This window comes from Neovison vison, chromosome 6, assembly GCF_020171115.1.
Source record: "Neovison vison isolate M4711 chromosome 6, ASM_NN_V1, whole genome shotgun sequence".
Taxonomy (NCBI): domain Eukaryota; kingdom Metazoa; phylum Chordata; class Mammalia; order Carnivora; family Mustelidae; genus Neogale; species Neogale vison.
Genome location: NC_058096.1, coordinates 18554930 through 18627018, shown reverse-complemented (window position 1 = coordinate 18627018; position 72089 = coordinate 18554930). Strand labels below are relative to the sequence as shown.

Here is a 72089-nt window from a genome sequence, read left to right as displayed (position 1 = left end):
ATGGGTCATACAATATCTTGAAATCACATACATCTCTCTGGAACTTAAACCCAAGCCCAGGAATAGAGAGACAACTTAAATGTCTGATGTCCAAAGAAACTAAAAATTCAAAGAGATCTTGCAGATGACCACCCCCACCACCGGATCTGCCCCTGCTGCCCAACCATGGTCAATCCCGCTGTGTTCTTCAACATCACTATTGAGGGCAAGCCTTTGTGCCCCATCTCCGTCCAACTGTTTGCAAAGTTCCAAAAACAGCAGAAAACTTTTGTGCTCTGAACACTGGGGAGAAAGGATTTCATTATAAATGTTCCTGCTTTCACAGGATTATTCCAGGACTTCTGTGCCAGGGTGATAACTTCACATGCCATAATGGCACTGGCAGCAAGTTCATCTCTGGGGAGAAATTTGATGATGAGAATTTCATCCTGAAGCACATAGGTCCTGGAATCTTACACATGGCAAATGCTAATGGTTCCCAGCTTTTCATCTGTACTGCCAATACTGAGTGTTTGGATGGCGAGTATGTGGTCTTTGGCAAGGTGAGACAGGGCATGAATATTGTGGAACCCATTGGAGTGCTTTGGGTCCAGGAATGGCAAGACTAACAAGAAGATCACCACTGCTGACCATGGACAAATCTAGTAAATTTGACTTTTGTTTTATCTTAACTACCAGATTATTCCTTCTGTAACTCAGGATAGCACCCCTTTGCCCCATCTGCTCAAAATAGTCTATAATCTTTGTGTTCTCGCTGTACTTCTATTGGTTCATATTTTCCTACTGTCCTCTAGTCTAGCTGGATTGAAGAGTTACATTTATGATTTTGAGATAAAAATTCATATAATAAAATTAAGATAAACAACAACAACAAAAGATTTGAAGAAAAATTTAGTTGGTTTGTAGAAGAATCAAGTCATGTTTCTTACATCTCTGGATTATTTTGGACTGAGATTTGTACCTGTTATAACAGATAATGTAATTAACTCTTATATCATGAATTTCTAGCTAGCTTCCAAGTACTCTGATATCCCATATTTTTCTAATATCATGAACACAATGAAACTGTAGGGCATCACTTATAGACCCGTCTAATTTGTTGTCATCTATCCTCACATATATTTTTCACTTTACATATTTGCTCACAATATGTATTTCACTTCTTCCTTCTCTCCAGTTTTTTTAGTGAAGAGCTACTATGTGCAAACCATGATAGAATAATAGTGTCTTTGTTATTCAAGTCCCATTTTCTATGATTTTATGAGTTATAATTTATTGAACATTAATCATACTCAGAGCTTTACAGGAATTATCTCCTCTTCACAAACACAAAAGTGAATTCAGCATCATGATCCCTTTTACACACTGAAAACAAAAGCTTGGAAAAACTGCATAAAAGCCTTTGCCCTCGGCTCAGGTCATGATCTTAGGGTCCTGGGATCAAACCCCGCATCGGGCTCTCTGCTCAGTGGGGAGCCTGTTTCCTCCTCTCTCTCTGCCTGCCTCTCCACCTGCTTGTGATCTTGGTCTGTCAAATAAATAAATAAAATCTTGAAAAAGTAAAATAAAATAAAAACAGCATAACTTCCCTAAAGTCAAACTGATTGAAAGTAGAGGAATGAGCCTTAAAATCTCTTCCTTTTCTAAACCACCAGCCCAAGTTGATCTCTGGTTTGCTACCACCTTTTGAAAACACTGTCGCTTTAATATATAGTACCTAATTTTCTTTTTCCTTCTTTTCCCTTTCTCATCACACACCTAATTCACAATAAAGGTTATTATAGGATATCCTATTCTTAAGTCATTACTTATGTTTTACATTTACCTTCTAAACCAAATTGAAAACAACCAAAGATCATGGATGAGGCCTCCTTTTAGGGATGCTTTTCCTCATACTTCTTACTTTGCCATAAAGAGTAGTGTACTTCCAGCAATATTTAATCTTGCCATAGTCTCTCTTCTAAATAAATAAATAACCTGACATTTCCTTATTCCTCTTTTCCTCTACATACTTATCCAATCCCTTTTCTTCTTTCTATAGCCAAGATTCTTTAGAGTGTCTGTATTCTCTGTATTTACTAGCTCACTTCCTATTCACACCCCAACCCCCTGCCCTATGATTTCTTCACCTACTAAGCTACTAGCAGCTCTTTAGAATGTCACCAATAAATTTTTTTATGCAAAAACCATTGAAAACTTTCTGGTCTTTATCTAATTAGCTGTGTGGCACATAAATATAGCCAAGTAGAAAGAGGGGTTGTCTGTTGAGCACTCTTTCTAAAAGTAAAATCTTTAAAGCACTTATTTCTGAGATGATACATTCCCATAACCAGAAGAGTTGTTAAAACCAGGGTGTAGAGTTCAGTAATTCATCAGTTGTATAAAACACCCAGTGTTCATTACGTCACATGCCCTCCTTAATGCCCATCGCCCAGTTACCTGGTCCACATTCAAAATTAGCGATACACTATATGTTAACTAACTGAATTTAAATGATAAAGAAATAGAAGAAAGAAAGAGAGAGAGAGAGAGGAGAGGAAAAGAAAGAAAACCTATGGTATAAGTAAGTAGAGGAGTCATTGTGAAAGCTAGGCAACATGACACAGAAAAAAAAGTCAAGGCCTTGCTCCTTCTGAGCAATGAAGTTCCCCATTACCTAATGGTGGCAGCCACCCAAGACTCTCTCCACTGACCTGAGAACTTGGAATACTCTTCTTAAAAAGTGTCGTTGGACTTGGGGGACCTGAAAGCTTCCTCCTGTACCACTTCCACTGCTTGAATCTCTGTTATCTCAGCCAGTTTCGACTCATGCTTCAAGTCCTCACTTAAATGTCTCCTCATCACAGAAGCCTCCCATGCTTTCCAGGATTAATTAAATCCACCTTGCTTTGGACAACTTTACATCCTCTTCCATAAACTCATCACATTGTAATTACTTATTGAATATCTGTCTTTGCAAACTGTGATCTTCAGGAGGACAGATGGTCGTGTTCACTATCACAGCCCCAGGGCCCAACAGAGTGTCTGGCACATCAAATTTGCTTGATAACTATTCTCTGAATTGAACTGAATTGAAATTTTCTTAAATTGACTTTCTAATCACATTTTAACAGGTACATTTATAACATAGGTAACATCAAAAGAAGAGGGTTATTACAATGCTTCATTGTCTAAAAGAACTCTCAAAATGAACCCTGGTAAAACCTGAGAATATTTCACCTATAGAAGAAAAAAAAATTTAAAGCTATTATATGGCATAGAGCCTAGAATTACTCCCTATGACCAAACTAGATCATAGAGGAACAATTCGGCTCCATATAAGAAAATACTCTCTAACAACTAAATCTAGCAAAACCAAAAAATCATGCATCAAAGTGGGAGAAGTTCTCTGTGCCTGATCTAGTTTAAATAGACATGATCCTAAGAATGGCTTCCTCTCATTGGACAGGTAGTTGGAGGATTTGTGTCCTGAAAATATTTCCACACTCTCAGGTTTCCTTTGTAAGTGAAGGAAAAGTAAAAACAATATATCATCTCTCTTCCCCTTGAACTATCCTAAGTTTAAAAGGGAAAAGATGAATAAAGCAGAGAAGCAGACATAAACTCTTCAGAAGAGAATTGTGTTTAATACACACTGTTGTTATGATTTATTTTTACTCTAGGTATATTGGACTTGTTCTAATGCAATTTTCATGTTCAATTTTTTTTTTAGTTGAGGTTTGTTTGGTTGATTGGTTGGTTTACTTGTTTCTTAGTATCTACGAATGTTTTATCCAAGCAAAGAACTTCTTGTACTTTGCCCTTTATTCTGAATTTTGTAGCCCAAGTTTGTGGTTCAATGAGGAGCAATTGCTCAACAAACATGAAAATGATGATTGCTTATTGTTGGTATTTAATGCAATTATTGAAAAATTTAATAAACACTTTTATAGAAGCTCCAAAATTTCCAGTCAGTACACATCCCTTGAGACAGGACTGGTAGCAAGAAGTAGCTTTTCCAAGACAGTTTAGAGGGGGGAAATTATTTTTGAAAGAAAATCATGAAGCCATAATATTAGTTTAATTGATAATAGGGTTCTAGGGTTAAACACACTTTCTGCTTTAGTAACCATTTTATTTCACATACTTTCTGTCTGGACTTTCTTGACTCTCAATGTCAGGGAAAAACAGAGGACAAATATGAAGGCATTTGGAATTAAAATTACACAAGGAAGTCTCTAACAAGACAGACACAATATATAAGCTGAGATTGTTTTTTCATTTACCTCATTATTTTCAATATTATTATATTGAATATATTATATTCATTTCTCTTCTATTTAGCAATACAGCACATGAACAACAGTTTTCTTATAAAAAAAATCAAACTTTTTCTTTGGAGAAAATAGGTGTTTTGGCAATTCAAATAAGCCCATTTAAAAATAAAATAACTAAATGATAAATTTAAATTTGACTTGAACAAATATAAGAGCATGTCAAATATTATAACATAATTGAGATTGTTTTTATCCCTTTGGTACTCATTTTCCAGAATATAGAGAATTTTTATCAAGTTTCTCAAAAGAACACAGACATACACTAGACATCGGGAAGGACCTAGAAGAAGCAAATGAGAAGATACACACACGAGCATATCAGAGTAGAGTGGTTTACAACATGGTAGTAGCCTCGGCAGGAGGAGGCACACCTCTTACACAGCCAGATACTTGCTCAGAGTGGTTCAGCTTTAAGACTAAAACAGGTAACAAAAGTGAGAGTCTAATGAGAACCCACTGAGCCTCTAAAACCTCAGAAGTTGGCTCAATAAAGTAGTGTCAGGCAAAGCCTCAAAGCTACTTTATCTTGACTTCAGAGAGATTTCTCCGTCTGGAAAACTGGAGTTGGAGTACTTTTCTCTATTCCTTCTGCTAACTAGAGCATAATAAACAAACAAACTGGGACGTTATACATAAAACCAACATAAGAAGACTATGGAAGATAGAGAAAACATAAGGTCAGGCCAGAGATTTTGAGACCCATGGAAAGACACAGTGATAAGTTCTCTTGGTTTTTAGCTTTGGGGTTTTAGGTTTTCTTTGCTTCAGGTATTCCAGACTGCATTCCTGGAAAAAACAGTAATCCAGAAACACCAACATGTACCTAAAAACAAACAAACAAAAAACTAAACTAAACTTGCTCCCATTATCCAAAAGGATCATGTCAATTGGACTGAAAACTTTTCTAAAATAACATCCTACTCTAGCTAAATACCACAGAGAAATCTGTTCCCAGCCCCCAATATTACTCTCACCAGCAAAGACAAAGTAGAGTACATAGACTTCCACCTCTGCCAGGCTATAATGGAGCCACCGTCCCCAACCCTTCCACTAGAGTAATATCAGACAAGACCCATATGGGAGCAGGGATTTTCACTATGCCAGGTCCCATTCCCCACCCAACCACATTCCTGCATTGCCAGTGGGGAGGCTTGATTTCCATCCCTGTCCCTCCCTCATGCCTCTGGATTGTGTCAGAGGTGGCCTAGAAGAAAATCAGAACTTTCATCACTACCTAGTGGTAAGAAGGACAACCTCATCCCCATGGTGTTGGTGGAGGCCATGTGAGGAGTAGTAACAAGGTACTCCTGCCTTTCCAAGCTAGGGTAGTATCAGCAGAGACCTAGCAAAAAGCCTGTCCTTCTAACCACACCCATAGCCAGCAGTAATAAGGATCATCTCTTCTCCACTTGCCATTGGGAAGCATGGATTTCCACCCATCCTAGCTATAATTTGGCGGTGCCCCTCTTTACCTACTAGATCTGAGCCAGAAGAGGCCTAATATAACAGAAGATTTAAGTAACATCCAGACATCTATGTTTTATCAAAAATCATTCATCCTACCAAGAACCAGGAAAATCTCAACATGAATGAGAGATGACATAATCCACAGACAATACCAAGATGACACAGGGGATAGAAATATCTGAGAATGATGTTAAAGCAGGAATCCAACCAACATGCTCCAACAAACAATTATAAACATGATTGAAATACATGAAAAAATAGAAAGCCTCAGCAAAGGCATAGAAAATATGTAGAAGAATCAAATAGAAATTTTAGAATTTTGAAAAATATAATATAAAAACAAAAAATTAATGGATGGTCCCAACAACAGAATGGAGAAGACAGAGTAAAGAATCAGTGAACCTGAAGAGAGAACAATAGAAATTTTCTATTCTGAAAACTGAGAGCAGATAGTTTGGAGTGGGGTTAGGGGAAGGGGAGACACATCAGGGACTCATGGAACCGTAACAGAATATCAAACCCGTGTGTCACTGGAGTCCCAGAAAGGAAGGAGAAAGAGAATGGCTCTGGAAAACTACTCAGAAAAAGAATCTGAAGATCTGAATAACACCACTAAGCACCATCAGCATTCTTCTTTTCCATCGTTAGAAACTAGAGTGTGGCTTGCTCAATTTGGGGAAAGCGATATTGGCTTCATGGTGCAGTATCAGAGGGCAGTTGATGCAGCATCCCAAGCCTAATTCAAAGATACATATTTTGGCAGAAGTTGTGTAAATTAAAAACTCCTTTTCTGACTCTAATAATTTACCAATTCACCCTTAGTTCTGGTCCCTTCCCATGAAGTGAACCTGAGACATCCTCCAGGGACATAGTGTAGGGTTGTCAGCAGGACCACAGTCCGAATCAGGCAGTTGGAGCTGGATTTGGCCATGAGGAGGGGCAGAATGGATGAATCTAACCCTTAGAGTCTCTATTCTGGGGAAAGGGAACAAAGTCTATCCTAGCCTGCTTCCTTTAACAAAAACCCCTGGCTGGGGAGCTATGAGTAATGCTTCAACCTTGAAACCACCTAAGAATCTGATCTTTAAACAGTTAAAGAAAAACTGTGATTTCCAAAGTTTCTAAGAATTATTGGATTGCTAAATATGCACTGCAAACTGGCATTTTGTTTGAGAAGACAGAATGGGATTTCAAAAGGCAAAGTCTGGGGCAGAGTCTGGAATAAGGAGTTTGCAAAAAAAAGAAGCTAAATTTTTCCATTGAACAAATTAACAGTAAATTTCACATGCAGTGATAATGTGTGCTTTGAAAATATTTTCTTTGAAATGGGTGGAAGGTGAATCTGGGGACTAAGAGTAAAGGGGAAGAGGGAGACCATAAAGTGAAAGCGTAGACCTACAAAAGTGGCAGCAAACATGGCAGCAGTTCAGGGACCCAAAAAGAAGTATAAGGTAACAGACACCCAGAACAGAAATAGCTGATGAACTTGAGGAAAGGTTATTCACTTATTCAAATTTAGGTTGTTTACTCATGTGTGCTGTAATTCCTTGCCACCGTCACAAGCCTTCATGTAAAGTTCTCTGTAGCAGATCTGGGCTGGAGATACAAAAGAAAAACAGAGGACAGGTGACTGTCTGTGGCCTTGAATGAACTGGTGTGGGCAGGAGACAGGTACAGCACGATGGCAGATCCAGACTGAACGAAAGGGAGACAGGAAGAGCAAATGCGAGAATATATGAGAAGAAAGCATCTTGTACCCCCTGTCCTCCACTTCCTTATCCAGGGAAATAGGAGACAAGGTATTAGACTACATCATTTAGTGCATTAGTGCAGGAGGGGCTCAGTTATCAGATTTGCATTTGGAAGGTCAGAGTTTTGATTCCAGAAGGCTGAAGCTCTTGGGAACATTTAGCTCATACATTTTCCAACTTGAGGATTCTTGAACTCTTGCAACTTATAGTATCCGCCATTGATCATTATAAAGATTTCCAAGCAGAGATGGGTGAGCTTACCCCTCAGCCTGCCTGAGGGGTTTCTGCATGTTTCCTATCCAGGGTTCCCTGACAGCAAATAAGACAAATATTAAAATGACATAAATAGGGGAGCTTGGGTGGCTCAATGGGCAAGGTCTCTGATTTTGGCTCAGGTCGTGATCTCAGGGTCCTGGAATCAAGTCCTACATCAGGCTCTCTGCTCAGCGGGGAGCCTCCTCCCCCACCCCACCCCCACCCTCTGCCTGCTGCTCTGCATACTTGTGGTCTCTCTCTGTCAAATAAATAAATAAAATCTTTAATAAACAAATTTTTTAAATGACATAAATCTTACATAGCAAATAGAATTCAGATATTTTAAGACAAAAAGTTTCAATCAAAGGGTACCTGGGTGGCCCAGTCCTTAAGTGTCTGCCTTCAGCTCAGGTCATGATCCCAGGGTCCTGGGATCAAATCCCGCATCAGGCTCTCTTCTCAGCGGAAAACCTGCTTCTCCCTCTCTCTCTCTCTGCTTGTGTTCCTTCTTTCAATGTGTCTCTCTCTGTCAAATAAATAACATCTTTTAAAAAAAAAAAGTATCAGTCAAGTTGTCCTTAGCTAGACCCAATTATAAATCAGGAAGCGTGTGTCAGCTGGTAGAGAAATAGTGTTGGGTGTTATGTAGAAATCTGGAGCACAAAAGCATTGTCCATTTAGTGCTTAGTGACCTCTGCTGCTTACTAACACTGTTCTCTTGGTTTGAGTCTCCCTGATCACAGAGCCTATGATAGGGACTTGAACCCGGGTACAGGTGGCTTATCTGGGGTGAGATACCAGGAAGTAGAAATGAGGGTGTGGGAGGGTGGAGAAGAGAACGAGGGAAGGTAATATAGAGCTGCATTCCCATAGAGGATTTGATCCTGCCAAGCCCTCTGAAAAGAAAACAAGTACCTCTCTGAAACATCCCCTCCAAGGGACAGGAGGAAAAAGCACTTCTCCAACAGCTTTCTGTCATTGTTGGTTAAGAATTGCTCCCAGGGACAGAAATCCCTGCCACCCCCAGTCCATACTTCTCTGAGCCAATTCCCAGGAAAACAAGACCAGCTACCAGCAGGTAAGTCTGAACTCCCAGAGTGTGGACATTGTGGCTGAAATCAGAGGTAGGTTATGAGGAAGAGTACAAAGAAGGTACAAAGAGACTCTGCCCCAACACAGTGCCCAAAGCAACCACCCAAGTCCATGCCATATCCTTTCCAGCTCCCACAACAAACTTGTGAGTGGCAGCCCAAGAGTAGAATTCAGTTTACTGTCGACCCCCCAAAAGTAAAGGTTTTCCTCTTTATCATGTCTCCTCCACAAAAATCCAGCCTTCAGCAAATCAATTAATCTACTTGTTCAATTGAATTGTTACCAGTTGAAAGATAAATAGTATCTGTCACTCCCCTCATGAAGTATATGATTCATTGATAGAAACAAACACATGAAGAGATAATTTCTAATAACGTGGGGAAGATAACTAAAGAACTATAAACAAGGACACAGAAGGCTCCAAAAGGGCAGTGATGAGGCCCTGAGCCCAGCAGAGGAGTAGGGCTGTGGTCAGTGATATTCCCCTGAAGAGGGCAGTGCATGGACTAGCTGGGAAATACACACACACACACACACACACGCACACACACACACACACACACACACACACACACACACAGCAGCATGCTGTGTATTTCTGTTTTCCTTATTTGCTTCTTTCAACTTTTAGATCTGATGGTAGTGCATTAAGCTTTTCCTTCATAATTTTTTTTAATGTATAAGAACTTTTTAATGTTCGTCCTATGAAGACAAGCTACTTCTGGTAGTGGGATTTTTGATGGAGGGGGGAGTTGTTTGTTTGTTTTAATTTCCTACCCTCAGTACAAAGCAATTGAGACTCTCGAGATTTGCTGAATAATTTAAGGAATGAGTGAATGGATGATATTTATAATCTCCCTGAACTCTATAACCTAAAAGAAGATTTGGAACATTCTATGGTAGACAAGTCACAGGATCATCAATTAAGGGAAAACCAAAAAATCCAGGAGGTGTAGTACTGTATCCCTAAGACATTTGATTACTTATCTTCCAGGAAAAATTGTCCATTCCCAAAATCTAGAAAGTATAAATTTAATTTATAAGTACATTTTATTTAAAATTTTATTTATAAAGTATAAAAACATTTTAAGTAAGTTATTGGAGTTATTTGGATATTTACGGGTGTTAAGACTTTATTCATCACAAAAATCACCTTTATATAGAAATAGAGGGAAATACAGGAGTTCAATTGCTCCTTTATCCATTAAATCCTCTTCTCTAATATGTGTCTGGGGTTCCTAGAGTCCACAAGCATTTTATGGGGTGGGTGATGAGTATGTCTATCTAATCAGCATTCTAGGTACACTGCGTGTGCTGTTGGCTATTAATTGAACCTGACTGTGGTAAGTGCGTTGACCCACAATAGCTTACCTGCGTTCTCAATTCAGCAAGTCCTGTGTAGTAAGGTTGGATATTTTGTTTTTACTTTTAATTTTGCATTCTATGTAAAGTTTAATTTTTATGTATGGATTACTATTCAATTTGTATACCAACTAATATGTGATGTTCTTGTCTAAAGGAATAATCTTTGGACAATTTCCTCAATCATTTTTGTAGAATTGGTGATGGATCGGTTCAGGACAGTCTGTACTTCAGAGGCTCGGGTTTGGTTCAGACTTGAAGCAGAAAGTTACAAAATTATATATAAATTTAGGAAAGCAGTCTATTTTTAGGGAGCAAATTCAAGCTAACCAACCCATCTAGAAGAGTCAGTTTGAAAATTTCTTTCTTTCCACAAACACATACTGTGTATCTATTATGGGGATTAATCAGCAATCAGTATAAAACAAATTTTTTAATTCAAAAGTTAAACTAGAAAGGAAGAAAAATGATGCCCAAGTTTATTAACATGTTACATACCTATGGGCATCAGAAATGAGGTCGGTTCATACTCTAGTAGCTAACACTTTAAAAATCAGAAAAATAATTATTCCTGGAGGTTGATTTTCCTACATGAAAACCAAATTATTAATGTTTCAATATGAAGATAATAGCTTCACATTTTTTATTTATCTATTTTAAACACTTTATTTCCAAACATTTAGCTCTGTAAATCATTCCTTTTTTTATTTCTTGTTTTTTAATTATGTTAGTCACCATACAGCACATCATTAGTTTTTGATGTAGTTTCACATTTTAAATGTATCTATCTTGATACTGTCCCTTTAACCAGTCTGTTTTTCATTATTTTATGGCAAAATGTTTGAATATATTTAACTTAGACCACTTTAAAACCTTTGAGAGGATGATTCTGGTCTAATTCATTGATCTAATATTATTACAAATAACTACCTTAATTTTACTGAATTCTTTTTAGCAAAGGAGTGATCATATTGACACTTAGTTGAAGGGAAACACAATAATCAAATCTAAATAATAAATTGAGTTAAAAGCTTTTGACCAGAACTTAATCATGTATCATAGGAAATAAAAACATAGCTGTAGAATTTTTAAAATTACAATGATAAATATCCTATCCCACCAATCAAATACCTCTCTCTCTTCTGCCTCTCCTCTCTCTCTCTCTCTGTCTCATTCAGTATTATATGCCCACACACCCGCTACACACAATCTTGTTGAATCCTTTAATCAATGGCCCATGAAACACTTGGTCTTTATCACTTCCCTTTTTCACTTTTTAGAAAAGGAATATGATAGTATCTATTTCTATATAAGAAAGTCCATGGAAATTTGAAATAAGTTTCTAGATAGTTTTTCATAGCATATACATTTTTTAAGTAATAAGAAAACTGAAGAATGTGTTGATTTTACATTCTTAAGCAACCAAATTTTACCTTCATTATCCTTATACAAACATACATGCATGAATAAAAAGCAACATATGTAGTCTTTCTCCTCAGTTACATTGAGCATACATTTTATTGTGAAAGTATTGGAGAAAAAAGAGAATATTCTCCCAAAAATCAAGTTCACTTTTCCAGAGAACTGTTTCAAACTGTTTCATATTTGTTCCAAAGGTAATAAGAGTTCCTCACAACCAAATGACATACAGGAAGGAAAAAAAAAAAAAAAGAAACCACGTAATTTCCAGGAAGAACTAAAACTTTTTGAAAACTTTTCTGGGTTCTCCCATTTCTACTTAGAAAGTCACTGAAGTGACAAGACTTCAAATAAGGAAATTCCCCTCTGATTATAACTTACACTGGGGCAGAGAACCCTAGAGAAGTAGGTATGGTCAGGGGACATATCCTAGGAGGTTACCAGTTGTATAGTAATTGGTCTCCTCCCTACGTAGAAAACATCCTTCAGACCTGACAAGTCCCTAGGGAAATAACTTGGACTTTATGTGTAATATGAAAATGCCATGGAATTTTCTTCTCTTCTGCCCTTCCTATCCTGGCTTCATAGAATCAATCTATTTCCAACCAAGTTATTTTCCTCTATAGTCTCATAAACCTAGCTATAAAAGGAGAAGCCATCCTATTTATTTTAGCACCTCTGAAGTTCTTAATCTTTTTACAAAGAGAAGGAATAGAATTTTGAAAGTACACAGAGCATAACAACAAAAGGAGAGATGGAGAGAGAGAAAGAAGACAGGATACAGAGAAAAGTACAACTGGAGTAAAAACCTCTTCTTGAAAAGAATGGACCTACCTATAAACCCATTCCTTCTGTAGTTATTTAAAGATTACCCCATGAATTGAAAGGGACCAACCCAGGTGATTCATAAGAATAAGGAAAAATATTAAAACAGGGCTGTACCTACTTTCTTTTGAGTCTTCTAAGTCTCAGCTACCACCTAAACATTTATCACAAAATGTTAACTATAGTCTTGGCAGCAGACCCCCAACCCCACCCCAAACACATTGGTGGAACTCCCACTGGTCATATCCTCCTTCTCCAGGGGACCCAAAGTTATTCAAAATAAGTTTCAGACTCTCCCAAGTTCTGCCTCTTAGTCCTGAATTCCTTGCTGTTTCCAGTAGCATAAAGGCAACAAAGGAAATAGGATGATGGGTTCAAAAGCCAGAAGCCCATTTTCCCAGTACTGAAAACTCCATGGATCCCGCAATCCCCAAAATATTAACCCACATCTTACGATTCCTTCAAATGGCTCCCATCTTGGAATAAGGCCTGGGTGAGGATGAAAGAGAAGAATTTAGCAAGGGTGAGTTCTGTAAGATCATCAGACACTTCACTGGTGGCACCAATCACTAACACTCTATCCCATAGCTGGTATTTAATTTAATACACATCTCACCGATAGACTAAAAAATTGAATAACTGAAAGCACAATTACAATGCATCAAGTAAAATTGGTACCTGGGACAAGGAATATGTCATCTTGGAGATTTATTTCTTCTGGACAGACTCACATAAGATACTGGTGTTGTTCAGCTATCTCAGCTTTTAGCTTATCCACCTTTGGCCATCATCTCCTAGCTGGCAAAATTTCAAACAGGACTTTGTTAGGTTTTTTTCCCCTTCTTCTGACTTTAAATTTTTCTCATTATTAAGCAGCTTATTACATTTTCTGATAAAAATTCCCCCTTTGAATTATGATAGAGAAAATTGAAGTACAATAAAAGTCACTTGTGAGACCCCACAGTGACTCAGCTGCTAACAAGAATTCAAATTTAGCTTTCAATATTCCAACATATAGCCCCAAATAGTATCATAATTATTATTTGACCACCACCAAGAGGCCTTCCAAATGACCCTGTCCAAAATAGAATCTTAGTCATTTTTCAACCAGACAATACACAAACAAGTCTATGTACTTTCTGATATTGGCAATAGTACACTAGCTAGAAATAAGGGAAATAGTGCTTTTGTTCAAAGCAATGAAAAACTGACTCATTTTTGTGTGGATTTGTATTGCAGAGGTCGTTTTGTTTGTTTATTTGTTTGTTTGGGGTTTTTTTTTTGTTTTTGTTTACTAAATCTACAGTTTATTTGAGATTTAGTGTGGATCTTTTCAAATCAAAGACATGAAAGTGTAGGAAAGCTTTGCTCAATACCACACAAAATAAAATATTTTCTCAACATAAAACTTGCCACCCATGGATTTTTTTTCTCATTAGCTACACAAACCAGATTGTAGTGGATTTTAATTAAAATAAATTATATTGAGAATTAATTGAAGTCTCCAAATTGCAAGTCGGAAAATGTTTGCTAAATATCCCATTCTAATGTTCCAGAAAAAAAATTCTTATTCGTTACTTAACCAGGGTTATGAAGAAACATATGACATTAAGTCCCAGTGCCAAATAATTTTTAAAAAGAGGAAACACATTTGTTGAGTATGTTTGTTTCATTTGACCCTCAATATTTAATACACTTAAATCGCATATTCTTATTATGCCTTTTAATACTATTAAATAAACTTAGCTAGAAGATAAACACAAATTACTAAGTAAGTACTATACCACTCTGGATATAAAACTATTTCTACTCTAATGTTCATCTATTTTGTGTTTGATCCACAATCCTGACATTTGTAAAAAGTATGCACAATAATTAACTGTTAAGTACTTAAGTGTGACCCAAGAAATATCAGTCTGAGTACTATTCTCAAAGTACACAGAAGCTACACATAATAGTGATTTTCAAACAGTTTAAGGCAGATACTAATCTGAATGGTACAACCTAGAAATATAGAAAAGGAAGAGATCTCATTGGCTAGAAAATAGTAAAGCCCAAAAGAGGAGTGACAGTTGCACTTACTTGCTGAAGTAAGGGCTTCTAGGTGTTTGGAAAGATGGAGGTGGCATACAAGTTAAGAAGTCAGAACATAAAGGTAGACCTGATATTTTTCATCATCAAGGTGATGGTATAAAGTCTCAGCAGAATGACTCTGTGGAGAAATTAGTGTAGAAAAGAGAAGAGAAAGCAAAAGACTAATTCTTGAGAAGCTCCCATGACAGGGATAGGGAGGGAAAAGAAGAAAAAAGTGAGGATGTTGTGGTGCCACAGAAAAGATAGGTAAGACATTTTCAAGGAAGGGTTTCCAGATAGAATCACATGCAGCTGAATAGCCCAAGAGAGTGAGTGTATTTAAAAGGTTATTGATTTTCACTGGGAAGAGGTCACTAATGGTGACCCACTAATGTGGGTCACTTCCCACAAGCAGATTCAGGAGGCTAAAATTCCCTTCAAAAGTTTACAAACAGGGGCGCCTGGGTGGCTCAGTGGGTTAAAGCCTCTGCCTTCGGCTCAGGTCATGATCTCAGGGTTCTGGGTTCGAGAGAGCCCACATCGGGCTCTCTGCTCAGCAGGGAGCCTGCTTCCTCCTCTCTCTCTGCCTGCCTCTCTGCCTACTTGTGATCTCTGTCTGTCAAATAAATAAATAAACTCTTTAAAAAAAAGTTTACAAACAAAACAGATAATGGAAAAATGAGAGTGAGTGTAGACAATTTATTGAGGAGCTGGTCATGAAAAGGAAGAAAATAAATTCAATGTTTATTAAAGGTATCAGGAGCCAAAGAAAAAAAAGTTGAGTTGTTTAAAGTAGTTGACCTCTAGGCATAACTAAGGTCAAGAAAAAATTCTTCAAAAGAAGGAAGAGAGGGAGGAAGGAATTGGGGAGGGAGGGAAGAGAAAGGAAGATAGAAGGAAGAAAGAGAAAGAGAAAGAGGGAGGGAGGGAGGAGGGAAGGAAAAAGGAAGGAAAGAAGGGGAAGGTTGGTTGAGAACCCTAAGGAGGGTGGGATGTGCTGAGGTGTGGGAGCAATGCCTGAAAAGCCTCAGTCAGGGATGGGTCTCAAAGCAGAGAAGAAAAGTTAACTAGAATAGAAATAACAGTGGTTAACATTTATTGAGCACTGTTATGGGCAAACAACAGTTCTAAATGCTTAATGTACATTATCTTTTTAACTACTTAAAAAATCTTGGGGCGCCCGGGCGGCTCAGTCAGTTAAGTCTCTCTGCCTTTGGTTCAGGTCATGATCCCAGGGTCCTGGAATTGAGTCGGGCATCAGGCTCCTTGCTCAGCAGGCGAGCCTTCTTATCCCTCTGCTTGCGGCTCCCCCCACTTGTTCTCTCTCTCTCTCTGACAAGTAAATAAATAAAATCTTAAAAAAAAAAAAATCTGACAAAGTATCAGCATCCAAATACACACTTATTTGACTTAAGCTCAACCGTTAAAAGCTTTTATTTCTGATTCATTACAGAGTGTCCCAAGATATAAAAGTACAGTCTCACTCAACGTGATTGGTTGAAGTTATATTCCTTTTTTTAGAAGTTATATTCTTAAAACTAATTTACACATTCACAAAATATGGACACCCACAACTTCTGATAATCAAAATAGTTTCTTCATACAGTGTTTGCTACATAGATTATCCTTGGAGAGGCTCTGATGGTAGAAAAGGATAAACACTTATTCCTGCAACAGCATCCTTCCAAGGAGAAATCCCTTGATGTCCATATGTAGGGTGCACAAATAGAGTATATAAGTTTGATTTCAGTAATTTTATTTCAATGAGCCAAAAAACATCCTTTTCTACCATGCTACCTCTTTGTGGATATTGCACTGGTATGCAAACTCCAAGCTAATACCTCTCTCCCTAGCCACTTCAAACCGCACTAAACCCTATCCCAGTGAAAAGATTGAGGAACATAAGTTTTCATTAAAGTGAACAGAAACATTATTTCAATCATCCCTCTGCTGCTAAACTGAAATGATGCTTTTTAATCTTTTCTCACTTCTCCGTAGAATTTGAAGGTATTCCCCAAATACCCCTTTTGGAGTTCTTATCTCCTTTTATTTTATTGACTAAAGTTAGCCCTGGATTACTTTCAACCTACCTGGGTTTTCTGGCATTTTATTTTTCACAGGCTCCTCTTCTTCTACCCATCCTTTAAATGTTGGGGCTTCTTCTATTATATGTCTTCTTTTTTCTCTTTCTTCGTACTATTCCTTTAAAAAAAAAGCTCATCCTCTGCAATGACTTGAATTACCACATTCTATGGCTGGTAAGTTCCAAAGCATATGTTCAGCTTGGGCTTCTCTGCATAGCTCCAGATCCGTTCGGACAACTCTAAGCTTCCCCAACTAGGTGTCCTGTAGGGATGCCCCAACATTTTCCCAATAATCTGTTCTTATGTAGCCACCCCTCTGATGAAACAGTAAGTCAAGACAGAAAACTAGCAATCATCTTTGCAGTTTTTTTCTTTATTCATTGCCCCTTCATATTCCATCCAGTCACCAAATTAGGTAAACTCAATTCCCAAATATCCCTCAACTCTCTTCTTTCTCCTCTGTATTATCACTTTCATACAAAGGGACTCATCTTTTCTTGCATAAGTTACTTCTTAACAAAATCTGCTTTCCCTGCCTCCAATCCTGGTCACTTCAAACCTAATCTCCACACAATCTCCAAAGTGCTATTTTTAAAATTCAAATCTGATCATGTTACTCTTATTCATGAAATCCTCAAAGTCTTCCTATTGATATATGGATAAATTCAAATTAAGGGTGTTATACAACGGTCTTATACAAGATCCCTACCCACCTCTCCACTCCCATCCACGGCCACTCCTCAATTTCTGCTCTGGGTCTCAGCTTCACAAAAGCAGTACGGCATTTTCAGTATGTTCACATACCCTTCCCAATGCCTGAAATGTGGTCTTCTTCCATCATAGTTGACTGACTCTTACTCATCTAGCATGATCACCTTCTCCAGTACGCCATGTATCAGCCCACCCGTCAAGTTTAAGTACCTACCATCATGTTGTTTTAATGTCTACAGTTTCCTCCACAATAACTGGCTTGAATAATTATGCAGTATACTGGTCTACCAGTATAACAAGAATCTTAGTATCTGGGATTAACTAACTAAAAAAAAAAAAAAAAAAAAAAAGTACCTGGCAGCAGTAGCCTATAATTGTGTGTATGGGGTGTGTGTGTGTGTGTGTGTGTGTGTGTGTAAGTGACAGACAGCTTCACCTATTTAAATTCTGTATCTACGTAATATATTCAGTAATATTTTCTTCTTAGGATTTTTTTAGGATTAAAATGAAATAGTTCACTTTCAGACTTTGACATAGTACTAGAAATATAACAAAATGGCATAGTTTTACCAATTTTATCAAACTGAGGTAACTGATACGTAGCAGATACTTAAAGGGTATAGACATTTGTTACTAGTGCCGCCTTGTTGATAGCAGTGCTTAATGAAGTCTTGAAGCAACAGTGAGCAGATGGAGAACCAGTGGAGCCATTGGAATCTTAATACATTTTATTGATCTAGAATAACTGAACAACTGCAAACATTCCTTATTGGCTATGCAAAATCTCAAGCTTAGATTTAAGGAATACACTTTCATGAAGTTTTGTGCTTTAATACCATAATAGTTTCCTCCTAGCACAGTCAGTCTATCTCTAATCACCATTAAAAATCTATATTCCATTGTAGGCAACATGCTGTTTGTCAGAGACAAAAAAAATTCCTCAAAGGCAAGCTTTACTACCAATTCGGAGATATTATTTTGGAGTTCTGAACCAGAGACATCAATCTTCTTTTACGTTCTTCCCCACACTCATCATATACCCTTGGAAAAGGTCTAAAAGCAGAGAAGAAAAGTTAACTAGAATGGAAATAACAGTGGTTAACATTTATTGAGCACTATAATGTGCAAACGACAGTTCTAAATGCTTAATGTACATTACCTTTTTAACTACTTAAAAAATCTTGGGGTTCCAAAATAGCTCTATACCCTCACTGACATCTGGTACAGGGGTAACAAAAAAGATGAAGATACCTGCTCTAAATAACCGAACAAGCATTACAAAAGGAAATGTAGGTCGACTTCAGATCTCCTTATGCATAGAAAAGGAAAAACAAGATTCTAGAGAGAGATGAAGAATAGAAAGGAAAAGATGGAAGGAAGGAAAGAAGGAAGGGAGGGAGGGAGGGAGGGAGGGAGGAAGGGAGGAAAGAAGGAAGGAAAGAGGGAATGAGGGAAAGGAGAAAGAAAACAAAAAGAAAAGAAGAGAGAAAGAAAGAAAGAAAGAAAGATAGATAGATGATTCTTCTGATTTCAGATCTTTACCCTTGAAGTTCATCTCAATCCTTGTTTGAATGAACCCCTCTGAAGGTCAATAAAAAGTTTATGAAATAAATAAATACATTTGCAACATTCTGTCTATGCCTTAGCAAAAAAAAGATAATCTATAAACACTTGTTCATACAGCTATAGTGATAAAAATTTTTCATAAGGAATGAGATTTAAAGTCTAAGCCAATTGATTTCATAGCTGTACAACTAAATTTTAAAGTGTGACCAGAGGCGATCTCTTTGGTCGCCCATAAACAGTAGGAGCTCAGATTAATCCTTTCTGAAGGAGAAAGTAGAAATGCAACGGAATCACTTCTAAAAGTCTCTGGATTGCAAATGGATAATATTTGCTTTTGCATTTATGCTGATTGTCTTAAGATAAAACCCATTTAATAACATGCATTTCATATTTCATTGAAGCAACATCTTCTGCTTGGTTTTTCACAATCTAATTGGTCAACATGAAATAAATTTCCATTCTGAAAGCCAAATTTCATAAGAGAAAGAAAGAATAGCTGCTCTTCATTTTTGTCTTTATAGTTTACAAAGGAAAACAAAAGAAAAGAACTCACATACATCATCCCATTTAATTCTTGTCTTGGTCAGAGATTGATTGGTGGTAAGGAAAACTTTTCCTTAATAAGGGCAAATAAGAGTTTTATTAGAAAGCTACAAGAAGGAAAATTTCATGGATATTCATAGGTGAGAAATAAAGTATAGCAGGGCCTCTTAGGGAAAGACTAGAAACTGGAGATTCAAAAATTGTGGTCATCTCTCTTGGTCAACATGCTTTCTGGTCTCCTTTCTAACAGAATATCTCCTGATCCTTGGTCTAATCCATTGTGTCCACTGTTTCCACTCAGCATGAGTAATTGCCAAGAGTCACATCAAAGTTTGAAGGAAGATACTGCTTCAAGCCATTTTCTCTCAAAGAGAGTTATAATTACAGTAGATTCTTGGATTTCCATGAGCTCCTCTATTCTTTTTACTACATGAGGCCTCATTATCCTTGATCAAATAGAAGATTCCTTCTAACTGGTCCACAGCTTCCAGATGGAAGACGGATGCAGACACAGTCATGGAGAAAGGAGAATCAATGTTCTAGCTCAGCAAAGTCAATCAAGTTGACCTCTTTTCAATGGGCTCATGAGAAATGAAATGTTTTCTGGGACACAAAGCGGAGATAAGGCAATATCTCTTTATGAGAAACTGATACAAAAGAAAATGCTGTTTTGTAGTCAAAAATAGCCAAGTATTGGGGCGCCTGGGTGGCTCAGTGGGTTAAGCCGCTGCATTCGCCTCAGGTCATGATCTCGGGGTCCTGGGATCGAGTCCCACATCGGGCTCTCTGCTCAGCGGGGAGCCTCCTTCCTCCTCTCTCTCTGCCTGCCTCTCTGCCTACTTGTGATCTCTCTCTATCAAATAAATAAATAAAATCTTAAAAAAAATGGCCAAGTATCAGCAATTTCATGTAGTACAAGTTAATAAAAAGGGTATAACCAGACAAGTCATCTTAATTATTAATAATACAGATGGTAGGGGTACCTGGGTGGCTCAGTTGTTAAGCATCTGCCTTTGGCTCAGGTCATGATCCCAGGGTCCTGGGATTGAGACCCACATCAGGCTCCCTGCTCAGTGGGGAGCCTCCTTCTCCCTCTCCCTCTCCTACTCCCCCTGCTTGTGTTCCCTCTCTGGCTGTCTCTGCCAAATAAATAAAATCTTTTTTTTTTTAAAAGTACAGATGGTAAAATTTTACTGATATATATTATTCATATACTTGAATTAAATCATCCTGATTTTTATCTCAATATATTTGTTTCTTTTTTACTATATCTGGAAGAATCTTTTTATTGGTTAATGAAGATTTTTCTCAATTGTCTGGGTCTATATTTTTCTTCCACTTGATCAAAATGTCTAGAGATCCTGGCTTAAGGGCCATCTGAGGTTATTTTTTCTTAATCACCTTTCATCCAAAACTAGTCAACTTATTCTTCTAGAACAAAAATGCATGTTTAGAAATAATACAATCACTAAGAGTCCAGATGTCCAGTATAATCCAGCAACAAAAAAGGGTGGAGATGAACATAGTCACATGATTCCTGTTATTCCCCCATATTAAGAAACAAGGAGATCCAAATTATTGTACAGAAGAGTAAAAACATCATAACCTGGTTTTATTTCCAACTTCTTCCACATTATCAGGTTTGCAATCTAAGGCATGTTGATGAACCAACTAAACCTCTCTGTCTGTACATGTAAATTGAGGAATGAAAGTACCACGAAGACAGAGCTGAAGTGAGCACTAACTGAAACCATGCATTTATTTATCAGGCTTCTGTTATGTGCCAGCACTTTGCTAAGGCAAAGATACAACAGGAGGAAAAGAAAGACACAGTCCCTTTGAAACTTCTTAATGCTTATAATCTAGGGATGGTGGGGGTGAGGGGAACAAAGACAATAACCAAAGGATCATAGAAATAAATCTCAGTAACTGTAAATTTTCTGAGTAATTTTCTGAGAATGTGGTAGGAGGGCGCAGGCAGAGGGAACAGATCAGATCGTATGGCCTGAAGGCATGTGATTAGAACAAGGAGATGACAGAACATCTAAGTGGCTAAATGAAGGGAAGGCTGATATGAAATAGGGCTAGAGAGGTAGTAGGGTCCAGAGATTTTAACTTTATCCAATGAACATGAGAAACCATCAAATATTTTTAGAAGAGAAAGGATATGATGAAATTTAATATTCAAAAATACCAGCCTGGCTACAGTGTGAACAAGAAATTAGAAGGGGTCAAAAAGGATGCAGTGATATAATGCAGTGATCCAGGTAAGAAATGATGGCAGTCTTGGATTAAATGAAGCAGAACTGGTAAGTCTTGATGTCAGATTAAATATGGAGAATAAAGGAGAGGGATGGGGACAATTCATAAGTTTCTGGCTTTGTAAGATACCAGTTGGGAACACTAAAAATAGGAACTAAGGATACGTGATGAGGAGCAGGTGAGTACATTTTAGAACTTGTTGAATATAAGATGTCTCTGAGACATAGAGTAGAGATAACCAAGTAGGTATTTGAGTATTCAGATCAGAAGCTCAGTGGAAAAGTCTGGGTTATAGATGCAAACTTGTGAGTCATGTGCAGTATCTGTTGTAACTAAGGTCTTACATGAGTGTGCATCAGATGTTCTAGGGGGAAGCATAGAATAAAAAGGAGAGAGAAGGACTGAGCTTGTCCTGAAGAGGACTAACTGTGCAAAGGAGTCAAAGGTGAAACACCCAGGGAGGTGGGAGAAAACCAGGAGACAATCATGCTAAAAATACAATGTTCTGAAGAAAGGGCTATGGTCAGCACAACTGAGTGCTGCTGAGAACAGGTACAATGAGGACCAAAACGCACCTTGTTAAGTGTATGCCACTCATTCACTGAATGAAATATACTAATTTGACCCTGCAGCTGATTTCCCTGTGGTAAAACAGTAAAGGAAGACCAAAGAAGAGGGTTTGATGTCCCCCTCATTGGATGTTGATTCCTTTTCAGCCCTTCTGGATCTGCCCAGCCCCTCATAATTCTGCTCAAGCATGACCTTCTGTAACTGATATTTGTTGAGATTCCCTATCCTGGGTACTATTTTAATGCTTAAATATATAAATTCATTTAACCCTCACAATGATCTCATGCACAGGGCTTAATAACGACCCTCACTTTATAGATGAAGAAAACAAAGGACAAAGAGGGTAAATATCTTGCACTGGGCCACCCATCTAGTGGGTTGACAGAGCAGAGATTCAAACCCAGGCATCCGGGCTCCAGAATTAGTGCTTTAATGATCTCACCACCTCTGCCAAACCCTCCTTAACAGCCCCAAGTGGATGTCAATGTATTTCTTCCATGGTCCCATGGCACCCTGTGCATTTGTCCCTTCATGAAACTTGCTATCTATTTTCAAAAATGTCTCAAGCTATACTGCCCAACAGAAATAAATATTGGTGACAAATGTAAGCCACATACACAATTTAAAATTTTCTAGTAGTCACATTTTAAAAAGTTAAAAGAAACAGGTGAAATGATTTTAATAGTATATTTTATTGAGCCCAAGTGTGATGGTTAATTTTATGAGTCATTGTGGCTAGGCTATGATACCTAATTGTCTGGCCATGCACCAGCCCAGATGTTGCTATGAAAAAAATTTTTTAGACATGATTCACACTTAAATCAGTAGATTTAAGAGGTGACTGGGTGGCTTAGTTGGCTAAGCACCTACTTTTGATTTAGGCTCAGGTCATGATCTTGGTGCCCTGGGATCAAGCCCTGTGTCCAGCTCTAGGCTCAGAATGAATCCTCAGTCCTGCTTAAGGATTCTCTCTCTCTCTCCTTCTCCCTCAACTCTCCTCCCACTCATGCACATGCTCTCCCTCTTTCTCTCTCAAATAAATAAATAAATCTTTGGAACAAATCAGATTTAAGTAAGCAGATTACCGGCCATTCTGTCGGTGGGCCTTATCCAGTCTGCTTAAGGCCTTGAGAAAAAAGACTGAGGTTTCCCAGAGAAGGAACTTGACCTCAAGACGGCAACATAGAAATCCTGCTTGTTTAGTTTCCTAGAGCTGTCATAATAAAATAATAAAATATCAGAGACTGGGTGGCTTAAACAATAGAAATTTATTTCTCACAGTTCTGGAGGCTGGAAATCCAAGATTTTTAAGTTTTGGCAGTTTGGTTTCTCCTGGGGTCTCCTTGGCCACCTTCCTGCTGTGACTTTCATGGCTGTTTCTCTGTGCTCATGCATCACTGATATCTCTTACTTTTCTCATAAGAACACCAGTCAGATAAGGGGTCCACCCTTATGACTCCATTTGACTTTAGTTACTTTATAGGCCATATCATCAAATAGAGGGGTAAGGGTGTGGGTGGGGCAATAATTCAATCCCTTAGATTGCCCAGGTTTCCTGCCTGCCTGGTCTACCCTCCTGATTTCAGACTCAAGAATACAGTATTAACTCTTACCTGAATTTCAGCCTACCAACCTGCTCTGCAGATTTCAGACCTTCCAGCCCTTACATGTGTATAAAACAGTTGTTTAAATATCCCCCTCACCCTCTCCTGTCATTCTGTTGATAGATAGGCAGAGAAAACTACAGGTTCTGTTCCTCTGGAAAATTAATAATACATCATTATACCCAAAATATTATCATGTCTACATTTCTACATGTAATCAATACAAAAACTATTAAGGAGATATTTTACATGTTCATGCTAAGTCTTTGAAATTTGGCTTGTATTTTATACCTAAAGCTCTTTTCAGTGTGGGTTAGCCATATTTCAAGTGTTCAATAGCCACATGAAGCTGGTGGCTATCATTACACGCAGGGTGGATCTAGAACAAGGCAACAAAATGGAGGAAAAAGAGATAGGTTTGAACTCTACTGTGTCACTGAGGCTCAGTGAGGCAAGCTATAATTTCTCTTAACAGGAGGACCTTTCTGAGCCTAGGTGTTCTCATACCCAAATGAGGGGTAATAGTACCTACCTCAGAGAGCTGTTGTGAAGATCCACTGCAAAGCCTCTCATGGACTACCTGCCTGATAAAGTACAGATGCTCAATAAACATCTGGTACTTCCTTTCCCTCTTAGTCTGTATATGTGTTTTCTTATCTTCCCTCTTTAAGGAAAGGGTCTGTGTTTATTCCATCTTTCTTTCGTACATTGGTAGGTGCTTAAAATATGCCTGAGGAATTAATGAATGGTCTTATGCTGCTGTGGTGGAGTATATCTACTTGTTGATGTATATTTTCCTTTGATAAATCATTCTTTAAAACACTTTGGAAGGACTTGCAAGTTGTGGAGCTGTTGACATTGTAGTGGGTGGTTCAAGGGAGAAATGAGTCAGATTTGAGTTTGGGGATTTGAGGGAAGAGCCTGTTAAGCTAAAAGAAATAGGGCAGCATCACAAATAAAACCAACCAGGAAAGATATACCACAGACATCTCTGACATAACAGTGCACAAAATTTTAAGTTCTTTACTGCATATAATTTTCCGTTACTGAGGATAAATTTGACAAGTGGTAATGAAATTAATGGATGTATCCTCATTAAAGGAAAAAAAAATAGGAAACACATTCACACCAAGTCACAGAAAATCTAGTTTAGATGAAATACTTTTTCCCTGCCAGTAAATATATTTAAAAATCCTAATTCATAGGCAAAAATAAAATTTTCTGGTAATATGCCATTTGATAAAGGCACTCAATTATTTAGTCAGGGTTCTTCAAAGAAATAGAGCCAATCAGATGTATATAGACAGAGAAAGAGATTTAGTACAAGAAAATGGCTCACATGATTATGAAGGTTGACAAGTTCCAAGATCTTCAGTCACATGCTGGAGATCACCGGAGAACTGATGGTGAATGTAGTCCCAGTCTGAATACTGGCAGGCCCAAGACCCAGGAAGAGCTGATGTTTCAGTTAGAGTCTGAAAGCAAGAAAAAAAAAAGCTGTTGCCTCAGCTCAAAGGCTGTCAGGCATAAGGAGTTCTTTTTGTGCAGGAGGGCCAAATTTTTATTCTACCAAGGCCTTTGAATGATTGGATGAGGCCCACCCACACTGGGGAGAGCAATCTGGTTCAGTCTACCAACTCACATGTTAATCACATCCAGAAACTCCCACAGATACACCCAAAATAACATTTGGTCAAATGTCTGGGCACCCTGTGGTCCAGTTAGGTTGTCACATACAGTTAACCGTAACATCTGACAAGCACAATATGCTGTCATGGAAGAGATTTCTATCAGAGCTTAATATGTCAATAAAGCATTCCCTTCGCAGATTGCTCTCTTTTTCCCCCTGCTCTGCTTCTTCTTTGTATAAGCTGTTAGAGAAAACACTCAGGGATGGAAACTAACGTTTTGGGGACACCACTCTGGGCCACACATCTTACGAGATACTCTTGCACACTGTCCCCACAAGTCATGAGGCCAGGAGGACTCCCCCAAGTGGCAGCAGCCTTGGGAAGGCCACCACAGCCCAAACTCCACTGCTCAGTCTTGTGTCTTTGAAAACTCAATCTTTTCAGTGTCCCAGACTTAGTCAAACTTCGGAATTGTAACATGCCAGCTAGATTCTATATATGCCAGGGGGAAAAAACATTAATTATGATGAAAGATACAATTGCTAAGGGGTCCTCTAGCCAAAGCATTCCTTCCTTGTAAACCTATATCAGAAGTCAAAATATAATCAAAATATTGCTTAGTGAAAATGAATACAGAGGAAGTGGGGGTTGATTTAAACAAGATGTCAATGGCATCAAGCAAAGAATAATGCTATACTTTCAACAATTAGTATCAGACAGGACAAAACTTTGGGACAAATTTCTTTAGAATTCTCTGCCAAAGTGTACTTCATGAATTCTTCATTTTATTCTTTCATATGCCAGGCTGACCAACTGCCTTTCTGTTTAACACACTATTTCTTTTAAAAACATTTAACATGTTACAAGTCAAATCTTATTGATTCATAAACTATTTTGTCTCAGTAAGATGACTTCCATATTTCTCCTTTTAATGTCCTTAATTTTAAAAGAGAATCTCACCACTTGACTTTGTCTTCATTAATATTCATTTAATCTCTAGCAATTCTGTTCCAGCAGTCTATTGCTGATTAACTATCACAAAACATAACGGCTTAAAACAAGAACCATTTTATTAGTATCACCGCTCTTCTCCACACATTCTGTTTTTATCTCAGGTTCTTGGTATAACTGACACTAGGATGTTCTAATATTTTTAAATAGTGTTCTAGGGCTCTCCAATTTTTGGAAGGAGTAACTTTTATATTTCTTACTGAATGGTCTTCATAAATGTGCTGCTCTCTAGGCTTATTTTACTCTTTACCATTATACAATCATATCTCTCCTGTGTTCTGACCTCTTAGAAATCTGAAGAGTGACTGGCTAACTTGTCTGTAAGACTACTCCATCTTAAGGTGTTAATGATGGTAAAAACAGGTGATATGGGGAACCTGGCTGGCTCAGTTGGTAGAACATGCTTCTCTTGATCTTCAGGTTATAAGTTCAAGACCATGTTGAATGTAGAGATTACTTAAAAAAAAAATTTGTAGGGTACCAGGGTTAGTCAGTTAACCATCCAGCTCTTGATCTCAGCTCAGGTCTTGATCTCAGGGCTGTGAGTTCAAGCCCCACATTGGGCTCCATGATGGGCGTGAAGCCTACTTAAAAAAAAATCCTTAAAAACATATAAATGAGTAAATAAATAAAAACAGGCGATATTAAGATCATTCTTCAATGCCTTAAGTTAAAGGATTTGATAAATCTGACAAGCATCAAAGCAGTGTAGGGTAGAAAAAAATATTTGATCTAGGAAGGGAGATTTGAAGGTGAGGAATCACTTCATTTATAGGAAAAAACATGTTAACCCATAAAACATAATTCTTTGATATGAACTCCCATTTGGTGACAGACATCCCAAGAAGGTAAATTCCACATTTAATAGAAAGATTTTTAAAATCACATTAATCTTTATAAAGGGTCTATAATCTCAGGCAAAATTCTCATTTTCCAAGTAATGTTAAATAATGAATCACAAAACATTGAGCCATCAAGCTTTCAACCTCATACCTCATGGTAGGAGCATGGACATTTGAAGGATCTTTTAAGAGAAGGATCTCATTAGATTCCTGATACTTCATGGTCACTTTCTAGTGCTGAGAACTCAGAAGACATTTTTCTTTCTTCTTGTTTTCCACAGAAAACCATAATGTGCAAGAATCTGTTTTTATCCTGTTGTATTCTTTTATTCAACAAATATTTGTTGCATGTTACCATGTGCCAGGAAATGACACAGCAATAAGCAGGTGTGACCCTGCCCTAAGGAAACCTGAAGTCTCAATACAGTCTCTCAAACCTGGAATCCTGTTGGAACTTTCCATATGACTCTTCCATCCTTCCTATTTTCCTTCTCACTCTATTTTTTCCTCTTTCTTTCTCTTCCTTTCTTTCTCTTTCTTTCTTTCTTTCTTTCTTATTTAGCATCTATCTATCTAGCTAAGTATCTATCATCATCTTTCTCATAGGGTACTGGTTAAAAGAACAAATTCTCAAGGTAGAAGGCAAGGATTCATAACCCAGTTTTCCATGGGTAAAAAAAGTTTTAAAAGAATTATAGACAGGTGAATGGACTGGTAGATAGATGAATAGATGATAGATGAGATAGATTTCAAATGAAATCGTAAGTTAAGTACCTATGGAAAGCAGAACTCTAACAATAATCATTAAGTCTCAGAATAACTCTGAGAGCATTTTTGTCTTAACTACCTTGTTTTTTCCTTAAGATATTATTCTCACAATATTCTCAGACAATAATGCCTAAATATTTTATAAATCATTACATTCAACCTTATTTTTCTTCTCCCTTGTGCACTGTTGGCCAATGAAACAGTTTCATTTTTACTTTTCAAAATGATAGCATAAAAAAACAGAAGTGAAAGTATGAATCATAATATAATCAGGAGTTCATAGTGACATATCCATTTATAACTCAGAAAACCACAGGGTATTTCCAAACTGATGTATTCATAGAAAGAATGCCATGTGTTGTGGAATAATAAGAAAAATTACCTACTCCAACTGGGGTATTTATAATGCATATGGGATATTCCCAGCTAATTGTTTTAATTTATTTTTAATTTTATTACAAATATCATTCTCTATTTCAAATACTTAAATTGACACTCATCTTAGACATTATGCTGGACTCTGAGTTACATTTTTTTAATTTTGATATCATTCTTTTACTTCAGAAGTCATCAGTATAAATGCTTTATGTAAGTCAAGGTTTTCTTTTTTTTTTCTTTTAAAATCTGTATAAATATTAAAATTACCATGAAATTCTGTATAATTATTTTACTTTTTGGAAAAAATGGAATTAATCTCTACTCAAATTATTAAAATTGATTTTATTCTCTTTGGAAGTGGAGAGAAATAATATATATTTTGTTTTTACTTTTTCCAACTAAATAATCAAAATGGGATTTTTCCTTTCCACTATATTCAGTATTTTTAAGAACTTAAAGAGATTATAGTATATACTAAGTAAATTAGTGATATGAAAGAGAAGAAACATTATTCAGAAAATAATTTCTTTGGCTTATCTACATTCACGTCAAAAAATTCTTTGGATACATCAGTTCCACCATCTTTGCAGCTACTCTGCTAGTTCGTTTGTTCTTTTGATCCAGATCCTAATATCCAGTTGTGAGGACAATGCAGTTATATATCCTTTTTCAATCAGTGGATGTTCCCGGTTTCCCACTAGCCAATGTCCCCAGCATGAGAGACTCCACAGAAGTCACACCACTAACTCACCCAAGTAGCACCACTAGTTTGCTCTTTGGTGTCTGAGGCTTATCCATGAGCCTAATGGTTTACCCACAATGTCTGGTCCTGATGCCTGCTAGGAGCTGCTTTGTTGACCTGGATTTTTCAGTAGAGGAGCAGGTGAATCAGCAGGATGAATCAGCAGGATGAGCTGACTCCATTTGATTAAGGAACAAATTTAAAAATATATCTGAAAATTAAATTCCTCCTTATTCCATCAGCAAATAGAAAGTCCACATGGACTAAATAATTAAAAACTAAGAGCAACCCTTAAAAGTTCTAGAAGAAAATGTAGGAGACTATCTTATAACATTGAAGTAATGGAAGATTTCTTAAAATATAAAAAGGTTCGGGGTGCCTGGGTGGCTCAGTGGATTAAAGCCTCTGCCTTCAGCTCAGGTCATGATCTCAGGGTCCTGGGATTGAGCCCCGCATCGGGCTCTCTGCTCAGCCGGGAACCTGCTTTTCCCGTTCTCTCTCTCTCTCCCTGCCTCTCTGCCTACTTGTGATCTCTGTGTCTGTCAAATAAATAAATAAAATCTTTAAAATATATATATATATATATATATATATATATATATGTTCATCGGTTGTAACACATGTACAACTCTGATAGGGATTTGATAATGAGGGAGGCCATACGTTTGTTAGAGGAGGAGATATATGAGAAATCTATCTATCTTCTGCTCAATTTTGTATGAAACTAAGCCTTTAAAAGTAAAGTCTATGAAGAAAAAAAAAGACTAAACCATCAAGTATAAACTATAAGATGAATACGTTTGATAACATAAACATTTCAAATCTTTATACATTAGCACAAAGTTTAAAGGCAAGCTACAGAGAAAATATTTACAATGTATTTGAGAAATAATTTTAATCTATAACAAAGAAAAATATCCTATACGTAAGACAAAGACAAAAGGCCAAAAAAGAAATTAATATAAGCCTTTAGTTCACAGAAGAGAATCTCTATATGACCAATGAAGATATTTAAAAAAAAAAAAAAAAGTAACTTGCTGGTAATAGGAACATGTAAATTAAAACAAGGTACTCTTTCATGTCCTCTGACTGGAAAAAATTCAAAAGTAAGTAGTGGTGAGGAAGTAGGGTAACCAGGACTTTCAAATTCTTAATGTTAATTCCTGATGATTAATGAACAGTGAAGTTTTACTACAGGGAATGATTGAGAGAGCAAATCGGTATAATTTTGAAAGCATTTTCATAGTTTAAAGGTACTATCAAAGTTTTTTTTTTTAAAGGTACATCAAGTTTAAAGGTACTAACCCAGAAAGTCAACTTCTGAAGTATGAATTACAGAAAAACTCTTGCACAAGGACACTCCTAGAATAATCATTGTAAAATTCCTTATTTAAAAAAAAATATTTATTTGTTTATCTGAAAGAGACAAAGAAAGGGCATAGAAGTAGGGGGACAGGCAGAGGGAGAGGAAGAGAGAGAATTTCAAATAGACTCCCCACTGAGCACAGAGCTCTGACACACGGCTTGATCTCTAGGACCCTGAGTTCATGACTTGAGCTGAAACAAAGAGTTGGTTGGTCAACAAGCTGAGCCACCCTGGTGCCCTGCAACATTCTTTATAATTCCAAAATGTTTGTTGCTGGAAGAACAGGTCCTCTTGATTTCCTTTGTCACAATTCCAAGCAGCTACTTCCTCTATGGGGTCTTACTATTCTCTTCTTTATATGGTTGGAAATTAGGTAAGGACCCTATCTCCCTGTTTCCACAGATTCCTCTCTTCTCCTCCTTACACTACCGTATTCCCAGGAATCTCCTTCTAGCTTGGAAAATTCACCTCCCACTATGTTTCTGGCCCAAACACTTGTCATTGCCCACAAGTCCTCCATTTGGCCTTTTGTGGTAATCTTGTCTGACTTCTTCAGACTTGCATTATTGGAAGTTAATAGGCAGAAATATCACCTTGGCTCGCACTTCCCCAGCACCAACTATTTGCACAAATAAGGAGGAAAAGATAGATACAGACATAGATATAGATAAACGGATATAGATATATAGATAATCTATAGATACAGATATAAACACAGAGAGAGAGAGAGAGAAGAAAAAGAATGGATTAATAACTTCAAATATTATTGTGCCATATTCTTCTCCTAGAAAATCTTTAAACAGTGATACCCACACACACATTGGTGCTTAGCTCTTTGGGTGGGGTGAGGAGAAAGGCAAATTTCTGGCAAATTTCTTGACTCATCAAGAAGTTTCCACTCATACCTCAAGTAGAAGTACCTTCATCCATCAATAACCACCTGCTGACTTTAACCTTCCCACTCTAGGAACATGAGCTTAGCACAGGTAAGGGCAGAACTTCTCCTGAAGCAGGATATTGCTTCATAGGTGTACATAACTAGGAGAAGACTTGCCCTGGAAAACCTAAAGGCAACTCTTCAAAGGAGAAGTGCTGTCAGTAACTGTAGACAACTTGGGCAGTCTAACCAATCTCCTCCTCCTCAATCAACATCCTTCTCCAAATCTTTGTGCTCAGAAAGTCAGAAGAAGCCCTCTGCTCCCTTTAAAATGGGAGGTAATGACGCTGGCTGACATATTGGTATCCAGCCCTTCTCTCACCTACCACCCATCACTGGAGGAAGAAAAAGTGGTGATCCACTTTTTCTTTTCTCCTGTGTCTTCCTTTTTCTTATATAATGAGGGAGGGAGGGAAAGAGGATAGGAAGGAAGAAAAGGAAGGAAGGAAGGAAGGAAGGAAGGAAGTCACTTCTACCTCCCTTAGGTAACAAATATGAAGAATTGGGTGAGTACTTGTCCCATTCTCTCTTTGGTCAATCATATAAGCTGATTTGGGGAGGGCTGGGGAGGTGGGGGCGGGTGTAGCTCTTTGTTTTACATTTCAATTTGCAAGCAGTCACTGTTTATTAACTGACTGGATTACAAAAATAATCATGATAGTACCTTAGTTCATTCTTCTGTTTAAAAAAAACAAAAACAAAAAAAAAAACCAAAAAACCACAGACCAAAAAGTGGTATCACTTAGGTTAAGGCCCCAGGTCATTAAACCCAGACTTAATACCTAAACTTACTGCAGTTTCAACTGCCTGAAAATGTAACCTTTGACCAATCAACACAAGAATTTTCTGGCCGGCACTAGGAAATTTCTTGATAGACCCCTTCATTTCCCCTAGGAAGTTGACCTTACCTAGAATAATGGATTCTTTGCTTATAACTTCCTTTCCTCCAATCCCTCTCTACATTTAAACCTTTCCTTTTCTATAGTCCTTTGGAGCTCCCTTCTACTTGCTAGACAGAATGCTGCTCCATTCCTACATCAATTAACAAAGCCCATTAGATCTTTAACATTTACTCAGTTGAATTTTTGTTATTTAACCCTTCTAATAAACCCGTTGATTTGGTCTTCCTTGTGGCTAGCATCTCTACCTTCTATGAAATGAATATTCTTTTTCTTCAATCCACCTCATAAGAAGATAATTGGAAGAACCAGTGGAAGCTGTCTGCTACTTTAAAGCATTTGCCAGTACTGTAGGTCCCATTAATCAGATCCTCCATTCAGACAATGCCATATTTACCAAGAGATTCAGCAATCAATTCTTGCTGGTTTTCCCATAACTGTGAAAGAAAACACATCATTTACTGACTTCAAGTTCGGATGCCCCCTTCCAATATATGGTTCCACAATCTTCACCATGTTAACTGAAGCATCACTGAGATTAACAAAGGTACCACTGAATATATGGTGAAGGCAAAGAAGCTGGAACACCTTTCAGAACTTTAGGGTGACACCATTAATACTGATCCTGATGACAGATGTCAATATGGATTCTGCAGGTACATAGAAGTTGCCGAATGTTCTTGTCATCCTCGCTATTCTGTACTGGTTCTGTACATCTATCTTTGTGATAGTTCACCGTTTTCAAAGATAAGCTTTTTCCTGCTTTTCAAAACATCTTTTGGGCTAACTTATTTCTTAAGTTTTCAATGTTCAGTTCTGTGCTTTTTTTTTTCTTTTTTCTTAAGGATTTCTGGCAGAGCAGGGACCTTTTTTTCCCTCTCTTCTGCACCTTCCATGGTTCCAGCCAGAAAAGAGAACCACATAATCTGTTTTTCATTTTTAATTTTTATAACAGGCTGATATTACCCCTTTACTTTGAATTTGCTTTTTTTCACCTTACTATATATTGCAAACATCCTTCTTGTTTGGGACACTGAAAGATCTCAATACAACATTTTCCATTGTGTGTGCATATGTGCATGTGTGTGTGGCACTTGTTTGTGCCATAATTTATTCAACCCCTATTCATGGGCATTCAGATTGTTTATGTTTTATTGATGCAAAAACAAATACTCCAGAAGGCATTATTCTATATACGTCCTTTATCAAATGTGTTTTTTTTTTACTGTGAGAATTCATGAGCTAGAGTTGCTATCTGACATAGAGTCATTTTAATTCAAATAATTGCTGCCAGATTTATCCACCAAAATAGTAGAAAAATTCACACGTCTATCACCGAAGTACTGGAATGCCATAACTTTGAGTATTTGTCAGCAATGGTTGTTATTTCTTATTTAAAACATTTGCCAGGGGCACCTGGGTGGCTCAGTCGTGAAGCACCTGCCTTTGACCAGGTCATGATCCCAGGGTCCTGGGATTGAGCCCCGCATAGGAGCAGGAAGCCTGACTCTCCTTCTCCCATTCCCCTCGCTTGTATTCCCTCTCTTGCTGTGTCTATTTCTGTCAAATAAATAAATAAAATCCTTACAAACAAAAATAAAACATTTGTCAATTGGACAAGTGAAAAATATTATTGTCACAATTCAGCATCCTAGGCCAGAGGCAAGGAAGTAAATCCAAAGCAAAGAGAAGCATGCCTAAGAAGCTGAAATTCTTAGTTCCACCCACTGATATCTCTTTCTCCACCTGACCCTGGTTTGAGATCCGCTTCCCTCTTTGCAGAGGTCTGAGAGAGTTAACAGCCAGTGTTTTCCTTGGTAGTGTTTTCTTAAAACTCAACAGGATTATGTCAAGTGTTATTACAAGGAAAGGCCATTGACACACTAGTTTGAAAAGGAAAAGGTGTGTCCACTGGTTAAAATAAATAAAAGGGCAAAACACATAGTAACAGTTAGAAAACTTAACAGTTACAATAGCATTGAGGAAGCAGGTAAGACAAAGCCAACATTAATGCTTGTAAACTCAGGGTGTCTCCTGAACTTTCACAGCCTAATTCGGGAAATTAAACGTCGAACATCCTTGAAAAGTTCTGACAGCGGCATTGATATTAAAGGTTTCAAAAGTATGTTAACTGTGGTCCTACTTTTGACCCTACTTGATACCAGTGATTTCGGAATGATTCATGACTAATGAAAGGGTGACCAAGCGTAAATTGCATAACATACTGTTATATGGACACAGCTAATTTCATTTTACATCAAAACAGAAAACAATGTGACTGTTAAATTTTGGCACTTGTTTACTTTTAATTCAAAGTGTGGACAAAATTATTCTTCATAAGTGGCAAGTGATTCAGCTTCAATTAGAAGCAGTCCTATTAGTTGATAGGGGCAATGCACGGACTTGTAGAGGATATGAAAATCATCCGACATTCCAAATCCTATTGTTCGTATATCGAGGGAAAGAAAACACTGCAAGAAATGATGCCACAAGCGCAAGTTTGCCACAGTCCCTGAAACAGGTAGAAAATTCTGACATAAGAGCCTAAGGCAGCTCAGGAATAAAATGTTCTACCTAAAACATTACATAGTATGGGCATCTCACCTGGACAGTACCTGCTATGTCAGAGATCAGAGTGGAAAATAATGGACAACTACTATGTAAAAAAAACAAAATCATCAATTCAGATATATTTACAGGAAATATAGCCAAAAGAGACATTCATGCTGGAAGAGCGTGTGCACATTGCTATTTGCCTCTCACATGGTATGATATTTGTGGTTCTGCATATAAGCCTCATGCACTCATCTACAAACTGACAGGCAGAAGACTCTTGTAGTCATCTTTTTTAATTAATGCCCCCAATCTAGCACAGTGTCAGGTATAAATTACATGCTCCATACATGTTAAATGTAGAAACTGAAACACTGAGGTTAAGCCACTGGAAATTGATGTAGTTAGATCAGTTGATTTTTCAGAGCTATGGACTGAATTGTGTCCCTCTCTCCACCCTGCCCCCCAAAATCCTTATACCGACGTCCTAACCCCCAATGTGATTATATTTGGAAATGGGGCTTTTAGGAGGTATTAAGGTCAGAAAAGTGGAGTCCTGATCCAACAGGTTTGGTGCCCTTATTAGAAGATGAAAAGAGATCTTCACGCGAACACACCAAGGAAAGCTGTATGACCATACACGGAAAAGCGGTCGTCTACAGGCCAGAAAAAGAGCCCTCTTGCCAGAAACAGAATTGATTAGCACCTGGATCTTGGATCTCCAGTCTCCAAACTAGAGAAAATAAGTTTCTGCTATTTAAGCCACCCAGTCTATTGTATTTTGTTATGACAGTCCAAGAAGACCAAATCAATAACCCAGTAAAAATGCTAATGCTTTTCATTGGTTTTATGACAATGAACAAGACCAAAGATAAATGACTTTTTTAAAGTATAATGATCATCCAAGAACTAATTTCAGTATAATTATTTGACAGGTATGAAAGCTTAAAAATAGTATATAACAAAGTAGATTAGAGGAGAAAAATTAAAATAGTGAAGTTGTAAATTAACACAAAAAGATTTTGTTTAATGTAGAACCATTTATTCAGCTTTCATGTCACTTGACAGAGGATTCTTTAATTATGTCTCATTAGCTCTAATAAAGTTTGAAAACCATTTTAACCTAATGCAAATTTTCCACTCTCTTCTTAGATTTCATCAAAGATTGGTAACACATTGCAAAGTGTTACTTTCAAACTATAGCCCACTACATTTTCTAATTTAGAAAGAGAAATGCTCTGAGTATTTCTAATGAAGCATAGGATCCCACACAAAAAGAAATGTCATTTATTTCTCATATTTGTCTCAGGATATGACATGTTTTATGTAAAGTTGGTCATCAGAAATTTGCAAGCCAAAATTAGAGAGATAACAGTTGGCAACTCTACCTTCACTACAGAGTTCTTGAATGAAAGTTGCCTTTATGGAGTAAGGGAATGGACTAAGAAATGTGACACATTCTTTACACATTTATCATTATGCTGCTCAAAATGACCGTACTAGCATCGATTGAGAAATCAAGATCTAGGTTACTTTCTCACATTTACCAAGTTTTAAAGCAATAAATAGAAAGACATTCTAAGCCATTAACACAAACATGCTTGACATTTTCATAACAGTACAAGCAACTTAAGAAGGACAATAGTTTGATTCTTCTGAAGGTCATGGCTTTTGCTTTTGCTTTTCATTTTTTTTTTCCTTCAAAAACCGTACCTATCATGTTGAATTGCTGGCCTGAAGATGAGCTAATTTCTAGGGCATTCTGACATATTTGTTACCAAATCTCTCTAACAATTTTAGAATTGTCACAGTGACACGTGAACACGTAAAAACTAAAACTTGAAATAGTATTCTCTAACACTTCCTGAGCCTTTTTATTGATAGTTATGAGCCTCATGAATGGAATGTGTTAGTTTTTCCTGTGACAAAAACTTTGAAAGTAAAATTCTGAGTTTTATTCCTTCTATATCATTTTACTCTAAAATACATGTCCAAAGAGATTCTCCATACTATATACTATTGCACCATGTGGAGAACATTTGTAACTAGGTCAACATACACTGTTTCTAGGCACCAAGAGAGAGGTAATTTGTTATACCCACATTAGAATATTACCAGAGTAACAGAACTAACATGACTCACTGGAGTCTTAGTTGCAGGGCTCTGTGCTGCAAATGGTGTTAATCAGAGCTCAGAACATTGGCAGTTGTAAAAGCCTCTTTGAGAGACTTTGAGAGGTCATTAGTGACTCTTCCAAAACACAAAAGCATCAAACAGGGCAATGGTTGGATGGAGAGAAAACAAAATATGGAAAGCATAGGAGAAAAGACCTAAGGCTGTTCTTCTTCCCTGAGAAGGCACGCTCAAGCTGCAAATCACCCATGAGTTTTAGAGGAAGCAATGGTAGCTAGTCCACATGAAAATACCTTGCCCTGCATGATCTAGAAGAATAAAAAATTAACCACCTGCTGACCTACAGGGCTAGATCCACAGATGTCAAAATGACCAGAGGGCATTTGGAAGAGACACCTGAATCTGAAAAGAAAGGTTCTGTACACCTTCAGTCACTGTGCCTGACAGAAAGACTCTCCGAAAGGACACCTGAGTCTTATTTAATGTTATATGCCAATTTTACCTCAATTTTAAAAAATCAAGAATTTGGAGGCATAGAAAAGAACTCTGCTTCATACTAAGCTATCGATAACCCCATGTTTTCTTTGTTCAGTCAGTACTTATTGCCTCCTGGGAATAAGATACTAAAGAAGGATACGGCACAGAACAAGCAGATATGATTTCCACCCTCAGTTTACAATCTAACACTCACCTGACTTTTCTCCTCTTCTGCCTCTTTTGCTGGTACTTCCTTATATCTTGACCTCTGGATTCTGGAATGCTCCAAAGCTCTGTCCCTGAGCAGCTTCTCTCTTTTTATCTACACGCTTCTTCTGGTTGAACTCATCCAGTTTTGTGGCTGTAGGTACCATCCACATGCCCAATAACTTCTAAATTTACATCTCCAATCAGAGCCTCTCCTCTAAATCCCAATTGCCTAATCAATAAATCCACTTGGAAGGCATTTCAAACAAGATGACTAAAATTGATTTCTGATCACCATCTATCTGACCCAAGCTCCACACCTGCCCCTTTCCAGTCTTCCCCCATAAAATATAACAGCAACCCCATCCTTTCATTTAGTAACCAACATTCCAGGTATCATCCTTGATGCCTTTCTTTCTTTTATACACTACGCAAATTTGTCAGGAAATTCTATTTACTCTATCTTCAGAACATATTCAGAATTAATCACACAGCCCGAGACACGACTATTTGTGCCTGTATGATTGCAATCCCCTCCTAACTGTGCCCCTATTTTATGCTTTTCTGGATTCATCATATTCTTTAAAGTGAAGAAATAGAGATTCAGTTAAAACATAATCTTACTCCACTACTCACAACATTTCAGTGGCTCCCCAGTTCACTCAAAAGAAAAGCCAAAAGACCTATGTAATCTGGTGTCCACCACTTCTCTGAAGGTGTCTCCTACTTCTTCCTTCTCATTCCACCTTGACTAAACTGGCCTCATAACTGCTCTTTGATCAGAGCAGGCAAGCCTTTGCTTAAGGCTTTGCACTTAGTGTTCCCTCTGCCAGAAATGTACTTTCTCCTAATAAGCCAAATAATCTTAGGAAGCAGTGGGAGTACGCACATGAAATTTTTTAAAATTTCATTTCCTTCACTATGTTTTAGAACTCAGACCACCCACTACTTGGTACTGACCTCATCCCAGTTTGGTGATATTAGCAACATTCTTTTTATATAAATGCTTTAAATCTTGCTTTAAGCCTTTCTCTCCACCCAGAGAATTCTAACCATCAACACAGTACACTTGACATAAATTTTTATCAGATCCAACTTCAACATAAAGCACAGTACATCATAGTTCATAGTACAGCCTGGTTAGTGGTATCAATTATTTCATAAATGCTAAAGTTGAACTTGAAAATTTGAGCAGGAAAGCATAATTTTCTTGTTTGTAAAATTCTGTCAAGATAGTAGACTTTTATATGCATATTTTTCTCTAATACTTCACAAAACTCTGCTGATTAAAAAAAGTACAAAAGGGGTGCCTGGGTGGCTCAGTGGGTTAAGCCGCTGCCTTCGGCTCAGGTCATGATCTCAGGGTCCGGGGATCGAGTCCCGCATCGGGCTCTCTGCTTAGCAGGGAGCCTGCTTCCCTCTCTCTCTCTCTCTCTGACTGCCTCTCTCTCCGTCTACTTGTGATCTCTCTCTCTGTCAAATAAATAAATAAATAAATCTAAAAAAAAAAGTACAAAAAAATAAAGTCTTTAGGGAGAAGATAATGTGGTAGAGAAATCGTGGGGGCACAGGATGTTTTATCAACAAATAAGAAATACCAACAGATTTCTGAAAGGTAAAAATGAGTAGCACTGTATAAATGGGTAAAACAAGCCAGGAAAGTCTTGAGTAAACTGTTGAGTAATTGCAAAGGGGTGCCTGGATGGCTCAATCAGTTAAGCATCTGCCTTTGGCTCAGGTAATGATCACAACATGATCCCAGGGCCCTGGGATTGAGCCCTCTCCCCCTGCTCATACTTCCTCTCTCTCTCTCTCAAATAAATAAACAAAATCAAAAGAAGAAGAAGAAGGGGAGGAGGAGGACAATAAGGAGGAGGAGGAGTTAAGGAGGAGGAAGGAGAAGGAGAAGAGAGAAGAAAATCATATGGATAGGACATTTATATCATGATTTTCCCAGGACAGTCTTTAACCCTAAAAATATTTTTGCTAAGTGAAAGAAGTCAAAACCTATCATATGATTCCCATTTACATGAAATGTCTAGAACTGTTAAAACACAGACCCAGAAAATAGATTTATGCTTGTCAGGGGCTAGGAGAAGGAGGAAGCAGGAGTGATTACTAATGGGCATGGGTTTCTTTTGGGAATAATGAAAGGGTTCTGGAACTGTTGTGGTTGCACAACTCTGTGAATATATTAAAACCATAGGATCTTTTACTTACAAGGGTGAATTTTATGGCATGTATATTATATTTCAATAAAGCTTTTATTTAAAGAAATGTAAAGAGTAGTAAGTTTTAAAAGACATTATTATAAATAATCATGAAAAGGCAAGAAATGGTAAAAGGGATACAAAAAAATCTTTATCAGGATTCAGATAAAAGATCATCACTTTCAATTGGGATTATTATGGGATCCTATGAAAAGAAGGCAATAAAGCTAAATACCGAAGGATGGATGTCACTGGGATTTTTTTTTTAATAAAAAAAAAGAAGGTAAGAAAAAAATACCAGTGAGGGAGGAAAATGTATAAGCAAAGATCTAGAAGCAGGAAAAGGAGAAAAGGAATAATTATAAAAATCCCATGGGGTTGTAAATGAAGTATAGAAAAAAAATAAGAATGCCCAATTAATCATTTGTAGGTTATTCTCTAGACCAGTGTATTTCAGCTTTAGCACTATTAACATTTTGGGCCAGATAAATTTTTGCTGTAAGGAGCTGTCTTGTGCATTGCTGGTTGTCCAATAGTATCCCAGGAACCTCCTGCCCTAGTTATGGGAATCAAATATGTCTCCAGATATTACCAAATGTCCCCTGGGAGGCAAAATCACCCCCAGTTGAGAACTATTGTTTTAAAAACACAGTCATTGAAGATTTGAAGCACAGGATGACATTATAAAAATAAAGTCAAGAAAGGTTAAACTGGGAAGACTTCTCATGTTAACCAGGTAGAGCAGGCAAGAGAGAAAAGTTAACATATTTTTTGCAATATTCCTAGTCAAAGATAATCGGGTTCTGAAACACAAAAGCTGTCATGGAATTGGAAATGACCAATTAAAAGATCTTTACTTAAGGGGAGAGACACTCCTTCTAGGTATGGAATCAAACAGCTTATCAATATTTGTTGTTTTGACAAAAGGAAGGAATCAAAGATGACCTTTATGATTGAGCCTAAATGACAAAGGAGTGGTTATAACAAGGATGTGGAATAGTGAGGGGGCCAGGATTAAAAGGAAACACGGAGTTTAATCCTTTCAACAGCTAAATTGAACATGCTAGGTGAGGGCACCTGGGTGGCTCAGCTGGTTAAGTGACTGCCTTTAGTTCATAATCCTGGAGTCCTGGGATGGAGTCCCACATCAGGCTCCCCTGCTCCTCCACATCTCTCTCCTCTCATGCTCTCTCTCTCTCATTCTCTCTCTCTCTCCCAAATAAATAAATAAAATCTTAAAAAAAAAAAAAAAAAGAAGAACATGCTAGAAGAATATCCAGATAGAAATGTCAAGCCAGAAATTGAATAAACTGAGACTGAACTTTGGGGGGAAATTCAGGAGTGTAAACATGGATTTAGAAGCTATTTACAGGGAAAATAGAGTCAAAGTCATGGGCTGAGATTGCCCAGGAGGAGAGTGCAAAGTAGAAAAGGGAGAAACCGGGGGGGAGCAAGATGGCAGAGGAGTGGAAGACCTAAATATTATCAGGTCCCAGGAGTTCAGCTAGATAGCTCTTGAACCATTCTGAATAGCTACACAACAGGGAAGAGAAGAGAAGAAGAGCAGCAATTCTAGGAACAGAAATTCAAACACTTTCTGGAAGGTAGGATGTGCAGAGAAGTCAATCCGAGGCAACATTCGGGAAGACAGACTGTGAGGGGAGGGATAGGGCAGTGATAGAGCAGTGGAGCACAAAATCAGAACTTTTAGAAATCTGCTCCACTAAGGGATGTTGCTCCAGAGGCTAAGTGGAGGATAGAGCCCTCACAGGGGCCGTGTGGTCTCAGGACCTGTGGGGTCACAGAAAAACTAGGGGTGGCTGAGTGTGGCAGAGCTCCCTGGTATTGGAACAGGGAAGCTGGCTGCAGAGATGGAGCCAAGGAGTGGGCTTTCAGTTAGGAGTTACTTTAAACCCTGATCTGAGGCACAGTTGGGCCACTGCTCTTCGAGCAGGAATCCAACAAGCAACAGTTCCGGGAGACTCACCTTCCTCCTCCAGGAGGAGAGGTATGGGAGTGTGCTGCAAGAATCAGCTGGGTTTACAGATTCCAAATGGGGCCATGTGCCAGAGACAGAAATGCTCTGTCACAGGCTGGGTGAGCTTGGAGTTCAGCCAGAGACCAGGGAGATGGGAGGGATTAACTGGTCTTCTCTTACGGCACATTGAGGAGTGGGGTCCTGAGCTCTCGGATCCTATGGGACAAGAAATTGGGAGGCCACCATGTTCATTCCCATCCTCCAAAGCTGTATGAGACCAAAACCAAGCAGATTACTCATCTTGGCTCCTGCAAGGGCAGTGCAATTCCACCTCATTTGAAAATCACTGCAACAGGCCCCTCCCCCAGAAGATCAGCAAGAACATCCAGCCACGACCAAGTTCATTAATCAATGAGAACTGCAGAACTCCAGAGCTAGGAGAAAGCAACACATAGAATTCATCGCTTTTTTCCCCATGATCCTTTAGTCTTTCAAAGTTAAATTTTCTTAATTTTTTTTCTTATTCTATTTTATTTAACATCTTAATTTTTTTTTTAGTGTTCTGAGATTGTTTATGATCCACACCCAGTGGTCCATGCAATAAGTGCCCTCTTTAATACTCACCACCAGTCTCACCCATCCCCCTTCCCCTCCCCTCCAAAACCCTCAGTTTGTTTCTCAGAGTCCACAGACTCTCGTGTTTCCTCTCCTTCACCGATTTACCCAATTCACTTTCCCTTCCCTTCTTCTAACGTCCTCCATGTTATTACTTATGCTCCACAAGTAAGTGAAACCATATGATAACTAACATTCTCTGTTTGACTTATTTCACTCAGCATCATCTCCTCCAGTCTCATCCATGTTGATACAAAAGTTGGGTATTCATCCTTTCTGATGGTGAAAGGATGTGGAGAAAGGAGAACCCTCTTACACTGTTGGTGGAAATGCAAATTCATGCAGCCACTCTGGAAAACAGTGTGAAGATTCCTGAAAAAAATTAAAAACAGAGCTGCCCTATGACCCTCTAATTGCACTACCGGGTATTTACCCCAAAGATACAGATGTAGTGAAAAGAAGGGTCATATGAATCCCAGTATTCATAGGAACAATGGCCAGAATTGCCAAACTATGAAAGACCCAAAATGCCCTTCAACAGATGAATGGATAAAGAAAATACAGTACATATACACAATGGAATATTACACAACCATCAGAAACGATGAATACCCAACATTTCTTATTCTATTTTTTAGATTTTTCCTCTTTCCTACTTTAATGTTTTTTAGCTATTTTATATCAATTCCTTTTTAAAAATCTTCTTAAATTTTCATTATTATAGTCATATTTTATCCCTTGATTGTGTTCAACCTTAGTTTTCATCATATAGGTTCTTTTTTCTTTAAAATTTTGGGATACAGGGGTGCCTGGGTGGCTCAGTGGGTTAAAGCCTCTGACTTCAGCTCACGTCATGATCCTGGAGTCCTGGAATCGAGCCCCACGTAGGGCTCTCTGCTCAGCAGGGGGCCTGTTTCCTCCTCTCTCTCTGCCTGCCTCTCTGCCTACTTGTGATCTCTGTCTGTCAAATAAATAAATAAAATCTTTAAAAAAACATAAAATAAAATAAAATAAAATTTTGGGATACAATTTCTTCTAATAAATCAAAATATACCCTAAATCTCTTCTATGTCTTTGTTCTAATCTCCAACCTGATGACATTCCTTCCTCTTGTTTTCTTTTTTCAACTAACTTCTTCTCTTATCAATTCCTTTTTTAGAATCTTTTTTAATTTTCATCTTTATACTCATATCCCATCCCTTCGTCATGCTTACCCTTATTTGTGTGTGTGTGTATATATATATATATATATGTATTTCTTTTTTTAAAATTTTGAAAGGTAGTTTCTTCTAACAGATCAAAATACACCCAAAATCAAGTGTGTGGTTCTGTTCTATTCACCAATCTAACATATATATATATATATATATATATCATATATTTTATATATATAATACATATACATGCTATACATATATATATGTTATACATGTATATATGTAATATATGTATGTTTTATATATATATATATATATATATATATATATATATATATATATATATAAAAGAAAAAAATTTTTTTTCTTTTTTTCCCCCTCTCTCCTCCCCCCAGTTTTGGGTCTCTTCTGATTTGGTTAGTGTGTATTTTTTCTGGGGCTACTGCTACCCTTTTAGTATTTTGTTCTCTCATTCATCTCTTCTTATCTGGATAAAATGACAAGGCAGAAAAACTCACCACAAGAAAAAAGAACAAGAGGCAGTACCAATGGCTAGGGGTCTAATCAATATAGACATTAGCAATATGTCAGAACTAGAGTTCAGAATGATGATTATCAAGGTGCTAGCTGGGCTTGAAAAGAGCATGGAAGATATTAGAGATGGAGAAATAAAGTTCCTTTCTGGAGAAATAAAAGAACTAAAATCTAACCAAGTTGAAATTAAAAAACTATTAATGAGGTGCAATCAAAAAAGGAGGTTCTTACTGCTAGGATAAATAAGACATAAGAGAGAATTAGTGATATAGAAGACCAAATGATGGAGAAAAAAGAAGCTGAGCAAAAGAGAGACAACTACTGGACCATGAGAGGAGAATTCGAGAAATAAGTGATATCACAAGATGAAAAATATTAGAATAATTGGGATCCCAGAAGAAGAAGAAAGAAAGAGGGGGGACAGAAGGTATATTGGAGTAAATGATAGCAGAGAATTTTCCTAATTTGGTGAAGGTAGCAAGCATCAAAATCCAGGAGGCAGAGAAAACCCTTTTCAAAATCAATAAATATAGGTCCACACCCCGTCATCTAATAGTAAAACTTACAAGTCTCCATGACAAAGAGAAAATCCTGAAAGCAGCTCAGGACAAGAGGTCTGTAACATACAACGGTAGAAATATTAGATTGGCAGAAGACCTATCCACAGAGACCTGGCAGGCCAGAAAGGACTGTCATGATATATTCAGAGCCTTAAATGAGAAAAATATGCAGTCAAGAATATTATATCCAGCTAGGCTGTCACTGAAAATACAAGGAGAGATTTTTAAAAAAGAAAAAGAAAAAAAAAAAAAAAGCTTCCAGGAAAAACAAAAACTAAAAATATTTTGCAAACACCAAATCCGCCCTACAGGATTTGGGCGTCCTCTAAGAAAAGAGAGAGTCTAAAAGTAACAGACCCAGAAAGGAACAGACAATATATAATAACAGTCACCTTATAGACAACATAATAGCACTAAATTCATATCTTTCAATAGCTACCCTGAATGTAAATGGGCTAAATGCCCCAATCAAAAGACACAGGGTATCAGAATGGATAAAAAATAATAATAATAATAAGACCTATTGATATGCGGTCTACAAGAAACTCATTTTAGACCCAAAGACACCTCCCGATTTAAAGTGAGGGGGTGAGGGGTGCCTGGGTGCCTCAATGGATTAAAGCCTCTGCCTTCGGCTCAGGTCATGATCTCAGGGTCCTGGGATCGAGCGCCACATTGGGCTCTCTGCTCAGCAGGGAGCCTGCTTCCTCCTCTCTCTCTGCTTGCTTCTCTGTGATCTCCATCTGTCAAATAAATAAATAAAATCTTTAAAAATAAATAAATAAATAAATAAATAAATAAGGGGGGGGTGGAAAACAATTTACCATGATAATGGATATCAAAAGAAAGCAGGGGTGGCAATCCTTATATCAGATAAATTAGATCTTAGTCCAAAGACTATAATAAGAGATGAGGGTCTGTCCAACAAGAAGATTAACAATTTTAAATATCTATGTCCCTAACATGGGAACAGCCAATTATATAAACCGATTAATAACAAAATCAAAGAAACACATTGACAATACTACAATAATAATAGGGGACTTTAACACCTCCCCGCTCACTGAAATGGACAGATCATCTAAACAAAAGATCAAGAAGGCATAAAGGCTTTAAATGACACACTGGACCAGATGGACATCAAAGAAATATTCAAAACATTCCATCTCAAAACAACAGAATATACATTTTCTCTAGTGCACATGGAACATTCTCCAGAGTAGATCACACCCTGGGTCACAAATCAGGTCTCAACTAGTACTAAAAGATTGGGATCATTCCCTGCATATTTTCAGACTAGTTCTGAAACTAGAACTAAATCACAAGGGGAAAGTTGGAAATAAATCAAATGCATGGAGGCTAAAGAGTATACTACTAAAGAATGAATTGGTCAACCAGGAAATCACAGAAGAATTTTAAAAATTCATGGAAACAAATGAAAATGAAAACACAACTGTTCAAAATCTTTGGGACACAGCAAAGACAGTCCTGAGAGGAAAGTATATAGTAATACAAACCTTTCTCAAGAAGCAAGAAAGGTCTCAAGTACACAATCTAACCCTATATCCAAAGGAGCTGGAGAAAGAACAACAAAGAAAGCCTAAACCCAGCAGGGGAAGAGAAATAATAAAGATCAAAGCAGGAATCAGTGAAATAGAAGCCAAAAGAACATCAAGAAAACTAGGAGCTGGTTCTTTGAAAGAATTAATAAGATTGATAAACCCCTGGCCAGACTTATCAAAAAGAAAAGAGAAGGGACCCAAATAAATAAAATCATGAATGAAAGAGAAGAGCTCACAACCAACACCAAAGAAATTCAAACAATTATAAGAACATATTATGAGCAACTATACGCCAGCAAATTTGACAATCTGGAAGAAAGGGATGCATTCCTAGAGACATATAAACTACCACAACTGAACCAGGAAGAAATAGAAAACCTGAACAGACCCATAACCAGTAAGGAGATTGAAGCAGTCATCAAAAATCTCCAAACAAACAAGAGCCCAGAACCAGATGGCTTCCCAGGGGAATTCTACCAAAAATTTAAAGAAGAATTAATTCCTATTCTCCTGAAACTGTTCCAAAAAATATAAATGGGAGGAAAACTTCTAAACTCATTTTATGAGGCCAGCATTACCTTGATTCCAAAACCAAAGACCCCATCAAAAAAGAGAATTACAGACCAATATTCTTGATGAACACAGATGTGAAAATTCTCACCAAAATACTAGCCAACAGTACATTAAAAGGATTATTCAGCATAACCAAGCGGGATTTAGTACTGGGCTGCAAGTATGGTTCGACATCTACAAATCAATAAGTGTGATATAATACATAAATAAAGGAAAGGACAAGCACCATATGATGTTAATAGATGCAGAAAAAGCCAAAAAATGGAAAGAACCTAGATGTCCATCAGCAGATGAATGGATAAAGAACATGTGAGATATAGATATATATAGATATATATATTTATATATATATATAATGCAGTCATAAAAAACATGATATCTAGCCATTTGCAATGAAATGAATGGAACTAGAGAGTATTATGCTAAGCTAAATAAGTGAATCAGAGAAAGACAATTATCATATGATCTCTCTGATATGAGATATTTGAGAGGTTGAGTGGGGGGTCGTGGGGGGCATAGGGAGGGAAAAAAATGAAACAAGATGGGCTCGGGAGGGAGACAAACCATAAGACATTCTTAAGCTCAGGAAACAAATTAAGGGTTTCTGGGGGATGGAGGAGTAGGGATAGGGTGGCTGGGTTATGGACGTTGGGGAGTATCTGTGCTATGGTGAATGCTATGAAATGTATAAGCCTGATGATCCACAGACCTGTACCCCTAGGGCAAATAATACATTATATGTTAATAAAAAAAGAGAAGGAAAAGAAAGAAAGAGAGAGAAAAAAGGGAGCAACCATGGACAGATGCTCCATTTAAACAACTGTATCTAAGTGGCTGTCATATGGAAGGAAGAAAAGAGAGTAGTTGGAAGAGTAGCATAAGAACAGGAAAACAAAGTGTCTAAAGAGACACAAAGGACTTTGGTAAAGAGCAGCAGGTTGGTTGGTTCATGGTGTCAGCTTGTACAGGAGGTTAAAGAATGTGACAAAGAGAAAGTGGCTATGGATTCAGTGAATGGTAAGTTGCTAGGTGTTGTTCAGAGCACAGTATAAACATGTCACAGAACAGAAAATAAGTTAGCATGACTTTAAAAACACATAGGCGCTGATAAAGTGGGTATTTAATACATGCATCGGTAAAGGGGGAAAGAGCAATTGTGTCTCTCAGATAGGAGAAAGGTTGTGTCTATTCATAAGTGACTGTAAAATTAAATGAGAGTGATTGAAAATGTGAGAAAGGGGGATAGAGGCAACACAAGTGATATTCAATGGAGCATGGTTCCAGGGGAGATGAGAAAGTTTGGAATAAATGCACAGTGTTCAATTTTGTTAAAAAAAAATTGGTCTTTAAAAATGAGGGGAAAATGAATAAGAGATAATAAATTCAGATTTAAGAATGATTCTCCAAACTAAACGTTTTATATGTAATTTAATCAAAAAATGTTTGTACCAAGAAGAGCTCTTTTAAATAGAAAATTTGAACATGACTTTCCTATTCAAAGGAACACTTGGAAAAAGGAACCCCTTCCCCAGTTTCAGAGCCAGGTGTTCATAGACTGAAGTCAGATTTTTACGGCATAGTTTATTATTCTGTTCAAACCAAATTCCCAGGACATCAGCACATGCTCAGTTAAATAGGATATGAAAACACACTGCAAATACAGAAATGTTATTTTTGGACTATCCATGGATTTTGGTCTATTTATAACTCTATACTCCCCAGTGATGGGCAGTAATCCTGTTATAATAGTAAACTATCTTCTTAAGTAACTTTTATTACAACTTATCCTGCAAATACCCAAGGCTTGGCATCAAGAGAAAAAAGGAAAATAAGCAGAAATGTCATGCAGCTTGGGTTTCATTTCTTAAACTCTCTGAGACAAGCTGACTACTTCCAACATACCCTTTCATTCAACTCTCCCTTATATACCAGCACAGGAATGAAATAAGAGAATCCTATATTGTGAGACAATTAATAAGAATGTCAATGAATCATAATAGTAATTATATGAGTTGGGTAAGTGTTCAATACCTCACACATTATTTCTCATTCGCTAAATGAGAGGAAAGCACTAGTATTCTTTGGCCTGCATTAAATTGGTGCCATTTTGTTATTTAATTTGTATCATATGAAACTATTACAAGTCCCAATAAAATAGATAGTTTCATTGGTCTTCACAAGTAAAGATATTTTTTCTAACCAAAAGATACATCAAAACAAAAAAGGAGAGTGAGATAAATCACCATATTAAATTGACAAAAACACTGACAATTGTTGAAGTTGTGTGATACATACATGGACTTCTTTGTACTGTTCATTCTACTTTTGATTATATTTGAGAATGTTCATTTTTAGATAAATAAGTAATAAATAATTCTTTTTTTTTTAAAGATTTTATTTATTTATCAGAGAGAGAGAGGGAGAGAGAGAGAGCACAGGCAGACAGAATGGCTGGCAGAGGCAGAGGGAGAAGCAGGCTCCCCGCTGAGCAAGGAGCCCGATGCGGGACTCGATCCCAGGACGCTGGGATCATGACCTGAGCCGAAGGCAGCTGCTTAACCAACTGAGCCACCCAGGGGTCCCATAAGTAATAAATAATTCTTATTACAAGTGTTTGTGAACATTATCTCTTGGTTCTAAAAGGCAAAAGCCTTATTGTCCTGCTTTAGAATTGACGAATGTGGTAGGTAAACCAAATAGTGAAGACCTTCTGGGATGTGGTAGGCAGAATGGACCCCCAAAGATATTCACACCCTAACCCCTGAAACCAATAAACATATTACGTTATGTGATGATTAACTTTGTGGGTCACCTTGACTAACCATAGGATACCCAGATTAAACATTATTTCTGGGTGGGTCTGTGAGGGTATTTCTGGATGAGATCAACATTTGAATGGACAGACTCAGTAAATTACCTTCCCCAGCATGAGTGGGCATCATCTAAACCACTGAAGGCCTGAGTAGAACAAAAGACAGAAGAAAATGAAATTTACTCCTTTTATCTGCCTGACTGAGGGAGCTTGAACATCTCCTCTTATTTTCAGCTGCCAAAGGCTTGGGATTCATACCATCAGCTCCTCTGGTCCGAAGGAGGCCTTTGGACTTAGACTAGAACTCCATCGCTAGCTTTCCCAGATCTCCAGCTTGCAGAGGGCAGATCATGGAACTTCTCAGTCTCCATAATCATATAATTACATAAGCCAATTCCTCATAATAAATAATGTTTAAATATGTATGTATAGGGTCACCTGGGTGGCTCAGTTGGTTAGGCAACTGCCTTCACTCAGGTCATGATCCTGGAGGCCCAGGATCAAGTCCTGCCTCAGGCTCCCTGCTCAGCAGGAAGTCTGCTTCTCCCTCTGACCCTCTCCCCTCTCATGGTCCTACTCTCACTCTCTCTCTCAAGTAAATAAATAAAATATTTAAGAAAAAATTTTTAAATAAATAAATACATATGTATAATATATATTTATAATATACACTACTTATAGTATATATAAATCAATATACATGTGAATATATTCAAATACACTCAAATAGAATATATATACATGTATCCTATTATTTGTTTCTCTAGAGAATCCTAAATTGTACACCACCTAATGTGACAAAGGGGACTTACAGGTATTAACTTTCTAGACCTCAAACAGGAAGATTAGCCTGGATTATCCTATCCAAGAGAACCCAATCTAATCCCATGAGCCTTTAAAACAGAGAACTTTCTCCATCTGGAAGCCAAGGAAAGACAACTGAGGTAGCAGTCAGAGAGATTCAAAGCATGAGGAGAATTCAACAGGAAGTTGCTGGTTTGAAGATGGAGGGCGAATGTATGGAGGAATTCAGGTGACCTTGCAGAGAGCTGAGAGAAGCTCCTGGCTGACAACCAGCAAGGAAATGGGGACCTCAACTCTGCAGCCTGAAGAACTGAATTCTATCAACAGCTTAAATAAGCTTGGAAACACACTCCCCCTCAGAGCATCCAGATAAGGGTCTAGCTTGCAACAACGTAATCTCAGCCTGTGAAACTCGGGCTGGAGGAACCCACTGAGTTCACCAGTGTCCTGACCTACAGATTTGGGAGGTAATAAATTTGTGTCATTTTAAATGGTTAAAGTTGTGGTAATTCTAAGGCGGTAACAGGTAACAAAGATATCCTACTTAACATAAAAAAAGACCCGGTAGCTGAACATTTCAAAAGATATTCCTACCATGAAAGGTAAAACAGTGAGAAATAATTATAATGTCTTACTTATTATATTGGGAAAGTATATTTTTTTAAAAACTGTGGTAGGAAAATGTCTTACATCATGTGTGATGAGTTCGGGGCATATAAACTGATTCAAAGTTTTGGGAGAGTCACTGGTGATATGTATAAGAAATCAAGGTAACATGTTTGACCTATTTTCCACATCTATTTTCTACGCAAATAACTTAAGTAGTATTTCCTTTGACCCAGTAATTCCATATCTATACACCAAGAAAATAATTAAGGTGTATTTCATGTGAAAATAATTATTAAGATGTAAACAAAAATTAAGCTGTAAAGATGATCATCATAGCACAGGATAGAAGAGCAAAACTGCTAACAATCTAAACATCCCAAAAAAGGGGATTGATTACATTAGGCTTCACCTACATAATGAAATTCTATAAAGCCAACTCAAATTGTGTGATAGATAGTGCTTATTAGCATGTAAAAGTCTTTAAAGGAAAAAAAAAATCAGGGAACTAAACAGCATTACAAAAAATGTCTGGAGGTTTATGCATCAAAATGTCACCAATTTTAGATCCTTTCTGGTCTGCATGTTTTGATTTTTCTTTTATGATCATAGATTTAGTAATACCCTAACAAAAAGACTTTATTTTTAATAAAGTTTATATTTCCATACTTTTATATAAATTTCCAGAAAGTCATCTACTCAATTAGGACAAAAATGACTACATATATTTCAGAACAAATGACAAAATATTTCTTCTTCATTTGGAGCAAAACATTAAGACAAGGAATGTTCTCTTATTCTTCAGATGTTTGCAGCTATTACATAAGAAAATTTATCACTAGTTTTATCCTATTGAAAAAATACCCACTACCTTTCTTACATCCTTACATCCTTTTATTCTGCTTAAACTCATACCAGATTTCACTAGTCAGACTCACACCTGTGAACCTAAGAGGTAGTGTAAGAGTTTTCACTGATCGTAAACTCAAACAAGAAATACTCTCCTGCCCTCACCCCCCATCTCCTCTTGCACTACTGCTACAGAAACGCTATCTGAAAGCTTTTTGTCCACACACTGGCTGGAGAATGAAACGTGATTCTATTGATTCGGAACATATCAAAGATTGTGGTAAAATTTATCTTCAAGGGAGAAAGGAAGTGAAAAATTAGTTTTTGGAGATAAGTACCTATCTGAGACAAATCTGAAAAACACATTTAAAGAGATTTTTCTCAATTTCAACCTTCAGTTCTTGTATTGACTAGCATAGGATGACGTTTTAACCCGAATCAAAATATTATATTTGAAATATGTTGTGTATTTACTTGCTGCTAAGTCCCTCATTGTTATTAAAGCATTGGAAGCAAAAATTGGGGATTTTTAATTCATTCATTCATTCATTCATTTTTAAAAATCCATTTCCATATAACCCAGTAGTATGCTGGAGAATTAATTGTGCCCATTTTCATGTTGATGACTCGAAATCAGCATATGCTACCAATCAGGGATTTTCTCTTTTTTTTTTTTTTTTTTCTTGGACATCCAGTTAATGCATAACCCCTCCCAAACCATCAGGAAGCCCTGAATTAGCTCTCTAACCATCACAGTTAATGCAGTCACTGGGCTTTCAGTCACCCTAGTAGAACTGGTCAGCTGAGAACCACAGATGTCAGCAACACACATGACATCCCATAAAATCTGTAGGGACAAGCACTCCTTGGCTAGTACTTCTTTAATCCTATGTAGACCCTGCATGGTGAATGGAACAGCACGTAATCACAGAAATCAGTGGTGCAGACTATGTGTGCAGGAGTATACTTTAGTACTAGTGCAAATGAGTACAAACATGACACACTAGACAAAAATGTTACTTGGATACACCAGGGTCTGTCTATCTTTATTGCTAATGAGACCAAATTTGTGATATTACCTTACTAAATAACACTGGATGCAGTGTATAGATGGACTGGAGAGCAGACATATAGAAGCCAATAGAAAGTTACAGCACTGTCAAAGATGTCTTTATGTAGCTCACCTTAAGCCAATTCAGCATATGGCCAATGCTCAGCTATTCAAAAATGATTATATATCTCTTAGATTTCCCAATTTCCTTCTTTATCCCTCCTCTTCCCTAATGCTTGGACATTTTAAACTGTTATATATTATCCTTCAATTTAATATCATATTTCAGAATTATCTGTAGATTTTGTTATATAAAATAATATAATGGGATGATCCTCTCTACTGGGAGCTAGCAATAGTTAAAAATAAATATATACCAGAGTGAAAAGGGATAAAGCCACCAGTGTGTGTGTGAGTGTGTGTGTGAAATCACAAATTATTCTGTGCAGAATTTCAAGCAGAAGAAATCAAATAGAGTATTTCTGTAAATAGGAACACACTCATAATGCAATAAATGTTTATTGAACAAATAGTATATAGGACACACTTCTTGTTGCTGGACTGAATCAAACTGATGAAAGATAGCCCCAACCCTGAAGGAGATGAATAGTTGATACTTTACATCAACCACAGGAGTGATACAAGTAAATGACAGTGTTCAAGGCAAAACAAAATAAAGCAAAAGAAAACCTTTACAGAGCAGGTGAGACTGAAATGGGTCTTGGAAGATGGGGAGGTTTTCACACAGTGGTTTTGAGCCACAAGTTCCTGTTTTTAGTTATAACAAATTTGGTGAATATTGTTCACATCAACATATACCCAATATTAACATGGAAACAATCTACTTCACTAACAAGTAACGAATTATCTATAATTTCCTTTCTCATACTTACCTAGAGTAGTGACTCTCTCCTGGAGCATGCGTCAGAAACTTCTGGGAAGCTAACAGATTATCGGGCTATCACCCAATGCTTCTGATTTAGTAGATCTGAGTAGGACCTACTTAAGCATAAGTAGGACTTAAGCATCTGAGTTCCCAGGTGATGCTCGATTCCACTGGCCCAATAATCATGATTTGAGAGCCACTGATTTGAAGGACCTGGGATGGATCCCTGGCTTCACAACATATTGCCTGATCTTCAGAAAAAGTCTCAACCTCCCAAGACTCTGTTTTACCATCTGTAAAGGTAATGACCTTGGTAATGATGATTCCCACCTTCTAAGCCTATTTTGGGAATTAAATTGAGTAATGCATATAATCCAGAGCCTGATATAGTAAGTGCCCTGCACTGGAGAGCAATGATACCTTCCCCACCAAGGGAAGCTAGTGAGTAAGGGTATGCCAAGTATTATGGGCTGAATGTTTATATCCCTTCCCCTGCCAAATTCACATGTAAGACCCTGAAACCCAATGCGATGGTATTTGGAGTTGGAGCCTTTACAAGGTAATTAGGTTTAGATGAGATCATGAGGTAGTGTACTCATGATGGGATTAATGCCCTTAAAATAATTAGAAGAGACACAGAGTCTGCTCTCTCCTGGTGTCTCCTCTTCTCCTCCTCCCCTCCCTACCCACAAGCATGCATGAAGGAAAGACCACATGAGCACACAGCTAGAAGGCAGCTGTCCACAAGCCAGGAAGCCAGTCCTCAACAGACACTGCATCTACCAGAACCTTGATCTCCAACGTTCCAGGCTTCATAACTGTGAGAAACAAATTCTTGTCATGTAAGCTCCCCAGTCCAAGGTATTTTCCTATAGCAGTCTGAGTAGACTAAGACATCAAGAAAACAGTGCGAGCTATGGAATGGAGGTGGGATTGGATCATGCTGTGTTCATAGAATGGCACGCAGTTAAGACAAGCTAGGATGTAGCATTCATGTTGGGGAAAGGTGGGGAATCTCAGAGGACCTCAGTGTGAATGGGGAGGAACCCTGAAATTCCTTGCGAACCTCTTTCTTTGTAGTTGTCTGAAGTGTCTTGCAGGTATTAGCCTCTACTTTCTCTCAAAATGCCTATTATTTCTAGAAGTAAAACAGGAGTATTCAAATAACTAGCCAGCAATTATAAAAGTAAAAAATGACTTTAGCTGCTCATTCAAAGCATGTGTTAAACAGAATTGAGCAAAGAAGTGTTTGATATTCCCAAGGCAGAAGGACAGTGAAAACTCCACATACAAGAATTCTATTAATGTCCCAAGAGGACCCTCATAATGAAGCTGTATTACAGGCAAGTGCTTAAGCATCTTTTTCATTAACCTCACACTGCAAGCTACTTATCCTTTTGCTTTGAAACTGACCCCTAGTGATTTGCAGTTGAAGTTGAAATTTTTATATAATTTAATTTCACAACTTACTCTAAAACTACAGTAATTGACATTGGGTATTGGGTATTAATATGAGAATAAATAAGTAGATCAATGAAACAGAAATGCAATGGGTTGAATGATAGCCACAAAAAGATATGTCTGTATTCCAACATCCAGAGGCTGTGAATATAATCTTATTTGAAAAAAAGAGATGTAATTAGATTACAGACGTAGTTAAGTTAAGATGGGTCCTAAATCCAATGGCAGGCATCCTTATAAGAGAAAAGCAGAGGGACATTTGAGACTCAGATCCACTGGGAAGAAGGCACAGATTGGAGTCACACAGCTCCAAGACAAGAAATGTCTAGAGCCACCAGGAGCTAGAAGAAGGAATGATTCTCCCCTTCAGCCTACAGAGAGAGCTCAGTCCTGTAACATCTGAATTTCAGACTTCTACCATCCACAACTGAGACACATTTCTTTTGTCTTAAGCCCCCCTGTCTGTAGTAATTTCTTAGGACACCCTAGGAAAGTAATAAAAGAAGAAACAGAAGAGATTCCAAACACAGATCTACCTTTATAGAGTAACTTGAACTACAAGCAAAACAAAGCAATTCAGGTGAGAAAAGAAGGTCTTTTCAATAAATTATTCTGGGTACACTGAATATTTACGAGTGGGGAAAAAAGTGACTCTTATCTCACACCATACACAAAAGTAATCTGATATGGATTATAGATCTAAACATGAAAGCTAAAATAAATGGAGTTTCTGGAGGAGAACACTTTCATAACCCTGGGACAGTCAGAGATTTTGAAAAAGAATACCAAAAACACTCACCATAAAAAAACACTGATGAATATGATGCGGTAAGCTGAATAATAGCCCACCAAAGATGTCCAGGTCCCAACCCCCAGAACCTGTGAATATGTTAGATTACACTGGAAATGGGAATTAAGGTTGAGATGGGATTAAGGTTGCCGACTTTGAAGATGGAGGAAGGGAACACAAGCCAAGGAATGCAGAAGCTACATTCCTACAAGCTGGAAAAAACAAAGAAATGAATTCTGTCCTAGAGCCCATAGAAAGAAATACTGTCCTGCCAACATCTTTATTTCAGCCCAGTGAGAGCTGTGTCAGACTTCTGGTGCACAGAACTGTATAAGAAATACTTTGTTTTAAACCACTAAGTTTGTGGTAATTTGTTACAACAGCCATGGGGAAAAGATGCATATGACTTCATTAAAATTAAGAACACCTGTTTATGGGAGGACTGAAAAAGCAAGACACAGACTGGAAAAAGATATTTATCATGACTCTATCCCACAGTGGACTTGTATCCGGAATATAGAGGTAACTTCCATAAATCTATAATAAAGTGGCAGACAACCCGAGTTTTTAAAAGGGCAAAAACCTTGAAAAGGTACTCCACAAAAGAAGAACTGAAATAAGCAATAAAATATGAAAAAAGTCTCACTATCATTACTTCTCAGGAGAAGACCAAATTGAACCCTGTAAGATAACACTATATGCCCACAGACTGTCTAAAATAGAAAGGCTGGAATGAAAGTGTTGGCAAACACATGAAGCAAATGAAACTCTCAAACCTTGCTGGTGGGGGGCAAAATGACACAACCCCTCTGAAAAGTTGTTTGGTAGAACCTACTGAAGTTAGATGTGTTTATACCCAGAATCCTACTCCTACACCAATCCTAATTAGAATATTCAAAGCAGCTTTATTCAAAATAATCAGAAACTGGAAACAATCCAAATGCCCCAAACAAGGAAAATGGATAAATGAATTCAAGCATACCAATACAATGCCATGCTACATTGGAGTAAAGAGAATAAATGCACACTCAAAGCGTGGTTAAATCTCAGAGCCTTTATGTTGAGTGAAGGTAGCCAGACATTAAAGAGTGCATATGCTATGATTCCAAGTATATGAAATTCAATAGCAGAACTACTGTACAATAGAAAAATCAAAATAGTGGATAATTCTAAAGAGGGGCTGGTTACTGTCTAAGAAGATATAGGGAAACTTATGGGATATTTGAAATTATCCATATCTTGATATGGATAATTTAAAAACTAGAAAGCCTTACAGTTAAGATACTATTTCACCCACCTTAACCCATGTATGTTCTATCACCCTAAAGTTTCTTAACCAATAGATTAAGAGTAGAAATTAGTCCAGTTTTTCATCAAAAGATAGTCAAGTTTCTGAATTCTTTCTTCTTTAAACCAATCATTCCTGGCAGAGTGCTCTTCATAGAGATTTCTCTATATGACACAAAACATGAAAGGCACAGGTACTCTATTACTAGCTAGGACTTTGACCTCCAAATGTTGCTTAGCACCACCTAAACAGCCGCCTAATTTATACCACCCGTGACCCAAGCATACTGCTCCCTTGTTTACCCTAAACTCCTGACTCTTTGTAAGGCCCAGGATTCTTCTGAAGTGGAAGATGGTCCAAAGCCAGATAACTTACCTGAAAATGAAAAATCTCTAAAAGAGGCAATACAAAACAAAAAGGGAAATGATCCAAATTGGAAGTGGGGAAGAGAAATGGAGAGAGATCAAATGAAAACTCCATGCTGAAGGTAAATATGAATTCCTTTCCTGTTACTTCCTTCCTCACCACCCAAGCCCAGTTATATGACCTTGTCTCACTTTGTGTAACATGCATCTTTGTTGTAGAAAATGGAGTGGGGAATGACAGAGGATTTCCTTCTAGAGGGGTTGAGTTCCCTTTAGAGGTTAGAATATACAGCCAACAGGAGGACCATCCTCCTCACTTCTTTCTGTATACAGACTTAAATGTTCAGTCTGTGGGCTTATTTATTATTAAATTTATTAAAATTATGTATTTTTTTTTTTTACAACAAGCTGGTGTAGCTAACAGGAGCTGGAGGAACACAGATCCTAATGATAGTAAAGTGGACTACAGGATGGGAACTAAGTGAGCATATGATAAGACCTGTGTCTTACTTTGACAGAGTATAGGTCCCCTCTTTATCTTCCCTCCAGCAGGAAGAGACTCCACAGCACCACCGCACAGGTGCTTTCAGTTCAGAATGGCCTTTTGTCCTTTCAGGTAGGGATTATAGACCGGAGCCATCTGTCTAGTGTCTGTGTCACATCTCTTTTAAAAAGAAAAAGATGGGGGGCGGGGAGGAAAGAAAAAGGAAAGGGAGTCAAAATTTTAGCATGGAGTTCTTTTTAACATTTGAAAGTCTTGAACATATAAGTATTTTAACAGAGAAGCTCTAATAGCAAGTAAACATTTAAAGAAACAGCTAAGAGAAGAAATCAGCCATGTGCACTTGGAGACTCTACCAAGGCACAGATTCAAGGAAATCCCCTTCTCTGACACCACTTGTATACCTGTATATTACAGACTCCAGGAGAGCAGGGAGCCTCACTTGGTTAACATAAAGTTGCTAGTACTTACCTTGGTGAGAGCACATGGCAAGTGTTCAAAGGAGAGGAAGGAAGGAAAAGATGGAGGGGAGAGAAAGAGGATGAGGAAGGAGGGAAGGTGGATGGACATGGAGCATTACTCTGTCCTGTTTTGTATTGGAAGCCATCTTTGCCTTTTGAGTAACCACCACAATCTACCCTACAGCAAGAGATTGGTCTCAGATAGCCACTACAGAAGTGACTAAGTATCTTGTTTCCTATCATAAGTCTTATACTGACTTCAGTTCCCCTCTCTTTTTATTTCATGGTTTCCCCCAGATAATCTTTCCTTCTTGGAACATTTCAACATGCTTGGTCATATTTATTGATAGTATTTCTAGGGTTGCTCCAATATATTACAGAGCCTGTCAATACCCTCCTTGAAAATCTTCCCTTCTCACTGTAAGGTTGACAGGAAACAGTTCAAGAATGTTCACGCATTCTTCCAATGTGTATAGATTCTTCTTTAGTGTTTCTTTTTTTTTTTAAGATTTTATTTATTTATTGGACAGAGAGAGAGAGATCACAAGTAGGCAGAGAGAGAGGGGGAAGCAGGCTCCCTGCTGAGCAGAGAGCCCAGTGCGGGGCTCAATCCCAGGACCCTGAGACCATGACCTGGGCTGAAGGCAGAGGCTTAACCTTCTGAGCCACCCAGGTGCCCCAAGTAGTTCTTGAACTTAACAGAAAAGCTTAGTTTTCAGCATATCTTGAGTGCATGTTCTTATGGTTTGACACCTTATGTTTAGGAAATATAACTTAAAAGGCTACTGACTGGAAAAACTATTTTTGAGACAAAAATTACATCAATCATCTGGAATATAATTAGGATTGCTAAATGATTACCTATTGTCTTGAAGGCAAAAAATAAAAAAAAAAGAAAGAAAGAAAGAAAAACTTCCTCCCTGTTTGTAATTTTAAATTCAGTAAGTGTTAATTTTGAATGTCTTTACGTGTACAGTCTTCAAGAGATGTAAAATTAAATCACTTGAACAGAAAGAGGTATGAAATTCAGTGAGGTCAATTTTTTTTTCTTTTGATCAGTGAAGCAATTTATTTGAAACAATCTAAAACTTTAAGATCAGGTCTTTACAGCTCAACCATGTCAACTCATAAATTTGTTTTCGATGCAGTCTTGAATCAGCACAGGAAGATTTTGAAGAACAACATGGACCAAAACTTATCCTGAAGCCCATAAATCATTTCTGACATATATATTCATAACAACAGGCTTCAGAAGAAAAGGGAACAGTGAAAGTTCTAAGAAACTGGGCAGGAATACTTCCTAACGTTCAGTGGTTTAGATGAGTTGCTAAATTCTAAGTTGCAAAAGTATATGTAGTTTGCATGAAAAATAATAATTGTATTCACTATGGGGACAAAAAGTCCCTTTGAACATGCTCTATTTGGGGGTAATTTTGTGACTCAAAGAGTTCTTCACATTTCCCCAGGGATGCTTTAATCATTTCTCGATGTTGCCTTTTAAAGACATCAAAAAAATCCAGTTATGTGTCATAAATGTGCATAGGTACTACAGATATTCAGAACACATATTTCCTGCCAAGTAATTAGGAGTGGAAGAGCCAGTCTCTGTGAGCTGAATGATGGTTTCCCCTATAGTTGAGAACAAGTCCCTTAAATCTCAATATTTCACAATCATTCTTTAATATTCATTAAGGGATCAATGTCCAAATCAAAGTATAGTGGTTTTGAAAGATTTCTGACATTTTCCAGTTCAGTCAAAGGGCACCTTTTGGAGCAATAGCTGAGATTTAGGAACATTTAATGGAAAATATGTATAAGTATTTTAAAATAATCTAAGCCCAAATCTTTACAACAAAGCCATGGCAGGAAATGTCTGAAATTAGGTACAGTTACTATAATCTGAAAGGGTATTTTGGGGGGATTAAACGTAATTTCTGTATGCTCTGAAACCAGAATTAAGTACAATATCCTATAAAGTCATTCCTGGATGGGGGCAGCAATCTTTTTCTTCTTACTTGCCATTATTTGTTCTCGTACATTTTTCTCTCATTCTACATATTACAGAGAAATCAGCAAATCTCTTCATTACCAAAACTTAAACCATTTCATTAATGTAAATGTATTTTTAGTCTGGAAGAATAAACTCATATAAAATGGCACTTATCTGGGCGCCTGGGTGGCTCAGTGGGCTAAAGCCTCTGCCTTCGGCTCAGGTCATGATCCCAGGGTGCTGGGATCGAGCCCCACATCGGGTTTTCGGCTCAACAGGGAGCCTGCTCTGCCCCTCCCCGCCTGCCTCTTTGCCTCCTTGTGATCTCTGTCTGTCATATAAATAAATAAAATCTTCAAAAAAATTTAAAATGGCACTCATCTACTTTGATCTTTATTTTCTGTTGCTTCTAACACTTGTAATCTGAAAAATTTTCCTTCTTTCTGTCAGTTATTATGTTAACTTCCATTAAGTGAAGTAACTGCCTCCTCATATTGGTTTGTATTTCTTTTTTTTTTTACTGAGGGTGTGAGAGTCCTTTTTGGCTTTAGATTTTTTCCTAACCTACAGTTCCTTCTGGTTTCACAGAATTGTTAATTCTCATTCCACTTCTCCAAGAGGCCCTCCCCCACCCCCCCCATCAATATTCTGTTCATTCTTCTATCAAAGTCTAAGTATATCCAAGAGCTTCTTAGATGACTTTTTTCTTGTTAGGGACTTACTATTTAGAATGACTCTTCCAATCTCTCTTGAACCACACTATCTAGGCACTAGGGCTCCTGCTATGGGTTGCACTTTTTCGTTTTAGTTGTATTTGAAATTCATATCACAAAAGGCCAGAATGATGTTTGCAAGTGCTTGGGCTTTCTCTCCTTTCCTTGTTTTGGTTTTCAAGAACTGGCTTTTCACACACTGTTCCCTCTGCCCAGAATGTCCTTTTTTCCCTTCTTTCTCTGGCCAACTCTCTGTCATCCCCTAAGGAGATCTTCTTAGCAATCACTTTTTCTCTAAACCCTTCCAGTTCTCCATCTCTGTTCTTCCAGAACATTTGCACGTACCTCTACTAACACCTAGCAGGTCACACTAAAATTAATTATGTAGACTGTGAGTTCTTGAAGGAAACTCCAGCAGGAGTTTGTTGACCTTGAAGTCTCTGGTGCTCCAGCAGGAGGTTGTTGACCTTGAAGTCTCTGGTGCTTATCCAGTTATTCATTCACCCATTTATTTACTCATTTAGTCATTCATTAAGAAAACATTTTTCAATGGGGCACCTGGGTAGCTCATTTGTTAAGCATCTCCCTTTAGCTCAGGTCATGATCTCAGGGTCCTGGGATGAATCCCTGCACTGGGCTCCCTGCTCAGTGGGAAGCTTGCTTCTCCCTCTCCTACTCCCCTTGCTTGAGTTCCTTCTCCCACTGTGTCTCTCTCTGTCAAAAAATAAATAAAATCTCAAAAAAAAAAAAAATTTTTTTTCAAGAGTCTACTATATGCCAGCAGTCTTTGGGTTCCAAAACTCAGCAATGAAGGACACAAGAAAGATTCCTTGTTTTTCTCAGAAGTTTTTATTTTAGTGGGTAAAGCCTGACAATGAGCAAGTAAACAAATAAATGAACAAGATAATTTCAGTTGCTAACTGCTGCTAGTAAAATATACAAAATAGTCTGGTAATAATGTGATGGGAAGAGTAATACAGACAGGGTGGTAAGACAAAACCTTTTTGGGTGGAGATACTTGAGCTGCAGTCTGCATGGCATGAAAAAACAGCATTAAGAACATCTGATTAGGGAAATGCAAATCAAAACCACAATGCGATAGCATGGTACACCTGTTAGGAAAGCTATTATTAAAAAGACAAGAGACAAGTGTTGGTGAGGATGTGGACAGAAGGGAACCCTTGTGCACTGTTTGTGGGAATGTAAATTGGTGCAGCCACTATGAACAAGAGTTTGGAGGTTCCTCAAAAAATTAAAAATGGAACTACCATTTGATACTACAATTCCACTTCGGAGTATGTATCTGAAGTAAATGAAATCACTATCTCGAAGAGATCTGTATCTGTATCTATAACTGCACACACACACAAACACAGACAGTGATTATTGGAGATATTATTGACATATGACTTATGTGAGTTTAAGGTACATAATATGATCATCTTTCAGCCTTTGAAAAAAGAAGGAAATTCTTTTTTTTTTCCAATTTATTTATTTTCAGAAAAACAGTATTCATTATTTTTTCACCACACCCAGTGCTCCATGCAAGCCGTGCCCTCTACAATACCCACCACCTGGTACCCCAACCTCCCACCCCCCCCGCCACTTCAAACCCCTCAGATTGTTTTTCAGAGTCCATAGTCTCTCATGGTTCACCTAAAAGAAGGAAATTCTATTCTTTGCAGCAACATAGAATGGACCTTGAGTAAATTAAGTCAGACAGAGAAAGACAAATATGATATGATCTCACTTATATGAGGGATCTAAAAAAGTGAACTCAAAGAAACAGAGTAAAATGGTAGTTGCCACAGCCTGAGGGATGGGGGGAATGGGTGAAGGTGGTCAAAAGATCCAAACTTCCACCTATCAGATAAATAAGTTCTAGGGTTATAATGTACAGCATGGTGACTATAACAATATTGTATTATATATTCCAAAAAGTGTGAAGAGAGTATATTTTAAACATTATCATGACACACACATGAATGATAATTATGTGAGGGGACAGATATGTTAACTAACCTTATTGTGGTCATATCACTCTGCAACATGTACATTTATGAAATCATCATATTATGTACCTTAAACTCACATAGGTCATATGCCTATAATATCTCCAATAAAGCTGGGGATAAAAGGATTCTGAAACGTTTTCTTTAAAAAAAAAAAAAAAAGAAGAAGAAAGCAGATCTGGATGTAGTGCCTACAGGCCTTCTAGCAGGAGCAAGTTTGGCACACCCAAGGAACAGAAAAGCTTAAGTGGGTAGATCATAGCAAGTAAGGGAGAAAGAGAAGTAGGATGAGTACAGATCAGGTATAACCTTGAGAGTCATGGTAAGAGGTTTAGATTTTATTCTGGTGCAACTGCATGCCACTGGAGGCCTTGAAAAACAGTGTTGCAAAGTGGCTTGCATTTAAAACACAATTGTTGCATATTTGTTGAATGAAGTCAATAAATTATTTTCCCTTCGTTTCTATATCATGGTGGTAATTTTTAAGTCTTGACTTGCTCCTTCAGTATTGGAAAAAGTTGGAGGAGAAAGATGATGCCCTACCCCTGATTTGCTGACATCCCTCCTCCCAGAGTCTACATTCACTTCATTGTTTTGATCTTCAAGAGTGACTTACTCACACACTGTTCCCTCCTCCCAGAATGTCCTTTCTCCCCTGTTTTTTCTGACCAACTCTTGGTCATCTCCCAAAGAGACTTTCCAAGTAATCAACCTCGGATGGTAGACTGAATCATCTAGTTGGTGGATGACAGTCATAGATCCATATTTCTTGACTGAATAGAACTAATATTTCAAAATTTCTACACAAGAGGGATTTGAAATCTTTTTCTTTCTCCCCCTTTGTTGTATTTTCTTTCCTATCCCAGCAAGATAGCAGTCTTAGTTGCTGATAGATTTTCCCCTTCTGTGTGCTCCACCAAAGTTCAAATTAGGGTAAGTGGGAGGTAATGGCAAGTAAATTGGGCAGGAATTCAGTTATTGTCCTAATCTAAGTCGTAACCTCCAATCCACTTTTAAGGAGTAAAAGAATTTATTGTTTTTGGTCTCATCTGCCTGTCATGTCTTCCCCAAAACTGGTTCTGGACTCAGCGCAAAGAAACAGGGTTTCTGAAATGGCAGCAATGCACAACAGTGTGATGTGGCTGGTTGATGTTAAATTGGAAATTTGAGAACCTGCTAGACTTGGGGTCTAGTTACAAGTCTACTGCTAACAAGCTGTGAAAATTCAGTTACCACACTACTGCTAACACACTGTGAGTCACTGAAAACCAGTAGCTAACTCTTACTCTATGTCAGACACTCATTAAGCACTACATAATGTTATTTAATCTTCAAAACAATTCTGAGATAGATGTAATTATTATCCTGATTTACAAATGAAAACTGGTCCTCTTTTTATCTGGGAGTTATAGATCTACTGAGTCTGATAGCTGCAGTTTGAACCCAGACAGCCTGACCTGAAAGCCTGATTCAGCCTCTTCACGTTTTCATTTTAATTATCTATAAAATGTGCAGATTGGACCAGATAATCTCTAAGGTGTCTGTTAACACTAAATTTCACTGACAGTAGCGCTGCCTGCTCTACCTTCTCAAAGATGGCATGTCCATCTTCAATGCTCTGATTTGGGCAAAATTACCCCCATTTCTGCTGCCATTTATTTTTGTGCATAGTTAGTCAAAAGCACACTATTCAGCTTCTGAGTTGGAGCTGAATGTTTCCCCCACCCCTTCAAATAAATGTAAAGCTAAATTAATCAGGTCAACAAATCTGACCTACATATTTTTCCCAGTACTTACCGTTACAACTCTGTCTCTTATGAGCAGCTGAAGACTCTAAAACTCAAATCGTACATTTTGGTAATATCTGTATCTCCAACTATTCTCTATCCATATCCTCTTGCTCTTCCAAGTTGTAATCTTCACCTAGAAGAACCTGTTAATATCCAGTGTCTCCCTGGACATTAAAATCACATTCAGAACCACATCATGCCCTATTTCCCATTATGTTGTTTATTCCCATGTGATATACATGCAGACTGTATCCAGCTGTGATTACTATTGGACCATAGTCATATACTCCTTACCAATTGCTCTTGTTTAAAACTGCTCATCCTGTTCACCACTAAACCCTTTGTTCTGTGGAGAGTGGGCTGGTGAGTCTTGACAGACTCTTCCTCCTAACTTAGATGGGGCCCTGAAAAACCAGTACACCTCCTGAATGACTATGTAGAATCTGCTCTGGGTAATCACAGCCTCAGCACGGAGGCACTATCGCACCCCTCATCCTTCTAGAAGTTCTAGCAGAATCCTCCCATGGCCTAACATACTTGGTCCTCTTTTTATCTGGGAGTTATAGAGTGCTTCTGATTTTTTAAAGGCACAGGTTCACAAGACATGGTTTGACCCATCACACCTCTCATCCTTCTAGAAACTCCAGCAGAATCCTTCCACAGCCTAACATCCCAGGTCTTCTTTTTATCTGTGACTTATGGAGTGCTTCTGATTTTTTAAATGCACAGAATCACAACATGGTTTGACCCAGAGAACTAATGGCCAGCTCTACCGAGATCTAATTTTTTTATTTATGCTTTGCCATATTTCTCACTCTTGACATTAGTTTTTAATACATGCTAATAACTCCAAATCTTCTTCTTAACCTCTTTCTGACTAAGCCATCATGCTGCAGTGTCTCTAGCACACATAATAATTAATAAAAATAGCTAATATATGGTCCCTAAAGACATGTACTAGCACATTTAAGATAGAACTGTTTGCAAGTGCCCCAAACTGAAACTAATCAAATGCCTGTCAATAGTAGAATGAGTAGATTATGGTATATTTCCACAGTGTAATACAATAAGATGACAAGGTAAAATTAGCTGCATGGACGAATCTCACAAATGTAATTTGAGCGAAAAAAGCCCAAGACAAAAGTATAAAACTATATGCTTCTATTTATATGAAGAACAAAAGCAGGTAAAAGCAACCAATGCTGTAGTAGTCAAGATAGTCAAGGTAATGGTTATCCCTGAGTCAAGATAGTGGTTATTCCTGAGAATTGAGGGATAGTGCCTAGAAGGGGAAAAAAGAAGTCTCTGGATATTAACCATATTCTGTTCTTGATCTGAGTGCTGATTACAAGGGAGTGATCAGTTGGTAAAAACCCAGTGAGTAATATACTTTAGGGTATATGCACTTTCTGTATATATTTAAGACTTTAATTTAAAAAAAATTAATGAACTAAAAAAAGAAGATAAAAAATTTAAACTGAAAAAACTAATTTATATTCTATATTAAGGTCTTGTTTTTGCATCAGTTAATGCTTACCTATAGCTTGTTTATGTGCTATTTTATGGCATCTACAGTAATAAAGCCAAATCCAGGATTCTAGGCACAAAGTCTGAGCATGGGTTTAAATCTAATTTCTAGGTGTTTTTTTCTGTTTTTGCTGGTTTTTATTCTGCTGCTTTTACTTTCCTAACCCTGTTTTCTCATTCATAAAATGAAGACAGTAACAGTAACTACTTCTGACGTTTGAAGTAAGCATTAAGTAGACAAATCCTGGCAATGTACACAACATAATACCTACCATGTAGTAAGTGCTAAATAAAACTTTACTGAATTATAGTTTCTAGTTTATCTTTTCTAGAAATACTCATCTCTTATAAGCAGAAGCACTGTGAAAGCGCCCACAAGCCCTTCTGCCTTCAGCTATTAAATCTAGACTACAGAAGGGAGCAGCACGCCTTGCTGTGCACAGGAATGAATGAACCAGGGAAGAATGTCATGCCCGCATGGAAAGATGGTAACTAGAGAAGAGTAAGACTGAGAGCAACTCTAAAACCATCAAGATACATCGTCATCCTCAGATTTTCTAAAAGAAAAATTAAGGTGGAGGGGTGAATACAATCTGCTTCTCTAGGAACCCTGACATGCATAATGACTGTACTGTCCAAGCATGGCGGGCCATTTGCATAGTGGTAAGACTGCTGAGTCAGAGACAAAGCACCAAGATTTAAGCCATGGCTACTGATACCACCTGGGCAAATAACCTCCCTTCTTCCGCATCCTTACCTGTACGTTAAGGGTGGTACTCATCGTAACCACCTCATCGTTTGAGGTTTAAAGCAGTTAATATTGTTAAATAGTTTGTAATAATTGGCATACAGAAAGCACTAATAACTATTTGTGAAAGACAATAAATAAACATGCAGGGTTTACTCCGGAAAAAAATTATAAAGTCAAAACTTGGTTCTATTGTTTGTTTTCTTTGACGTACCTTCACCTGTTCCTTCCAGGTCCCCAATGAACACAAGCCAGCCCCTGGTAACTCAAAGTCCTCTGAAAAATATTACACCCAGACCTGCCTCTTCCCCATCTCAGATCCCCTCCCCGGAATCTGTATAAAATGTACTTTTGTTGTCTGGCTCATTCTACTCAATCTGGAATAAAAAAGCAATCCTTTCTAAGAGATAACAGTGGTTGAATTTTCTCTCAGATAACATTTCTGTTTTTACCAGAGTTTTTTGAAATCTGCCTCATAACCCAGTGAAGTGAGACAAATGGTACGAACTTACACCACCATTTCGTGCTGACTGGGATATATTTTCAATCAGAAAAATTTTATTGTTTTAGATTCAATAAATACATGACTACTTCATATACCCTGACTTTTGGGGAGCTGTAAATTGCAAAATAAAAAGAATTTTCTCTTTTCTACCCTTTCATATCCAAATAAAGGGAAAAAAGTATAAAACTAAGAGAAGGAATATGTTCTGATTCTTTTATTGAGTTTTAATTTCCCAGGGGAACTGCTATGTGCAGCCTATTCTCTCCCATGTTGAAAACTCTGTATTTCCTAATACTCTGCAAGCCTGGGAGATAGTCCCTTCCTCAACCCCACCCTGAATTTCCCTGATTGATTCCAGGCGCAGCTTCATGGCACCCAAGTATATACATACATGTGTGCACATTCACATGAACAAACACACAAACACACAGACATACACACATGACTGGCTTTCCATCCCTTTTCCAGCCCCACAGTCCATTTTCCCAAAAAGAAAAAGAAAAAGAAAAATCCCTGATGACCCAACATGCACAACCTTGACCTCAGTGGTAGTCCTGGAGTCACAAAAAAATTTAGTTAAAAACTGAAGCCAGCCTGAGTTGCAGAAGATCAGGTTTTATGGACTACACAATACTTAGGGACAACAGAAGAAAAAAAAAAAAAAAAAGATAATCCACATTCAGTTCTGAAGACCAGCTCCCCACGTATAGTATGCTGCTGTAACCTTCAGAATGGCTCACCGGAAAGCTGGGGTGGCTCAATCAGTCAAGCACCTGATACTTGATTTAGACTCAGTTATGATCTCGGGGTGGTGAACCCCGTATCAGGTTCCACGCTGGGCGTAGAGCCTCTTGGGATTCTCTCTCTCCCTCTCCCTCTCCCTCTCCCCCTCCCCATTCACTCTCTCTCCCCTGCCCCCAAAAAAAGCCTCACATAATCTGCACCTGTACTTTAGTCCAACATGGCACTGACAGTGTTATCAGTAGGCAGAAGGAAGTCTTGAACTTTAGGAAATGATTGAGTGATGGTGAATTCCAGAGGTCCAAACCACAGCCCTTCTCGCACGCGCACACACACACACACACACACACAAAATGACTAGGAAACATTCTGCAGATTAACTTAAATATATATCTGATGATGGGAACCTGCATAAACCATGATTCAGAAAGTTCCAGATATAAACAATTACCCATATGTATACACAGAAAGCAGTTCCAAAGAAACTGAATCAGGTCAAGACTGAAAGGGGATTCAGGACATCCAGTACAGAACCTTTAGTCTCCAGGCAGGAAGGACTGCTTGAAATACCTTTAAAAAAAACTATTCAATATTTTGGACTTCATATGTATAGCTTACACACGGGTATTCTATGATTACTATGTTGTTTCAAAAATCTAAACCCTTAGAGTCCCAGGAAGGCCATCTACCTATGGTGGCCTCACTGGACAAGAACCATAAGCTACTGGGACGCCTGGGTGGCTCAGGTGGTTAAGCAACTGCCTTCGGCTCAGGTCATGATCCCGGCATCCTGGGATTGAGTCCCACATCGGGCTCCTTGCTCCGCAGGGAGCCTGCTTCTCCCTCTGACTCTGCCAGCCACTCTGTCTGCCTGTGCTCGCTCTCTCTCTCTCTCTCTCTCTCTCTGACAAATAAATAAATAAAATCTTGAAAAAAAAAAAAAAAGAACCATATGCTACTGAGGTCACATGGTCCCATCCCATGCCTCTGCACTGACTCAGTCCCCAATTCCCTCCCAGCAGAAGTCCACAGGCAGCTCAGCCCCCTTCATTCTCTCACTCACCTCTGGATATTCCATCCATTCACTCTCCAATCCAACCCCCAATGGTCTCATTCCTTTGAGGATGTCCACAATGAAAGAAAAGTGCAGAAATGGATTCTGACTGCTGTACCTGTGGGAAGAAATAGGTTGAATGCTTGCACACCCATGGCTAAAAGCAGTGTTGCTCTTGACCTGGATGAGGCCCCTAGACGATGACTTATGTTTTAGCGGGCTCATTCTGGTCCCTTCTTACCATGGCCTTCCCAAGTCAAGATGCTCATGGAACCAAACTTGCTCATGCAAAGCCTATACCTCCACTTATGAACCAGGCTCTATGTATCTGGGACCCTGGAATTCCTTACCCAGACATCACTAAGCCTGCTTCCAAGGCCAGAATGAAACTCTTGGCCATGTGTGCCTCCTGAAAGCAGATGGCACTGGCCATTCGCATTTCTCAGGGCAAAGAGGTTACTAAGGGCCTGCTGTATTTAGGAACAATGGATACAGCTTTGAAGTTCCCACACATATTTGCTGAGATCCCTCTTAGTCCAAGAGAGTTCTGGTAGTAAGGGAGAAAAGGGAAGCAGGCCATCTCTTAAAATATCAAGATGTCACATTTTAGCGTGGAACTCTGAGAATTATGAGAATTAGGAATTTGTGCCGAGCCTCCCAGGTCAATATAAAAGTATATTTGTTAAGGGAGGAGAACAGAACAAATTTTATTTAATAGATTACTCACTTGTATTATAATTTTTTAATAGACAAGCTTTGTGGGCCTAAATTTGCACTCTTATTCTGGAGACAATACTAGGGACAGACCTGCTGAAAAGTTTATTTTCTTAAAGTTCATTGTCTAAAGTTCAAGAAACTAAGTTCTGCAAGGGAACTACTCCTCAAATGTCTCAAGTCACAATTAAACTCTTTAGGACTTCTCTAGGACCAGCAGCATCGCTCTTCAAGTTAACATGGTACCCAACAAATACCACTGCCATCAATCTCATCAAGATGTGCCTCAGGTAATCTCCAGGACTCAGTCCTGAGTCAAATATCTTCTCTGCTGGACTTCCTCTAGTGTCACACGCTAAAAATCCACTGACGTCATTTGCGGTTAAAACAGAATCAATTCCCATTATGCTCTGTGTCTCCTAAGCATAGAATAGAAACAAAATTTAAAATCACAACCACTCTCCACTCCTGCTTGTTCCCGTTAAGAAGTATTATGTCATTAATCCTGAAAAACTAACATTATGAACACCAACATAAGTGAGTAAAGACAAAATACCCGATGAACTGAAAGTCTAGCCGGGTCAGCACTGGAAAGAGCAGAGGTATACTTGAGGAATGAATTGCATAGGTTGGAAAGGAAGGAAGGGGGAAGTGAAAGAAACAATGTGAGAGACAGAGTTGGAAAAAGGCAAGTCTGGACACAGTGTGAGAGAGGAGAAAAATGTGGAAGCAGCTGCCATGTGGAGGAGATATTAAGAAAGACCAGCCATCACAGATAAGATGCTGCCACAAATGTTGCCACTACACCTACCAACAGGGAGAGTCTTCTTTTGTTCTTTGAATCTGTGACCTGCTTTGGCCAATAGAATGTGACAGAAGTGATAGAGTGTAACTTCCAAAGCTGAGCCGGGAAAGATCTGCCATGACCTCTTACACAATTTTAGAACATTCCCTCTTTGAACCTGGCTGCCATGCTGTGGGAAGCCCAACCTCAGAGAGTGGCCAAAATGAAGAGAACCAAGACATTCTGATGAAACATCTCAGTTGAGCTCACAGCTGACAGCCCCGTGAATGAGCCATCTTGGGTGTTCCAGCCAAATGAGTTTCCAAATGACTGCAGTACCTGCCAACAGCATGAGAAGAAAACTACCATCCAGCTGATCTCATCAACCCAGTTATTGATGTTAAGCAACTAAATTTGGGGCGGTTTATTACATAGCACAGATAACCAAAATGTGGGGAAAGATTTCTAAGACACTTAACTGGACATTATGCATGTATTCTCTCTGTGTGTTCTCAAGAGATTAAACAGAAAAGAATTGATTCACTTCAGTTATTTCTAGATGACAGCTTGATGTTGAGGTGGAGCAATGAGATCTAAATGCCT

General features: G+C 37.9%; 2 pseudogenes; one reads left to right on the top strand and one right to left on the bottom strand.

The window, feature by feature from the left end:
- Positions 1 to 165: 165 nt before the first annotated feature.
- LOC122910347 lies at positions 166 to 723 on the top strand (annotated as a pseudogene).
- A 31940-nt stretch (positions 724 to 32663) lies between these two features.
- On the bottom strand, positions 32664 to 70421 carry LOC122910006 (annotated as a pseudogene).
- Between the last annotated feature and the right edge of the window lie 1668 nt (positions 70422 to 72089).